Genomic DNA, 72,089 nt, shown 5'->3' with positions numbered 1-72,089 from the left:
AAATATGCTTCAGGTCTCATTTACCATTTCACTCTTTTGGATTCCAGCTACTCGGGGACTTACTTCCCACATACTAATTACACAATATTAAATGTTTGTATTTCTACCGACCAAAACACAAACATGGGTACCAACAGCCTACAGATTACCTGCTGGTATATAAATCAATAAGAGATTATAAATTCCTAGTACTTTTAGATCGCATGTCAGATTCAGGAAGGACAGTTGCCAGAAAGCCACATTGCTTGGAACTATTTCTGAATTACTGGCACTGGATATTGCCATATCGATTTATTGATTAAAACAACAACAATGATCTACAGGCTTAAGTGGCACCTGAAATAAGTCAGTGATTTTTGGTGCTACGCATTGTGCAAGTAGCTTTTTTCATATAAAGTTATTACCATGCATCCATTTAATTATTTTTGTAGAAATTATCTTTGGGGGAACTTCTTGGAAAAACTCTAAGGGTTGAAGTGAAACTTTTTTACCTAATTTTCTTGTCATGAGGCTCTTTAATCAAACACAGCCAAAACATCATTATTACTGCTGAAAAATAATTCCTTAAGATTATAAAAGTTTCCCAATGGTTTCATTTTTTTTTTAAGTGACTTGGTCCTTGAAATGTAAATAAAAGAAGTGTCATGTTTCATGATTAATTAAAATGTCTTTCAGTATAGAGTTTACCACTTCATCTCTAATTTATCTGAATTTTTGTTGGAAGTCCTAGGTTATTTTTTCTGTAGAGTTGGGGTTTGATGATTGCATTCCAGTAGTGTCTTTAGCATGATTTTCTTTCTCTGTATCTCCTGTAATTTGTTACTCTAGAGAACTGATCAGATTTGTAGCGTGTTTTTGATGGTTTTCCTAAGTGGTGGTGTGTATTTCCATCAGGAGGCACACAATGTCTCCAGTTGTCCTTTTGTGATATTATCAGTCAGTGATGATCATTGCCTATGTCCTTTATTTCATTACAGATTGAAAAATGATGATATTCTAATTTTACTATTCCTCTTATTTTATCTGATAGAATTATTCCTGAAAGGAGGAACATCCCCATATCAACTCTGCTATAAGTATAGGTTATTTAGAAAAGGCAGAATAAATCCCAATCCCCCACATCTATTTACAAGATATTTGGTTCTTTAGCATCTTTAAAAAGCAAGCAAAAACTTTTTTATCACTGCTGAATTCATGGATTTAAACATTTTTTATGTATTTTAATACATTGCCGCTATTATTCTTAATGATACTAAAATGATTCCATATTTAGCTAGGCAGAGTATATTCAGGTTTCCTCCTGAGTCTTAAAGACATTCTCCTTCTAGGTTTTGCCAACATTTTTCTGTTATGACAAGATGATCCCAGCTCATATTACACATTTCCTGTCTCAGACTGAGAAGCAACCATTTCTCCAAAGAACCCTAGATCCTTTCAGTGAAAAATGGTATTGAGAGATCACAGGGCACTAAAGGAACTTGTTCTTACTGGTCATTGATTTTATGTCTTTTCATTTGCAAGATACCAGGAACATACATATGAATGAGTGTGTATTTTTAAAAAATAAAATACACATGTATATGTCTTTCATGTTATTTTTGATTTTTTAAAATTTGCTCCTATTTTATATTATAGAGCATATTACATTATTCCAAATATTACATTATTCCAAAGTTCAATATATATGTAGGATATATACGAAGAAATTCAGCTTCTCAGCTGTAACCTATTCTCTCCCTCCTCCACTGATAAGTGTTTTAAAATTTTGTGGATAATACCTCTGATGTTTCACAAAGTACACTCACACACATTTGGGTATCCAAACTTTCTTAGATAACCTGCAAATAGTCAACATAATTTTCTTCATATCCTGATGATCACTCCACAGGATGGCTATTCATTCCAGCTGTACAGTCTTACACAATAGAGGTTTGTTTGTTTTTTTTTCTTCTTTTGGTAGCTTACTCAAGCAGTATACTATTGATAGGAGCTTGAGTTATTTCCAGTTTAAATTTTTTTAATGATTATAAACAGTGCTGCAATGAAGAGCTTTGTCCAAATAATTTATTTTGTAGTATTGCCATGCAATGACTTGATTTTATAATAATCATTTTAAGGTAGGTAATTACTCTAATAAATAAAGATAACCATTAATCAGAAAACGAAATGCTAAGAAAGTAATTTTAATCAGTTGGCCAATTGATTGATCTAGTCAAATAATTGTAATCCATGCTGCTGCTGCTGCTAAGTTGCTTCAGTTATGTCCGACTCTGTGCGACCCCATAGACGGCAGCCCACCAGGATCCCCCGTCCCTGGGATTCTCCAGGCAACAACACTGGAGTAGGTACTGGTGCACAAAACTAGGACAGAGAGAGGGTAATGTCTCTTCATATTTAATTTGCCTGAAGGTCAAATCTCAGATCAGTTGCAAAGCCTATGATAAATCAGACCACCCTGGGCATGGTGTCCTCCAGAAATCTGCCCAGCCAGATTCTGACCTCTAATTCTCTGATATTAGGCCTCTGCTTTCATTGTGTTCATCTATTTTTTTGTTTTTAATTCTTGCCCCCTTGACCTTTTCAGTCAATTGTCCTTCACAATAAACCATTTAAGAGAAAAATTAATGTTTAATAGTTTCAGTACTTGTGCTCAAGAGGTATCAATTTCACATCACTCAAGTAACTTGGCACATGTTTAAGGTATTAAATAGTTTTCCAGGCATTCCCTCATAGTGATGGAAAAAAGAAATCTCTTAACTCTTTAAAACTCTGCCTTCTGGATCCTTGTTCACCTGGCCTGGCCTGGCTATCTCATATCCTTCAGGACTTCCCCGGTGGTCCAGTGGCTAAGATTCCTCACTCCCAGTGCAAGGAACCGAGTTTGATCCCTCGTCAGGGAACTGGATCCCACGTGCCACACTAAATAAGAAGATGAAAAAGAAAAAAAAAAAAAAAGATATCCCATTTATCTTATAAGGATGGCCTGATTCAGTTTATTCAGTACACTACTGCACTTAAATTCAGCAAATTGCTTACCAATTTGCTTCAGAGCATTCCTATTGGCTCCCCTGCACACCATTTTAAATTATTTAAAGGGTAACACTTGTGTTGTAGCATATCTATCACCATTTCTCTTCTGGATTGCCTCTGAATTGACAGTTCATTTTTCAGGGAGAGTGAAGGTGACCTTTCAGCCAGAATCTAGGATCTGATTTTCATACTGTTAGAATGGCTGCCTGGAGGTATGCGACATAATATATAAATGTCTGCATCCTGGCTTCTCTTTGGTCAAGAAGCAACTCATTATTTCTAGAGAATCACCAAATGCAGGATTTGTTTCCAATTTAATGTCTTTCTCTAAGATGGAGCAGCAAAATGCTATTGTTTATTGGTGGTGTTTTGCTCCTCTAAAGATTTAATCATTTATACATAATTTGTACTCTTATGTGAGCCATTAGACGATAAAGGGTTGTAAGATAGAAAAAGTTTGACACAAGAGCTTCTACTCTTATTGCTTGGTCATGACCAGTGTCCATCCACTGCTATACTCAAATCTGAAAAGATATAAATCACATCAATTTTTCCATCCAATCAGAAGTCAGTTTGTTTCAATATTTCATGCATAATCTGGACAAAATATTCATAGTCAAATTCCTCATTTTTAGAAAGAGTTGACAGAAATGCGGGCTTCCCTGGTAGCTCAGATGGTAAAGAATCTGCCTACCATGCAGGAGATGTGGGTTTGATTCCTGGATCAGGAAGCTCCCCTGGAGAAGGGAATGGAAGGCACTCCAGTATTCTTGCCTGGAAAATTCCATGGACAGAGGAGACTGGTGGCTTGGAAAGAGTCGGACAGGGGCTTGCAAAGAGTCGGACACGACTGAGAGAATAACGCACACTGACTGAAATGATTCTAAACCTTGATTGCATGGTATAATCACTTGGGGAATTTTTCAAACTCCCCAGGAAGCAAGACAGATCAATTTAGTCATAATCTCTAGGAGTGAGATCCAGCCAACTGTAGTTTGTAAAGCTCTTCAGGTGATTCCAAGGTTCAACCAACGGGAAACAATTGAAAAAATGCTTTTCTCTAAGGCTCATATATTTGCAATTGAGAATCACTACTTGGTAAGCAAGCCATGGCTAATAAGCAAGTTTGTTACCACGCAGAGCAGAAAAGATTTTGTGAATCAATGTTATCAGTCTGTAAAACAGTCATTCATCATAAACCTCATTAACTAATCTACTGTTTATAATTTAGAAATAGCTACATTAAAATAATATTTTGAAGAATAAAATATAACCTGTCTCTACATTGTGACATTTTGGGAAAGAATTAAGTACTAATATTTAAACCACTTACTCAAGATCAAATAAAACCCTAGGAATAATATTCAGTTTGCCCAAGGAATTTGATTACTGTAGTATTCATAATAGTTACCCTCCAAATCTAGTTGGATGCTGACATTCCACTTTATAGAGTTTTACTTTTATCTACATACAAACTTCTTTAATGGAAATTGCCCATATGCCATACAATTCATGGTTGACTTATTTTACATTTGCTTAACAGCCTTATTCCATGATTTAAGGGGACATTTGTAAGGGCAAAACAGTCAAAAATATCTTAATAACACGATGGTTTTCAAAGGGCACTCAAAGGCAAAATGTGAATATGACATTTCAACATTGATTAGTAACATGAGTATTATGCAGATACTATATCTAAGACTAAATTCAGCACATCAATTTTGTTCATGACATACACAGATTATTCCTAAGTTAATGGCTAGATTTTATTTTTTATAAGGAAAGTGACTTTTTTTGACATATGAAGAATAAGGTAACATTTGTTTACATTTGTATGTGTGTTAAGAGTTTGAAAATTCAGGTTGCTTTCAATTCCCATCATGAAAATATTAAACTTAGTATATTTTTAATTTGTAAGAGGTAATACCAGCTGCTTCATTATGCAGCATTGTATTTGCTTGGGGATTTAACTCATATGCCTGGGAGCATATGCTTTTTAGAAAATATTTTTAGTAAACATTTGGATGTTGTCAGACATAACTAACACTGGAGAGACTGTGCACTCTATTATTTTAATTTTATTTTAGCATGTGGCTGTATGTCATTATATTTCCTTTAAGGGTTATATTGATATATGACTACTATATATAAGTAAATAATGAAAGTATATAGGTATATACATATATCTACACACATACATATCATATATGTGTATATATATACATACCAGAATCCCTAGAGAAAATATGGCAAATCACTAATGCAATTCACAAAGACAAGACACCATTTGTTACTTACGAAGATCTAATTGTGTTAATAACATATACGCTGGTGTTCTGGTATTTTTAGCAATATTCCATACTATAGACTTGGACAATACTTGGAAGAGAATTTACTACTAGTTGGCATGTGTTCAGTTTCTATGAAGTTCACATTTTCTGCAATACATTAACCAGCAGAAATATTGCTAAAATTTCTTTTATCAGGGACATAGGCAAGCGTGACAAGTGAGGCTGAGTTAAATATATGACAGCACAAGGCTGTGAGAGGAGAGAAACTGTAAACAAAACCTCTTACTGGAGCTGAACAAATGCTGGGAGTCTCATCCAGAGCACTGAATGAAGATTCAATGTAATGGGCAGAACATCAGAGTGTCTGGCAGCAAACTGTCACTCCCTGAGCACTTGCCAGCACAGCATGAAATCACTGCTACTCTCACAGGTAGATGTTGCAAACAATGAGGATTCCAGGTGAGATTCCCAAAGGAATGTCAGCATCACAAAATGTCACCAGCTGATAAAAGGCAAAAGCCAAAAGTGTTTGGAGCAGGATTGAGTAATGGGGATTTGGAATGGCAGGAGAATAAAACTAACAAAACCAGAAAAGATCTGAAGGTTAACTATTATAATTGGAACAGTAGGTGAGAATGACACTTCAGGTATAAGGAAGAAGTTTAATTAGAACCAGGGACCAGGCTTGGGGTCAGACTCAATGAAGCATCAATTACTAGTTAGCACCAATGTCCACACATCCTTCCTGACTCAAGACAAGATTGGTTCCTGATACTCTGGGATAGAACTCTGCAGGGTACAAAGGGTGGGATTCAAGTGGTCTGGGATGAAAAAGACTAGTAACACAAAAGTTGTGAACCAGATAGCATTTCATATGGGTACCAGAATTGAGGACACAAATGTCATTCCCATGGACGCAACTTTTAAAACAATCGGCAAACATGCTTCTGTGAAGTAAACAGCAGTCAGGATTTGGGTCTATAGCCTTTCTGAGAGAGCCTACTGTATGCTCCAGAGATGTTTATATTACACACCTGCCTACAGCAATAACTTCAAGTGTTTTACTCTAAACTGTCAAGAAATTCTAGGTGCATCAAGTTTATTCATGGTGCGTTATCACTTACATGTAGATAAGATATAAGGAACTTAAATACTTTCATTTTGTGTAAACAATCTGGGGACGATGCATTTTCTGCATCTACTACACATTACCTATTTTCCAAACATGAATTATCACAAACAATAAGCATTAGAATACACAAAGTTTTTTCCTCCATTCACATAATGGTGACTTTGAGTTATATCACATCCCAAAAATTTATTTTATTTTCTCCTGTTTGTTTACCTCTGAAAATGTGCATTTTGAAGGGCAGTATAGAATGGCATAAACAACCAGGTAACTTATATTTATAGCAATAAATTTATACTTTTAAAAAGGATCTTTATTGTTAATACCAAATTTTAAGTATATATGTTAATGAAGTTGTATGTCTTTACTTCTAGAATTCAAAGAAAAAGCAGTATAATTATGATCAATAAGATTGTTTCCTACATCTAAAAAAATATAAAACTCAATCATCACAAAATTTTTCAATAGTGATATCACAAATATTTTTTTCCTCAACTGTAGTCATTGGAGTAAAGTTTTATTTATTGCAGAAAAATAGTTTTGCAACTTTCTCTTTCACAACGTAACTTTTAAATAAAAGTACAAAAAAGACTCCATAGCTTTCACACATAACACAGTTTTCCCAGATTTTAACAGCCTAATCATTTTTTTGTTGTTGTTTCACACAAAGAAGCTTTATTCCATTTGAGCCAGAATGTTTTAAATGCTTGTTTATCAAAATTAATTTTTATCTTTAAGAAAAGGTGTGTAGTTTTTATATCACTTAATAACAAGAAAGGAGGTTTTCTTTTAACCTCTTTATAGTCTACATGTCAATAAATGACAGACTTCTGCTATTTAATCTAGAAAAAAAGCCATACATTATCACCTCAATCTGGCCCAAGATAAACTTGTTAATAACTGGGGTTTATGAATATTTATCATGCACCAAGTGGTCGACAAGTGGTTAAAGAAACAGTACAGCTTTAATTTTCAGGTAGCATTACTGACAGCCATGCAACTTAACACTGATTAATCAGACTGACTGAGGCTTTATAAACACAGGCTTGTCTGAATTTGTCATATATCTTCCATGAATCTTTTCTTCCTAACATTTCAAAATACTCTGATCTCCACTGAAAATTACTCAAAACCCTTTTTGGAGACAGAGATTCAGTCTTCACCAAAGCTTCTGCAGGATGCAAAACTGGAACTGGAATCAATGAGAACATTTGAAATAACAACTAACTCATCATAGTTCCTTAACAGAAAATACTAGGAGACCCGGAACAGAGACCTTTGAAATATGATACTGTCTTGAAAGATGTGGCATGCTATTATAAACCAAAATAAAATTCCACATTCCAGAACCTCAAGTTCCTTCCAGGTTTTGATTTGAGTTAGTCATTTTTCTGCTCCTTCTTTCTCATTCCTAGTGCTTTCCAGTGTGTGATCTATTGATATATTCCTGAGAAAACTTTCCACTGAGTTGAAAGCCTGAGAACTTTAGTTTGGATGAATGATAATGAGCACTGTCAAAGAGGCAGTAAAACTGAGTCCTTGGTCCTGGTTGCTGAGCTGAGAGCTGCAGGAGTTAATTGTGTGAATGGTAATGAGACCAGGGAGGCAGCAGATGCTCGCGTGCCTTTACAATCCAAATCCAACCAACAAATTCCTCCCACAGAAACTTTGAGGGACATCTTGGCACCCTGGAGATGGAGCTAGACCCAGCCACAGCCACATGCCACCTGCTAAACCTATTGTTTAAAAAAAAAAAAAAAAAGACCCATTACAATAACAAAGTTGTTTGCCTTCTTTTGCAATGACTTTATGACATCAGTTTTACCATAGTAGAGGAATGGAAGGGAAAGGAACATCTGATTCTTTAGAGAGAAACATTTGTACCCCAAACAGTTGACTTACATGGAAAGACTGATGTTTTGTGTATGATGCATACTTCTCTGATAAACCATGCCTGCCTTCTCATCTTGTAACTCCCCACAGGCTGTTTACAGAAGATTTACAAGGCCATGTGGTTTTTAATGACATGAAGAAAAAGGGCCATGTCTGTACCTACAGAAAAATCAAGAGAGAAAAAGGTTATGATGTAGACTTTTTACCAAAAATATTCATTTCTGAATTAAAAAAAAAAAAAAACTCTAAATGAAAATAAAAATTCTTGACCTTTTAAATCATCTTAGCCAAAATGTTCTGTGAATGATCTATCTTTAACAAATTAGAATTTTACTGAGGATTCAGTAACTGAATCTTTTTTTAAATATCTGAGATTGGGAAGTCCAGAATGCTCTGTCTTAGAATAATGAATGGTCAGAGTGGAATCAAGCAAAATCAGAAGAAACCCTCAGATACTGGGTGTTTAGGCTTGTGGGACAGTTTTCCATATGGCAATTTAGGGCTCTCCATGAGGACAGAAATAATGTATGACACTGTGGGAAATTCTATTATATATTATTTTTACTTTTGAGGATGTATACACCTGCTTTTCAGAAATGTTGGTGTTACATTTCTTGTAGGAAAAAAAAAGTGGCCTATTTCTAGTATTGGAGAAATAGGGTTAGTTTCAATGGCGACTGCAGACAGGGTAGATTAGTCACGTTAATCCTGCCCTAGAAGAGAGGCTCAGTGTCTCTGTCCAGGTTAAATAAAAGCTGCCTCACGTCTCACTTTTTGTTCAGCTGGTTGACCCTCATTATTATAAAAGCAATTAGTGAGGCTGAAATTTCTGAATTCATTGGACAAACCTTTGATGATACTGCATTAGCAATACAGGTTTGAATTAGAAATGTTTGCATGCTTTCTAAATTGCTATCACTATCATCACTGCAGGTTTGGGATTGTACAAACTCTATGGTGCTAGATTATTCTGTCTGTAAAGACCCAAGGTTCTATAGTAAATAAAGAAAAACTGTGTTCTTTTCATAATAATAAAATATGTGCTTCTGACTTACTGAGAAGTCAGATATGGAAGCATGTGGGAGCAATATGTAAATGCCAAGCAAGCTGTTTATACTGGGATCTGCTCCTGCATAATAATCATAATCCAATGCCAGCAGAAACCTTTTGAATTTAAAACACTGTAGAGTTCCAGCAAAACAGAAAGAACCACAGCAAATGTTGTAGTTGCTGATTATTTCTGAAAAATCTCAAATGTTTACTTTTTTCTTTTTTTGCATGTCAAGGATTTCTATAACCTTAATACTATTTAGTAAAATCATTTTAAAACAGCTTGATCCCGCTTTGGTGAACTGCTCTGCATAAAAATGGGGGGAGGATGTTGAGCTTTGCTTTGCTTTTCTGTATTTCTAGTAGTAGAATAACACATTAAAACAGAAATGCATAGCCATTTTAAGAAAAATTGTATTGGCAACTGTGGAGACAGAGAATTTTATTATTTCATTAAATTAATGTTAGAAATTCAGATCTCTGTGCACTTAATGTGCAGGCTATATATGCTTCTTAAAATTTAACAAAAGAGTTTTATTGTTTTTATTTACTTAGATGGTTAAATTCTATACTCTTGGCTGAGAAAGATGAAGCACATTTGCTTGCCTTAAATGATGTTACTTTCTTTGCCAGGAATGTTAGTGTCTTTCATCTAGCCTCACAACAGAAGGCAGAGTTTCTAGGAAAGTTTGTCAAAATAAATAATATACTCTTGAGCACTCAATGTAAGCAGGATATCCAGGTGCACTTTTATGTCTTTAGGAATTAGGATTCTATCCTTTGCACAAGAAAATATTTGTGGAGAGTGACTTATCACAGGGAAGACTGGTGATGGTATGAACAATGATGCAACATCAAAGAGTCCTTGAGTGGGAAGCAGGCTCCTTTGATCTCAGGTCAGTTTCTCTTGTACCACATCAGGCTACCCCCTTGTGTCAGTCCCCTGGTTGGCTTTTGCTCAAACACTGCAATGTTTCTGATTATAACATAAATAGAAATATGAATGGCTACTCTCCTTTTCTCAGTTTCCCAGACTTTCTAGCTGCATCTTTTAAACCACAAATGATTGATCTGTGTTTTCTTCTAGATGAACCTGGTCTCAGAGAAACCAGGATACCTGGGAGACTGGGAGATTTACAGTCAGAAGAATATTACCTCTGTCTATCTTTACCTCTTCTATTTTTCCCAGCTCTGCCTAAGAATCACTTCAATGACTCTTGTAGCATTGAAAATTTTTAAGAATACCATCTAAAGGACAAAACAGTGATAATTTTTTCTTGTTACAAGGACCGTAATAGTTTTCCACAAGATAATGCACTTCAATGGGTACTGATATCTTTCCTTAAAGTTTCATTGTTTTGAAAAAAAAAGGAAGAATTCAAAACTGGGACAGCCTTTTTCATTTAATAACTAAGAAACAAGTAAATATTCCTATATCAGAAGTAGATTTTGGATGCAAATAAAAATATACAAATCCAATATAACTATATATTACCTGTGTAAAAAAATTACTTAAACTTTGTGAATCTTAGTTTCTTTATAACAAAATGGTTCTAGGAGTAATGTGGCAGACAATAGTTGCTCTTCATTCAACAACCACTTTCCTCTACTCTGTTAATTGAATCCCAATATTTTAGCATTTTATATGAACTGAAAGAGCTCTTCCTGGACCCCAGGTCTAAAACGTATTAGTTTAGGCCAATTATGACAATTCCCCTCTTCTTGCAAGAGGTTGAAGGATCATCACAAGACATAAATCTGAAAAGAGGTTTCAGAGGATATCGGTGGAAGGTTCCTAGAAGAAAAAAACTCTATAAGGGAAATACTACCTTTTTGAACTCTATATTCAGCTGAGTGGGAAGACATTTTGCAGAATTGTAATAGCCATCTTGGGAAGGAGAAAGAACCTGTTAAGAAGGATACGGCAGCACATTCAAGACGAACGAATAGAAGGATGGGAGAAACGTGGTTCACGATAGCATTACTAAACTGCTTAATTATTGAATGTTTGAAGCGTCCAATCTCTGTATATCTTGTGTTTTGACATAATAAACTCCTTTTTGTTGACACTTTGGCTGGGTTTTATACTTTTATCCCACATATTTCTAGCAATTATGAACAGCTCACTATTAAGATTACAGTAATAATTAAATGAGGAAATATATATAAAGGCTACTTGGTACATAACAGTTATTAATAAATATTACTTTTATTTTCATTGTGTTTTAAAACCTTGACATTTAACTTCTATGTGAGGTATGACTATTTTAGAATAGTACTTTCTATGAGTAACTCATTCTACATGTAAACTCTTAAATTTGCCCTCTTAATTATTAATACATTTTGGAGTAGATATTTTCTAAAATGGTTTACTGCTTTTAGGCAAAAATTTTTTTTAATGCTTTACTAGTTAAATGAGAATCTTCTTTGGAAATTAAATTTCTGAAGATAAAGAATATTGAGTATAATTGGCTGATTTATTATAATTAACCTATCCAAATTCAAAATAAGTACTAATGATAATAAAAAGGCACCATGTTGTGACAGATGATAGCCTGCTATGTGCCTTACAGGAAACAGGCATTATTTTCAATGAAGGCCTATCAAATTTCCTGTTTTGTTCCAACTGAAACATTTTCTGTATAACTACCATACATTCATACTTAAGTAAAAAGTATGTACAAATTGTTCATTTATTTATAGGTTGAAAAAGGAATAGAACTTATACTTCCAGAGAACAGCTATATAGCCAAGTATCTGCTGCATGTTCTAAATTTATTAATCATTGGTTTCCTTTATTATATGAAATTTTAATTATTCTTGACAAAGTTGCTATTTGACAGTAACTTGAACTTTTTCTTTTCCTTGTGAAATTCAACATCCCTTAATTTGATAAAAAGACCTTACTGCACTACAAATCCTATGTTGCTCCTCTTAAAAATGGTTCAACTGGTGGATGGTAACTGTGAAGGAAATAATTTCCCACAAATTCTAAGTCAAGCAATTGGATACTGAAGTTGCAACTAAGTTAGCCATATTTACTAATAGTGGGTTTTCTGTATAACTTTGATGGTAATAGACATTATTTAAGCTTGACATACTATACTAAAAAATGGGCTTCTCTGATAGCTCAGTGATAAAGAATCTGCCTGCCAATGCAGCAGGCACAGGTTTGATCCCTGGGTTAGGCAGATCCCCTGGAGAAGGAAACGCAACCCACTCTAGTGTTCTTGTCTGGGAAATCCCTCGGACAGAGGAGCCGAGCGGGCTACAGTGCATGAGGTCACAAAGAGTAAGACACGACTTAACAACTAACCAAGAGCAACAACAATATATTAAAGCCTTTCAAAAAGCTTTAACCCAATCTAATATATCCTAAAATAGCACTGATTTGATTTTCACTATTTTATAAGTACTGATTTTACTTATTTTATAAGTACTGATGCCAGTACTTATAACTGATATTAGTTTTCATTTATACTTTTAGAAATGCTTTCTTAAGAGTAGACACTAATCTATGTATTGTAGGATGCTCTTAGTTGGGAAAAAAATGGTTAGATGAATTAGATATTTATTGGGAACACTCAGAGGTACTACATGTGAAAAGGATTTTAATGTGAACACAAAAGATTTAAGCATTGGCAATACATTTTTGTCACACTTCAATTTCTATTTCTTTTTAATCTTGAGCTAGAAATAGTTAAGGATAAATAGTGTACTCAAGATCTGCTTTCCCACACCACTGAGTAATGAAGGACTATTTGCATGAAGAAAACAGAATGCAAATGTGCCATTTATATATACTTGACAGATACAAAACACTCAATCGGGAATTCCTAAGCATACACATATGTACAAATAAACATATATGTAATGACATTGGAAACATTTTTGCCTTCAGAAATAGTTTCTCAAAAAGAATTAGATTTCCTTTTTTGAAAAGTATTCCCATCCCAAATGAAAAGTGTACTTTCTAAATAGATGAGGACAGGGAGCAAACTGGTATAATAAAACACTGATCCAGAGGGAAGCTCACTTCCCTCTTCTTTCTATGAATTTAACTAAATAGAGAAGTTTTCTTATATCAATTCTACCTACATTCGGGAATTAATGGAAACTAAGTCTCTGCCCTTCTGTGGTAATCTTCACCATATGCCAACTGTCCCAACTGTCTAAACTCCCTGGAGGAGCAAAATCTCACAGCACATAGGATGTGAGTACCATTATGTTAGGGTTTCAACCACTCCAGACAATAGATTACTCTTTGTAGTGTTGTGTCTCAATCTTTAATGTGCATAGGAATCAGCCTGGGATCTTATTAAAATGCAGAATCTGTTTGAGTAGGTCTGGGGTACTGTCTGAAATTCTGCATTTCTAACAAGCTTCCAGATAATGCCCAGGCTGCTGCTCTCTGGACCGTACACTGTATAGCGATGCTGTAAACTGGGAACTCAGACTCAGCTCACTGAAGGACTTGAAGTCCCCCAGAGTTCCTCGAATCTTCTCAGCAGTAACTTTTGGAATGCAGTGTGTAGTCTTAGTTTCTGCCTCAGGATATTGTCCTGATGAGAAAGAAATTTAAGAGCCTCTATGACAGTCCCAACGATTAATCCTAAAACCAACTCTGCTGCCATAGTTTAAGTTTGTAATCTTTCTCAAATCTTGACTAGGCTCCTGAAAAATGACCATTTCCAGAATACTGGATCTTAGGTCCCTGTACCCGTCTTGTTCTTTCCATGTTAATAACTAATTTCATAACCTGTCTGCTTAGAAGGCCTGAAGTCCTAAAATGAAAAGCTTACCTGTGTGCCTGGTATTCTGGACTCAGTTGATTGCCTGCTGCCAGCCCTTAAGTCATCTGCTGGAACTTGGCACTCTACCATTGGCAGGACATCCCAAATACTGACTGCCCACTCAGATAAAACTGGCTTAGCACCTGTCACTGCATTTCATGGACTCCATTTCTTCCAGGCCTTCCACTGATGCTGCCTCCTGGCACCTGCACAGCTCTGCCTGCAGGTGTGTGGTCCTCGTATGGCCATTTATCCCGTTGTTTTGATCAGAATTCTTATAAAATCTATTTCTATTCTACAAGTCTCAGGATAATTTAGGATCCATTCTCATGTCTCAGTCCTAGATCTTATGTTGATAACTATGTTCCAATAAAGAGTTCATACTGTTTAGTGATATTATATTGTATATTCTTGAATAGGTTAGAAAATGGAATATGGGGAGAACAACATGAACTTCTTTTACCTGTACTGCAGTATTAAATACATTTCTATTTTTTAGAGTCTAGGTATACTTAAATAGGTTTATGGATCTTATGGAATGTTCTTCAGTGAACCACCAAGTTTTCAAGATCTTCATGGATCACTACGGTTAGCTTTGTCAACTATGGCTCACAAGTGGCCTTCATAAATCAAAAATGGGGAGAGGTTCACTTTCCACCATAAAATTATATAAGTATCTAAACCAAAAGCTTGAAAAGCAAGAAGGACTGTAGTTATAATTCACACTCCTTCCTCCACCCCTCCGATGGATATTAGGAAGAAAACAGACACACAGAGGCTAAGAAAAGGGAACTAACCTTTGTTTAGTGCTTACTCTCTCTGCTGTATGTTTCTTCTATACAGTTTTTAAAATTCTTATAAGAATTCTTTATAGCAAACAATGATTAGTCCCACAGGATTAGCCAGATTGGGAGAAGATAAATACACTGTTTAAGATTATACAATTATCATCTGATGGTACCTGCACTGGTACATGAGTTGGGCTCATATGAAAAGTCGAGCTTTTCATTTTAAATAGTTCCAGAGTATTGAGATTTCTTAACTTTAACAACTCCTGGCTGGTAAAGCTTTTGCTCTTACCTCATTTCCCAAGATATATAGTAGAATAACTATTAGGTTTGTTACAAGCAAGAATATAAGTTCCTCCTACAAGGCATTTCACAACAAATGGTATGAAAGGTAATCATGGTATGCCAATTTGCAAAAAGATTGTGAGATCCCATAGTAATGCAAATTAATAACTAAAAAATTTAAACAAAATTGACATCTACTCGTAAGATATAATTTTAGTGACTATAATTTTGTATTCCAGGACCAAAAAAGTCACTATCAATGTAATGGATATCTATTGATGTAATGGAGATGTATATGAGCTTTACAATTGAGTCTTACCCTTCCTCTCTTCTTCAGTAGGAAAAAAGAAAAGTGAAAGTGTTAGTCACTCAGTCGTGTCTGGCTCTTTGTGACCCCATGGACTGTAGCCCACCAGACTCCTCTGTCCATGGAATTCTCCAGACAAGAATACTAGAGTGGTTTGCCATTTCCTTCTCTTGGGATCTTCCCAAGCTAGGGGTTGAAAACAGCTCTCCCGCACTCCAGGCAGACTCTTTACCCACTGAGCCACCAGGGAAGCACCTTCAGTAGGAAAGAAACCAGTAAAGATTTAGAATTATAAAGCTTTGTTTTCGCTGGGCTTCCCTGGTGGCTCAGACAGTAAAGAATCTTCCTGCAATGCAGGAGACCCTGGTTTGATCCCTGGGTCAGGAAGATCTAGAGGAGGAAATGGCTACCCACTCCAGTATTCTTGCCTGGAGAATCCCATGGACAGAAGAGCCAAAAGTTATCACAAGAAATTACATGGTAAAAGTGACTGGATATATACCCTATGCCAGCTGGTATCTTTTCTCTAGGTTTAGCAATTTTCAGCCAACTTAGGCTGATGAGGTAAAAGGATATTTGTGAATAAAATATGCACATCAGGATGGAAGTAGCTGAGATTCTCCTCCAGGAATTGGAGTGGCTATCAGCACTTAGAATGCCACAGTCCTCAAGAGAAGAAGCCCTCTTCTTTCTTGTCAACAAAGGCCTCCATGTCACACGAGTTTGGACACTAAGGAACATTCTATCACTGCTTCACCACTAGGATATCTAAGAAGTTGTTTCAGGGTCTATCACTTTTTCATGACTTTGTAAAATTCAAGAAGAAGAAAGTTAAATCCAATCATCATTAGACAACAAACAGAAGTTTATCAGTTTTCCTCCCCTGACACAAACCCTTTCCTAAACAGCAAGGGATATGAGGGACGGATTTTTTTTTAGGATTTTCTATTCAGGGCTACCAAATAAGGACATTTTGAATTGCTGGAACTAATCAAAAGTTCGAAGGAAAGATTTAGTTTCTATTTTGTACTTTTTGAAAACGAGTTTGAAAAAGCAGGGTAATATACACTAAGGAGAAATCAAAAGCAAAATACCATCATGTAGGTATATATATAATTCCTCAGGGAGAGACTGATCAGCTGAAAATGAAGCAGTATTTGGTAAGGATGATACAACAAGAGAAAAAAGCCCTCCTGCATGAAAGGATTCAATGTTCTTTAATGATTTATTCATGCAAACACATTTCTTATCAGTTTATATTAATTTCTAATCGATTTCAAATATTTCAGTTACTTCTGAAGCTCTTTTTCACAACAGTTAATTCTGTTCAAGCTCACTGTCAGAAATAAGTGAAAGATTTTTAAGATATTTTTACTTTTTAAGCATAGGAAAAATGTCTTTTACATTAAGATAATCAAAACCATTGCTCTTGGGATTTTGGGAGGTAGACTTACCAAATCCAAAAAGAAAACTCTCCTAGAACTAATAGATTACCTTTGAATTTTCACCCCAACTTTGAATAGTCACTAATTCCTTTCTTTGCTCTTTTGGTGTCGGCAAAGGGGTTCACTAAAGCCTGAATTGATATAATTATTGGCTCAGATTGTTAGAGATCTAGGACAGATGGCTATGGGTTTCTAAAGTCCCAGTTGCTTGTGGTAGTTTTCCTAGTTTTGCTATAGGGTTTGGGATCAGCAATTTGAAAGGGCTACAAACTTGTAAAACAGTATTATTCATGGGGGCAGAATGTTCATCAGCATGACCCAGTACTAAATACATTCATTATAGACATTTCTATTCTGCACAATTTGCCACACAGCACTGGTTTCTGGAGGGGGGAGAAAAAGACAATGGCTTATAAAATGCTTTTGAATGCCTAAAAAGAAGGAGAATTCACGCTGAGACTCCTCTGCTTTCTTTTTTGGAAAGAATCTTCTTAGTTACTTTAGCTGAGCTCTGCTGAGAGTAAGTAAAGTGGAAAAATCAGAAAATTACTTTTTTTATATGTTTCTGGGGGGGGCAAAAGAGAGAGTGGGAGAAAATAAATGGGAAAAAAGTGACAGTGAGATTATGTGAAACAGCAAATATGCAAGTGGATGAAGACAGCTGAGGAATAATGCAAGAGGTATGAAAAAAAGCATTAAGAATAGAGCCATGATGATAAACTTAAAAGGAATTGCAGAGCAGAAAGAACATCATAAATAATCATATTTTCAAATAAGAATACCATATCAGTTTCTGTGACCTGGATAGAGCACAAACCTCCCATGATATTTCCTTAGCATTTTGATGCACACAAAATGCAATTTTCAGCTCAGGCATTTTATTTTTCAATGTAAACAAGCTTTGGGTTTTAAAAATACAAATCCTAAAAGTGTTTTCATAAATAATACATATATTATAAAAATTTGACTTGTAAATTTCTGAGTCCATGTCCCCCCAGTATTCATTGCAAAGATTCACCATGTATAGATAGTCTAGTACCTTTTCCGTAGAAATTGACATGCTAAACCATGAAATGTCTTTTACCAAAGGTAAATAGGATTTTTTGAAGTACAGGGCAAAGAAATATCATAGCCAATTTTGACCAAACTCCAGGCAAGAAGTGTTAGAAGGTAGAACTATATTGTTAATTAGTTTCAGATCTTAAGGTGTTCCTTTAAATCTTGCTAATTAAGAGAAATCAAGAGTGGAAAATAGCCTTTTTCTTATCTTCAAAGAATAAAGATGAAAGAAAAACAGAAAATGAAACCTCTTTACTAGTTCTGTTCTTTAAAACAGAGCACAAGAAAATCTGCTTGTGCTCACAAAAGGAGAAAGACCCAAGTATTTACAGAGGGGGAGGGGAAGGAGGCGGGCAAACAAGCATAATTAGAAGCAAGTTTTCAAATTTTATTAAATTCCTCCACCAACAAAATGCACTTAGAGGTATTTTAAGTTAAACCAGTACTTAAGGACTATGAAAAGCAAGATGATTACATGTTTGCGGAAGAAGAAAGGGCAATTAAGAAAAGCAGGCCAATTTAAAATACCAAATAAATAAAGGCGACCAGAAGTTGATTTAAAGTTTTTCTTCAGTAATTTGTCTCTCCTTTGTCGTGGCACGCTCAGAGAAAGTGAATGCAGTAGATGCAGAGGAGGAAGGGAGAGGGGTGGAGGAAGGCAGGAGCAGTCACGGAGCCTCTCGTATCCTGCTCCCCCAGCCCCCACCGGCCTTGCTCTCCCAGGCTCGCTCTCTCCCGCACCCCCAGCCCCCGCCCGCCCCCCACCCCTCCCTGTCTCTCTCCTTCTCCCACCCTCTCCAGTCTGCCCAGCCCTCGCTTTGGGGACTCCATCAGCTTTTGATTTGGAAGGACGCTGATTGGCTGGAAGCGATTCAACACACGCCGGGCAAGAGAGCTTTGTCTGAGTTGAAGTGAAGTTGTACAGATTTTAGACTGGAGTCAGCAATCACGGGCGTTTAGTCTGCAGCCGAGCAGAGAAAGGGAGAGAGAATCGCTCGGGAAAGATCCATTGCGGACTCCGGCGGCACCCTGCAATAGATGGATTCCGACTACACAAGGGGGAAAACGCGGAGGTGACACTCTCTTTTCCTGCCAAGAGGACGAACGGCCAAACAAATGCAAGGACTGGACTCCATGCCGGTAATATCTGGAAGGCGTGACACGGTGTGTATAAAGCAAAAGTTTGAGAGCTGTTAATTGCTGTGCTGTGTTATTAAGAGACGCTTTCAAGTTTCCGGTACCAAATGTAGATTAGCTTTAAGTTGCCAAAGGAAGTTGAGGGGATTGGTTTGCTGTTTTAATTTGATCTGTGAGCGGAACCTCATAAACTGACCGATGTACCAAATGAATGCTAAAATGCACTTTACGTTTGTTTTTGCACTCTTGGTGGTGTCTTTCAACTTGGATGTGCTGGGCAAGAATTTGAAATACAGGATTTATGAGGAGCAGAGGGTTGGATCGGTAATTGCAAGACTATCAGAGGATGTGGCTGATGTGTTAGTTAAGCTACCTAATCCTTCTACTGTTCGCTTCCGAGCCATGCAACGGGGAAATACTCCTCTACTCGTGGTCAACGAGGATAACGGGGAAATCAGCATAGGAGCAAAAATAGACCGCGAACAACTATGCCAGAAAAACTTGAACTGTTCCATAGAGTTTGATGTGATCACTCTGCCCACTGAGCATCTGCAGCTTTTCCATATTGAAGTTGAAGTGCTGGATATTAATGACAATTCGCCCCAGTTTTCAAGATCTCTCATACCTATTGAGATTTCAGAAAGCGCGGCAGTGGGGACCCGTATCCCTCTGGACAGTGCATTTGATCCAGATGTTGGGGAAAATTCCCTCCACACGTACTCTCTCTCTGCCAATGATTTTTTTAATATCGAGGTTCGAACCAGGACTGATGGAGCGAAGTATGCAGAACTCATAGTGGTCAGAGAGCTGGATCGGGAACTGAAGTCAAGCTATGAGCTTCAGCTCACCGCCTCCGACATGGGGGTGCCTCAGAGGTCTGGCTCATCCATACTAAAAATCAGCATTTCAGACTCTAATGACAACAGCCCTGCTTTTGAGCAGCAGTCTTATATAATACAACTCTTAGAAAACTCCCCCGTTGGCACTCTGCTCCTTGATCTGAATGCCACTGATCCAGATGAGGGCGCTAATGGGAAAATTGTCTATTCCTTCAGCAGTCATGTGTCTCCCAAAATTATAGAGACTTTTAAGATTGATTCAGAAAGAGGACATTTGACTCTTTTCAAGCAGGTGGATTATGAAATCACCAAATCCTATGAGATTGATGTTCAGGCTCAAGATTTGGGTCCAAATTCAATCCCAGCACATTGCAAAATTATAATTAAGGTTGTGGATGTTAATGACAATAAACCTGAAATTAGCATAAACCTCATGTCCCCTGGAAAAGAAGAAATTTCTTATATTTTTGAAGGGGATCCTATTGATACATTTGTTGCCTTGGTCAGGGTTCAGGACAAGGATTCTGGGCTGAATGGAGAAATAGTTTGTAAGCTTCATGGACATGGTCACTTTAAACTTCAGAAGACTTATGAAAACAATTATTTAATCTTGACGAATGCCACGCTGGATAGAGAAAAGAGATCTGAATACAGTTTGACTGTAATCGCTGAGGACAAGGGGACACCCAGTCTCTCTACAGTAAAACATTTTACTGTTCAAATCAATGATATAAATGACAATCCACCCCACTTCCAGAGAAGTCGATATGAATTTGCAATCTCAGAGAATAACTCACCCGGGGCATATATCACCACCGTTACAGCCACAGATCCTGATCTTGGAGAAAATGGGCAAGTGACATATACCATTTTGGAGAGTTTTATCCTGGGAAGTTCCATTACTACATATGTCACCATTGACCCATCTAATGGAGCCATCTACGCCCTCAGAATCTTTGACCATGAGGAGGTGAGTCAGATCACTTTTGTGGTCGAAGCAAGAGATGGTGGAAGTCCAAAGCAACTTGTAAGCAATACCACAGTGGTGCTCACCATCATTGATGAAAATGACAATGTCCCTGTTGTTATAGGGCCTGCACTGCGCAATAACACAGCAGAAATCTCCATCCCCAAAGGGGCTGAAAGCGGCTTTCATGTCACAAGAATTAGGGCAATTGACAGAGACTCTGGCGTGAATGCAGAACTCAGCTGCTCCATAGTAGCAGGTAACGAGGAGAATATCTTTGTAATTGATCCACGATCATGTGACATCCATACCAACGTAAGCATGGAATCTGTTCCCTACACAGAATGGGAGCTCTCAGTTGTCATCCAGGACAAAGGCAATCCTCAGCTGCATACCAAAGTCCTTCTGAAGTGTGTGATCTTTGAATATGCAGAGTCGGTGACAAGTACAGCAATGACCTCAGTAAGCCAAGCACCCTTGGATGTCTCCATGATTATAATCATTTCCTTAGGAGCAATTTGTGCAGTATTGTTGGTTATTATGGTGCTGTTTGCAACTAGGTGTAACCGAGAAAAAAAAGACACTAGATCCTACAACTGTAGGGTAGCAGAATCGACATACCAGCATCACCCCAAAAGACCCTCCAGGCAGATCCACAAAGGGGACATCACATTGGTGCCTACCGTTAATGGCACCCTGCCCATCAGATCTCATCACAGGTCATCTCCGTCTTCATCTCCTACCTTAGAAAGAGGGCAAATGGGCAGCCGGCAGAGTCACAACAGTCACCAGTCCCTCAACAGTTTGGTGACCATCTCATCAAACCACGTGCCAGAGAATTTCTCATTAGAACTCACCCATGCCACCCCTGCTGTTGAGGTAAGATCACACCCTGTTACCTATTCACTGACACACTCAGTTGTTAGTGGTCAGAAGTTGTCTATGCCTTAGTTCTTAAATGTTTCCATTAGTAAGTAACAGTACTAACAAAATGGAAATTAAATAGGATGCACGTTACATTATGTGGATAAAGCAAATATACACACCTCAGCATGCTGGTCTTGAATTTTTCATAAAGAATATGCTTGCATGTACTATGTGTAATGTTGAAAAGTAAATGTCAAGCTAGCAAAGGACTATCTAATTAGAGTCCCCTTATCCTCAGACTATGATACTTCAAGCCAGAAACAAAGGGGCTTGCTCTAATTCTCATAGTTATGGTCTCTAAGAAAAATTTTAAAATGGAGGCTTCCAGAATCCCATCCCAGTGCATGTGTATTTTCAACTTTTGAAATTTTTCTGACATTATTTTGACTACATGTATTTTACAGCATTTTACAGCATTTCCCATGTATTTCTGCAGCATTTCCCATGTATTTTTATAACTGATCACTTTAACCTGAACAATAAAATAGAGGTAATCAGTCATTTTTTAAATAAAGGAATCCTCTTTCAAAAAGAAAATGTCAGCTGTATGATAACATCTAAATCTCTCTGGGACTTACTTCAGTTGTGTTTGGTGGCTGGTTGCATGGTCTATCAGAGTCTAGCATGTGTAGGTCTTTAAAATGAAGATAATATGTTCAATTAATTAGGATGAAATAGTGAGCCGTAACTGTAGTTGCTTGCTTAAAGCTTTTGAGTACTGGGGGATTTGTTTCCAGGAATCAATACAGTCTGTTTGGTTTCCAGCAGGTCTCCCAGCTTCTTTCAATGCTTCACCAGGGACAATATCAGCCAAGGCCAAGTTTTAGAGGAAACAAATATTCCAGGAGCTATAGGTATGAATGACCCTCCTGTTACCTATTATATCTCCAATAACCTAATGCTGAAGAGTAAAATCTCTACTTTCCCTGACTTCTCTTTCTAGATATGCCCTTCAAGACATGGACAAATTTAGCTTGAAAGACAGTGGCCGTGGTGACAGTGAAGCAGGAGACAGTGATTATGATCTGGGGCGAGATTCTCCAATAGACAGGCTGCTGGGTGAAGGATTCAGTGATCTGTTTCTTACAGATGGAAGAATTCCAGCAGGTAAGAGTGTCACCACAGTGACAAATAGATAAATCTTTATTTTTCAGGTCTACTGCACCAGTGGAGTGAGTAGTTTCTCCCATGCTTTTATTTTTTCTTTGTACTAAAGTAGCTATATGCACACTATCAGTAATGAACATAAATTGAAACAATTTTATATTGTTTAATTAAAATTCATAGTAATCAGTTGATAGAGAAAGGGAATAAACAGGAAAGCTTAAGAGGACAAGAAGGAAGGAGTGGGCAGAGGAGGATAGAAAACCACACCACTTCCCTCCTCTTTTTCCCCCATCCACTACTGCCATAGGGCACTCTTGAGCAATTCTGTCAAATTACTGGGTGGTTGTTTTTTATTCAGACAGCCTGTTTTGGTGCCTAGTGGTAAGCAGGACTATAATTTGGAGGACACATTTCCTGTGATGGGAACCAACTCACATAATCAGAGATGAAAATACACTAGGGAATGGTATACTTCAATCACTAAAAATAGGCAAAAGAATGCATCTTTGTAGGTGGCAAGCATGGAATATTTTTTGCCACCTTTCATTTCATGTCTCCACTGTAATGAAGAGGGGGCAGGAGTCCAGGAGGGGAATTTATAAGCACACAGCTAGATGGAGGAGACCCTATTAAGTTGTGAGCCACGTTTTCCTTAGAGTCCCTCCTCTCTAATCCTGCAGTAGAAACTCTCAGATCCAGCTGAGTAAATACTGACTGCCTCACTGTAGCAACCCTGTTACTAAAGACTATAATATTACATCAACCCTTCAGAACCTATTCCTATGGCTACTTATATTTCTAAATTCCACTGAATGTTGATCAAATAACTGCCACTTGATAAATGAATAAATGAAGTGATAAATGAAAGAAAGGGAGAACAAAACTGTATTACCTGTGTGAGTCCATGAACAACTGTTTCCTAAATACAGATAAATAAGATAGTTTAGGAAATAGACCTGAGAGAGCTTCAGAGAGCCACCGAAACTCAGTGGAAATCAGTGAACAGAAATGCTAGCTCTTGTAAACTGTAGTCGTAATGGTGGCAGGAGCTGCAGGAGTATTACTATTAATCCAGGCAGTCACAGTCACCAGTGATGCGCCAGTGCTTCCTCTGGGCTCATGAGTTCTGTATCTGCACTGCCTCTCCCAGCACTCTGGCATAGCATTTAGTGGTGGTGGTAATAACAGTAGTGTTTTTTGTTTTTTTTTTTAAGATTTGAAAACAGAAGCTTATAAAGGTTAAAAAAAAAGTATACAAAATCAAGCAATTTGTATATTTTAGAGGTGAGATTTGAACCCATGCCTCTACTCATAAACACATGTCTATCAAGAATAATATAAAGTAAGTTTTTTTTTTTTAATACTTTGAGTGACATATTTGTTTTGCCTTTCTAAAGTCTTACTACCTGTCTGAGAACCAATGAAATGCTGCTTATTTAATTATGCTATTACTGTAATAGATACTGCATTTCTGACAGGATGATGTATGGGAAGGACTTCTAGTGGCATTAAGGGCTACAATCAATGTACACTGAAAGCTGATACTTACACAGTCACTCATGGGGGGGGTTGTTTATTTTTGTTAAATTCATAAATTCTCTAAACCAATTTAAAGAGAAATTCTTGAAAAAACTAGTGGAATATATATGGCCTCAGACAATTTGCTCATAGAGAAACAGTTTTGTTATTCTTACCCATGAAATGAAAAAGTTGGCTGAATTTCTATGATTCTATAATACTGATGGAACTCAAATTTTGAATATTGATCCTTAATTTTCAATAATATAATTTCCCAACTTAAATTATTTCATAAAATGGAAACATATCATGGGTATAATATCAATATTTCCTGTTATTTTTTCAGTTGTAGAAGGTTGACTCATTGACACAATTCATTTATCACTATAGTTAAAAGAGCAACTGCCCCTGCTTAGATAACCTTACCGGGCCCAAGTGATACTTAAAATCCTTTTTTAACTCTGAAATTCTCTAATTCAATAGCTAATCATGGTCTAATTTTTTTAAAAAAGGTCAGGACTCCTCTTTCATTCTAGCCTATAGTTACCACTGCCACCTATGTTCATAGCAGGAGAGTTATCTAATGCTTGAATTAAAGTAATTAAAATAAATGTTAAAGAATAAAGAATAATTGGGGAAACAATAGGTGGATATTGATAAACTCTAGATACTAGAGCCTTATTTAGTGAGTGACTTTAGACTCCTTGTAAGTCACATTTCTTCTGAAAGTTAGAGGCTCATTTTTATATTAACATTAATAACACCAGTTAATATGTAGACAAGTCTTTAAAAAGGAATTCTACAAAATTATACTTAATCTAGGTGTGTGGTGGGAGAGATCTTTTGCTAGGCCATGTAACTATATTATAATAGATTGTATTATAATACATATGCTTCTGCCTTATTAGCTTCTTGTCTCTATGTGGGGTACTGTAGAAACTATTTTAGAGGCACAGAGCACCAGGAAATCACTAATGATCCATAAAATATCTTAAGCTTTTTGTATGCTTGGCTAGTATAGAAATGTGTATAATCAAATATCTATACTTAATTATCACCATCATTCTGATGATACATTACCCATATTCTGGTTTATTCTTCACACTTGCAGTTTCTTTCAACACATTAGTGTGTAAAAGTTTTGCTTTGTAAACTTTATATTCCCAGGAAATATTCCAAGTAGAAAAAAATGTTAAGTCCACATCTGAATGCCATTAACAGAAATCAGTACAATTTTTTTAAAGCATGGATATTTTTAGAATTTCAGTGTCTTATTCCAACTGTTTTTTCTGCATTAGACTGTGATCAAATATAGATTATGTTATGTTGCTTTGCCTGCCAACAGGGTCATTTCTGGTCATTCATTCTATTAATTCATTCTATTAATTCCCACAGGAGGACCCTGCATTCTGAACAGTAAAGTCAGCACGCATTTTTGTCTGTTGGCTCGTGTTTGTCAGCATACTTTCTTCCTTACTCATTCAACTTTGAATTACAACTCTATACAAATGCTTGCAAAATCTCCCTTTTCCCAAAGTGTTAGCTACACCAGGCTGTCCTTGCGATACTCCTTAACTGAGCTCATTTCAATTTTTTTTTTATCATTGTAACATCTATGATTACTTAATTCAAACATTCCTCTTTAATTCCTTGTCCTCTCCATTCTCATGGCTGGTATCCTACTTCTGGTTGCTTTTCTGTATCAGCACATGAAGTGGTATTCACTCTCCAATAGCTTCTTCCTTTGTCAAACCTTTCTTTCATACAGCTTGAACAACTTTTTCAGAACATTTTATATTTTTTAGTTCAAAAATAGTTATTGACTTTTGTTGCCTGGCAACACCTAATTAGCTATTTGTCTTGACATTTCAAGGCCAGTGAAATCCAGTCCTACCTTATTAAATTTATTTTTTTTAAATCTTTTGCAATAGGCAGGATTATTTCTACATAACACAGCAATCCTTTGGTCATGTTCGCCTTTCTACCTGAAAAACTAGCTTCTCTTTACTTTGTCTATCTCAATTCTATTCATCTCTCAAAATTTGTTTCGAGTTTCTCTTTAACTGCTTCAGCATCCACCTATACTCTTTTTTTTTTATTGAAGTATGGTTGCTATACAATATTATATGTTATAGGTATATAATACAGTGATTCACAATTTTTAAAAGTTATATTTCACTTATAGTTATTATAGAATATTGGCTATGTTCCCTGCACTGTATATATCCTTGTAGGTTATTTATTTTATACCTAATAGTTTGTACCTCTTAATCCCTTATCCCTATCTTGCCCCTCCCCTCTTCCCTCTCTCCACTGGTAACCATTAGTTCATTCTCCATATCTGTGAGCCTGTTTCTTTTTTGTTATATTCACCAGTTATAGCTTTTAGATTCCACATGTAAGTGACATCCTACATTTTTTTTTTACATATTGTCTCAGCATCATATAATTTGACACCTTAGACATCTATGACCTCATTTGTCACACTTGATTATTCTAGTACTGGAAACCATTTGAGAGAGGGGAGCTATCACACCATTTTACATATGTCAGGCTCTTAATAGATTGATAACTCAATGACTAATGGCTTGATAGGAGTTAGGCATATATTTATCTTCTTATACTCAATGCCTCTTTCCTGTCCTGCCTATAAGGTCTAGTACAGAGACAAAACTCACCATCTTGCTGTGGGAAAACAGAGTTTTCTGTTTCCCCATGACTTTCCCTCTTCAGAGAAAGTTTAATCACTGGACAGGAGCTTTCCAGGAACAAAGGAAGATTAGCCCCTTGCACCACTAGCCAACAAGTCCTGATTCGTTGGAAATGGTGTAGAACACCTGTGACACTAAGCTGTATGCACACTGAGAATGATTTCGCACAGTTGAGTCTTGGGGTAAAGGTTGCATATCAATGAAATTAAGAAACGCCCCTTCTGTGCCACACTGTTCCTCCATCTCTATTATTTTAGCTTTCCTTATCCCCATTAATCTTTATTCATTAATTTTTCATATTTTTGAGTTTTAAAAGTTTATGTTAATTTATTATTTTATAACTAAAGCCCAGTTTGTTTATTGTGAAGTTATAAGATAGCATTCTCTGCCTAAAAATTCCTATGACCAAATTTACTTTTTATACAAACTGTTGTTTTAATTACTCAGATGGTATTGATTGTGATTTTCATTACATTCTGTTCTCTAGAAAGCTGATCATGCTCAGGATTCTTAGAAGCTTGTGTAATTTTTCCTTTTCTCCCCTATCATTAAACATAAAACAAAACAGATTCGATCAAACAATTAAGACCGTCCCACAGAATTAAAGGCCAGAAAACAACTGAAGAGATGTCTTTAGGTCTGTTACTCTTCCTTCTAAAAGGATGTGAGTAAGACAATACAGACAGATCTCCTTTCCACTTTTAGAGACCCAGGGAATTAAGGAAAAAATTAATTACCATTTGATAGTTATTTCAGTGCTTAGAAAACCTCATGGCTATGGAGGTATTCCAGTTACTTTCAACACCTTTTGATTTTGTCCATATATGATAAACAACAACAGTTGGTAAATATCCCCCAATAGTAATAATGCTTGAAGTCAGCACATCTAAATCTTTTTTATTCTTGCTGATTTAAATGTCACTTTTCTTCACAGCAAAATGACACAAGGATTCTCAGTATTGCTCTTTCTCTCACCCCATTGTGATTCCCACGGGATTGGCATTCACACTATCCATCATTTTCCATACTTTGAATTTCTAGCCTTCCTAACAATCAGACATTTTTTCTTACAGTTCTTACTCTCATTTATGTTCTTCAACTGACTCCTTCTCTATTAAGAATTGAGGCCCAGAATGGATGAGGTATAAGAACAGAATTATCTTCGAGATGCACATGATGAAGAGCAGTGACTTCCACACCTTTGAACAAAGTCCTTTACATCTCCTTTTCTGAAAGGCGACATTTACTCTTCACTTTCTTGTGCATAAGTCTTTTCCAAAATTTTATTTTATTGTATGCTGCTGCTGCTAAGTCGCTTCAGTCGTGTCTGACTCTGTGTGACCCCATAGATGGCAGCCCACTAGGCTCCTCTGTCCCTGGGATTCTCCAGGCAAGAATACTGGAGTGGGTTGCCATTTCCTTCTCCAATTTTATTGTATAAGAACACTCAATATGGGATCTACTCTATTAACAAAACTTTAGCTGTGTGATATTGTTAACAGTAGGTAGAGTGTTGTACAGCATATCTCTTGAACTTAATCTTGCTTAACTGAAAATTTGTGCTTTTTAATTAGCAATTTCCCAGTTTGCCTAACAGAGAAGGCATATGGCACCCCACTCCAGTACTCTTGCCTGGAAAATCCCATGGATGGAGGAGCCTGTGGGCTGCAGTCCATGGGGTCGCTAAGAGTTGGGCACGACTGAGCAACTTCACTTTCACTTTTCACTTTCATGCATTGGAGAAGGAAATGGCAACCCACTCCAGTGTTCTTGCCTGGAGAATCCCAGGGACGGGGGAGCCTGGTGGGCTGCAGTCTATGGGGTCGCACAGAGTCGGACACGACTGAAGCGACACAGCAGCAGCAGCAGGAGCAGCAGTCTGCCTAATGCTTGTTAACCACCATTTCATTCCTGGATTCTCTGAGTTGGACCATTTTAGATGCCTCAAATACAAGGAATCATGCAGTATGTGTCTTCCTGTAACTAGCTTATTTCACAGAGCTTAATGTCCTCAAGGTTCACGAATATCGTCACATTTTAGAGAGTTTCCTTCATGTTTAAGGCTGAATAATATTCCACTGTATGCATATACTACATTTTCTTTATCCATTCAACAGTTGATAGACATTTAGTTTGTTTTCACATCTTGGTTATTGTGAGCAGTGCTTTTGTAAACAGGGGGAGTGCTGTATCTCTTTGAGATCTTAATTTCAATTCTCATGGGTAAATCCGAAAGATGGGATTGCTGGATCATATAGTGGTTCTCTCTTAATTTTTTGAGAAACTTCCATATTATTTTCCAAAGTACCTGCACCACTTACATTCCCAACATCAGTGTACAAAGGTTCCAATTCTCCACACTCCTCTCACTTGTTGTCCTTTGGGTTTTTGTGTTTGTGTTTTATTATAGTCATTCTGGTAGGTTGGAGGTGATTTCTCATTGTGTGTTTTGATTCGCATTTCCCTGATAATTAGAAAATATGTAGCGACTGCCTAGTCTATGCAAACACTTCAGACACTTTACCTAGTGCTGGGGATATAGCAAAAAGCACACTCAACAACTTGCTTCCCCTGACAGGGGATTTGGCATTGTTCAAGAGTCATCCTTTATAGCAGTAATTTGGAAGAGAAATCATTCTTAAGCAGCCAGATCTACAGAATTAGCTCTGAATGTATAAGTATGGCTGATATCAATCCAGTTTTAATTCAAATATAAGATAATTAGTTTGCATTTTCTGCATACTGTCATTTGAGCTAAAATGAAATCATGATATTGAAAGGACCTAATGATCACTGAAAGAGATGGATGGTTTGTGGAGTGTATTTTACATCTTCACATTTCTTGGTGGTTATGTAGTTAATATATTTGCCAAATTTAGAGATTTTTCCCTTCTTCTTCATTTTTCTGGTTTTCTCATATCACTGATTATATTCTGAGTGTAGCCACTCACATTCCAATGGGGCATCATAACATCTGGAAGAACTAACCAGTGTTTTTTTCATATTCTTCATCTGTTGATAACTTTTCCAACTTTTTGAATTTAAAACCTCTAAAAGATTTCTTCTTAACAGAGTAACTGCAGATGGCTGGTAGTTGAGGATAATTTGCACTGCTGTTTTAAGTAACAGTCAATAAATAATCCAGTATATTTTTATGAGAGATTGATAAGTATAATTACTTATTATTTTATTATAAGTGCCTCCACTAAAAGTAAAGTAGGTCAGATAGACTACATTATAGAAGGTACTCAAAGGTGTTACTCAAGGCTTATCTGGTAGCATTCTAAAGTTATGGATTTCACCGTATACCTCTGGGTTTTCATAGAGTTTATGTTCAGCAAATATTTCATCACTCACACCTTAGCTCTCTTCCAGACATTTTCATTTGTAAGTTATCCATCCATTTTATTATTGCATGAGGAGCAGATGATATTCCTGAGAAGTACATGAGTCATAATCCTCCTTTCTTATTTGATGGACAAGAAAAAGTATATATACCAGGAGACCTGGGTTCGATCCCTGGGTTGGGAAGATCCCCTGGAGAAAGGAAAGGCTACCCACTCTAGTATTCTGGCCTGGAGAATTCCATGGATTATATAGTCCATGGGGTTACAAAGGGTTGGACACGACTAAGAGACTTTCACACACATACACTAGGTCCATAAAACCAGCAGTCATATTCAAGTCGTAATTACAGTCCATCTAATGTGTAAAGTAATAGGTTAGTATCATGATGATGGTTTAAAATTGTGTATTTGAAAAAAAAATTACGATTTTTTCTATTATGTTTGAGTCACACGACATGTAACACTGAATCCTTGTTGCTTTTGTTGTTTTCCTTGAGTACAGCTATGAGGCTGTGCACGGAAGAGTGCAGGGTCCTGGGACACTCCGACCAGTGCTGGATGCCGCCGCTGCCCTCACCCTCCTCGGATTATAGGAGCAACATGTTCATCCCCGGGGAGGAATTCCCAGCGCAGCCCCAGCAGCAGCATCCGCATCAGAGTCTTGAGGATGACGTGCAGCCTGTAGACTCTGGTGAGAAGAAGAAGAGTTTTTCCACGTTTGGGAAGGACTCCCCAAGTGAGGAGGACTCTGGGGACACCAGCACTTCCTCTTTGCTCTCGGAGATGAGCAGCGTGTTCCAGCGCCTCTTGCCCGCTTCTCTGGACACCTATTCTGAGTGCACTGAGATGGACCGATCCAACTCACTGGAACGCCGGAAGGGACCTTTGCCAGCCAAGACTGTGGGTTACCCACAGGGGGTGGCGGCCTGGGCAGCCAGTACGCATTTTCAAAACCCGACCAACAACTCTGGGCCCCCACTTGGAACTCACTCCAGTGTGCAGCCTTCTTCAAAATGGCTGCCGGCCATGGAGGAGATCCCTGAGAATTATGAAGAGGATGATTTTGACAATGTGCTTAACCACCTCAATGACGGCAAACATGAACTCATGGATGCCAGTGAGCTAGTGGCTGAGATTAACAAACTGCTTCAGGATGTCCGCCAGAGCTAGGGAATGTTGGCAGAGCATTTTTGTTTCCATGTTTATGGAAATAGGAGACAGCAAAAACCCTCAAAGAACTGGCACTGCCCAATAGTTGCATTTATCATAAATGTGTCTGTGTATATTGAATATTAAATACTGTATTTTCGTATGTACACAATGCAAGTGTGATTATTTTAATCTGTATTTTAAAAATACATTTGTACCTTATATTTATGTGTAATTTAACAGACAAATTTTATTTTTTTACTCCCATGACAAACATGTCTTTCCTAATCATGTAGAAACTAGCCACTGTTTAAATCTGATACAATATTCAACCACAAAGAATAAACGCACTGCTTAGATTAGTTATGTTGGGGAAGAAATTGTTATCCTGTAGGAATAACCCCACTAAAGCATTATTCAATTCTTAGTTCCATTAAGTGATCCAGCTTTTTTCATTACCTTTTTTTGAAAAAGTAAGCATCAGTAAACTGTTTATTTTATTATTGTTATTATTGTTTTTATTGCTCTTGCTAGTTCTAATAGTTCAGTTCCCACAGTAAAATTGAAACATGAAGTGAAATTTTATTTCAGGACTGGGAAGTATCTTTCACAGACGATGATTTAAAGAAATAGGAGTAGAATCCGTTTTTAACTCCCAGGCTCCTACTATTGCAGGGTGTCACACTGGCCTGTTCTTGAGAATACTTCTAAAGTATTATCATCTACTTATAATCAAGGTAAACAATGAATTTTATTCCATCCTTGTAATATGAGAGGTGTCCCAAGGAAATAGAATCTTGTCCTTTAAATGGATAACTGTATATTTTAATTTAACAGCATAAGGTATTCACGGACAAAGACAATTATGTCGGTGTCCCTCCTAGGGTAGTAATAAATATAATTGATTAATCCTGAAACTCTTCCATTCAAATCTTCCCCTCTTCTCTAACAATACTTGAACATTTTTATTTTTTGCAATGTTTTTTTTCTATAACTCTTCACTCTTAGCTTTTGTCTCTAGAGCATGATCTCATATTTTTGCTTTTATTTTTAGTATAGGAACATTTATAAAATTACAGTTTTTTACTGCAATTCTGTTTTAGTTGTTGCGTAACAAACGGCAAATTCTTTATTTATTGTGCTGTTATGTCTCTGTGTGGAATGCCTTGGTAAGGGACATTGGTGTTATGACTGTTCTCGTTTATGACCAAGCTTCTATTAATGTTATTTCTATGAATACACTATCTTGATTGTACTCTCCAGAAAATTTTACTGTCAGTGAAAATAAAAGGAAAATTAAAGTAAAGCTAAAGAACTGTCCATAAATCAGAGTCCTGTTCCTACATATACATTCAAAAGTTTTGCAAGAAGCATACCCTTCATAAGAGCGTATTTCAGTGTTGGGTTTTGAATAGTAGAGTGGGAACATTCAATTGGCTTGGCAAACAAGAAAAACTACAATGGAAAAGGAATGAATTTGAGATCTGTAATGGGAATGAAAGTAGTCTACCATATTTCCAGCTGATTAAAGAATTTAAATGCATTTGAAGTATAAATAAAAAAATAATAATCAATAGTAACTGCTTGAACACTTTTCAAATTATTTCTCAGAGCATATTGTGTTACACTGTGTCAGGGAAAAAAGTCTATACCCTTAGAGTGTTTCTAAGAGGTGAAAATTTTATCTCCCTTGGTTTACTAGTAGGGAAATAAAAGACTGGAAAAGTTAAATAACCTTAAAATGGCTGAAACTCAGGTATTTAAATTCTCAAATGAGTACCACATCATATAGATATGTTATATCTTTCAAAAGGCACATCTTCCTTTGTAGAAAGGATTGCAATTACAAGTGAAATTTCAGTTTATTTTTCAGCAGGTTATACATATAAATGCTAACCACACTGAAATACATTTTGCTTTTCAACTTCATTTCTTTTCAGTACATATTATCATTAAGAAAAAGACTTTTATAATTTCACTGTTCTTAATTTAAAGCATCAACAGTAATTTAAGAAGCAAAGCTGGAAATCAATGTTTGGATGATGTAAAATAAATAAAATACACTATTGTATTAAATAGAAGACCTTTGTCTATTGTCTATACAGTGAGCATTTCATCTCAAATTCCTTGCTTCTCCAGTCTCCCTCACTTCTTATTATTTCCCATGCCACAGGTTAAGGATATTAGTGCAAAATTTTCACTTTTCACAGATAATTTCTCAGTGAAGGCTGGAATATCTGTTCCATCATAGCAACTTATCTCATCAGATTTATATTTCCTCTCTTTTGATATCATGCCCTTCCTCTATTTGAAACAACTAAAAAGCACTTAAGGAGATTTCTTTTTCCATTCCTTACTGGATTTCACCTTACTTGATTCCTTTAAATGTTGACTTTACTCGATTCCTCTCAATGTTCTTCAATCATAATCATCCATCAAGACAATTTTCTTCCAAAAGTGTAATTTGACAGTGAATCTATTCCTTTTTAAATGCTTATTTATAGGGTGATTAGACAAATCTTCCTTTTAAATGCTTGTTTATAGGGTGATTAACAAATCCTTCTTTTAATAAAATGCCTATTTATAGGGTGGATTAGTATTGACTTTCATCAAATTCTTACAAGTTCTTAAAACGGTTATTCATTTATCATTTCTTTCTTTCTTGGTACTTAGGAGATGGGGCTTATAACTGTGTTAATCATTTAAATTCTTGTTCATTCCATCACACTTATATCAAATTTGCCACCTACCAATAGATAACAATTAAGGTAAAAGATGAGTTAGTTGTACCATCTTTGGAGTCACAAAAGAAGTGTGATTTATGAAAATCAGCTTAGCTTCATTGTTTCATCCATTTGATACCAGCTAAGGTCAGAAAATATTCAAAACTGAGTTTGAATTACTGACACATTAAAATTCAGGGAAAAGTGGATCTATGTGAAATTTAGTTCTGTGGATGAAAAATGGATTGCCTGACATAGCAACTTGCAATCCTGCAGGAGCTCACAGAACTGATCCAAAACAATTCAGTCAATTTGCCAAATTACTGAAAAGTTTTGATGTTTCTGTTCCAATTCAATATATCTTGATAACATATCATCACAGTATTGAAGATTAAGGATACACTGAATAGGCAATAAATATCACTATGTAAAATTAAAGCCAAACCATGTGAAAGTCTTAAAGACTTGTGTTGAATATTAAAGGGAAAAAACAGTGCAAGAACTTTTCTTTTAAAAATGCCTGTATATTGACTTCCTTCATTGCAAGTTAAATTCATAAAACAAAGCTATCTTATATTTCTAAGCTGTCTTATATATTGTGAAAGTGTAAGGTGCCAAACTGATTGTGATAATTTTAATATGGTAAGTGAAGTGTTTGTAGCTCAGTCATGCACTGTAGAAGGAACTGGCAACCCACTCCAGTGTTATTGCCTGGAGAATCCCAGGGACGGGGGACCCTGGTGGGCTGGCGTCTATGGGGTCACACAGAGTCGGACACGACTGAAGCGACTTAGCAGCAGCAGCAGCAGCAGCAGTGTGTCTCTTTAAGATCCCATGTACTGTAGCCTGCCAGGCTCCTTTGTCCATGGGATTCTCCAGGCAAGAATGCTGGTGGAGTTGGGTGCCATTTCCTTCTCCAGGGGATCTTCCCAACCCAGGGATCAAACCTGGGTCTCCTGCATAGGCAGGAAGATTCTTTACCACTGAGCCACCAGGGATGTCCCTTTAATATATTAGGATGTCTCTAACATGTGAATGTTGGAAATAATCCTATATGGCTACGTAACATTTTAGTAAATTAGGACCACTGAAGAGTCACGTCACTCTGTTTAGTTTCTAGAACAAGCAGTAAGTAACTTTTTGGAAATAATTGAATGATACCTAAAGTATTACATTGCAATTGAAAAAAAAATGCCCAATTGTGGTTTCATTCTTCATCTGTGTAACTGTAGTCATACAGTCAAGTAGATATATTTGTATACCAGAAATAATAAGACCTTTAATATAATGTAAACCAAAAAATAATTAACAGGTAGGCACCATACAATAGATCTGAAAGTGATAGTCTATAGTTCTCATTAATTTGTATTTTTATTATAAGATAGCTTATACAAGTTGTGGAGCTGTTAAAATAATTTTATGAGGCACTGACATTGCAAAAATTGCCACCAAAATTTACATACTTCCTGACTTTTAAAACCGCAAAACACATTCTACCCTGACACTTTAAAATAATAGTTTTCTATTTCCTTTTATGACTTCTGCAAGTTGCTCTTTATTCTTGTTTGCTTTTTCAGATTTTATCTCTTCAATTTATTTATTTTATGCTTCTCCTCCTTGATAATTTATCCTACTGTCCACATTTTATAGCAATCTTCTCCAAATTTTTGCATGCATATAGTTCTTTATATAACTACCCAGATTTTATCAATTTTTTTATGTCTTTCTTTGTTATTGATATAATAGGAATCATATTTTTGAGGTATGAAGCTAATACCTTTTCATTCTCAATAAACCTTGCTCCTCTGATTCACTAGTTTAATAGCAGGGTAAATTCAAATGATTAACAAAGGGGTCATTTTATTTGCTCTATGTTTTAAATTAAAACTTTTTGAGTGCTTACAGACAAACTAGTGTAGAAAACTTTACTTTCATTGAGGGAGGAAATATTTTATTCCTAAATATGAAACACTTCTGTTTACATACTGAGGGTTAGGCTAGAAAGGTAAGCTTGGAGTTTTACTAAGTTAAGTGCAAGAAAATGAATAGTAAGTAAGAAAGGGCCATAACCATAGAAAAGGAAGATAACAAGCAATTGAGAGCATAAAGCCCTAGAGATGAATAACGTGAGAAGGGTAAAATAGCAGATGCTTGTGTCTTTATTCCCACCTCCAGTGATCTTCAGAAAAAGCTGTACAACAAAGGAGTACCTTTGGGTCCTGTTTGGGGAAGGTGTTTTCCCTTTCCCTGACCCACCCTGTGCAGGAGTGCAGACTTGGAAGGAAGAGGTGCAGGTGTGCCTCTGGGCATCGTTTCTCCTCCTCACTGCCTCTGGGTGAACTATAGGATATTCAGACTTTCTTTCTTATCCAAAATGGGGGAGAAGCTGATGTTATAAACTGTATTTACCTCTCAAAGTACTTTTATCTAAATGAACGAAACTGTTCTAAAATCCTCAGGTGCATTCTTGTTTTATTAAATGGTACATTCTGCAGTTGAAAACAGCTAACCACAAAATATTCTAGGCAGAAAAAGCACAGATTTTCTCTTTGGAAGAAGACCTTTGTGTTAGGTTCCAAATCATCTATACAACTTGCAGTAAATCCTATTCAATCCAAAAGTGGCATTAAGAATGTTTCAAAAATTCTCACCAGAAAAATATTTTCCAGTCTCTGCCTTGGGATCTGTATCTTTTCTGCAAACCTATGCCTGGTGGCTGTCAGTGTGGATTTTGTGAACTTCTGCTAGAGATTTTAGTAACTGCCAAAAATGTAGACTGCCAAATATATGACAAGGCTACATGGCAATGAGGAAAGTACCAAAAATCTACAAAGTCCCAACAACGACACCTGACTCATTTCCTCACTGCTTTTTCTCTCTTCCCTTTCTTCTTACTTTCTCCTTGGCTGGCATCTGAGTACACAGGCACTATGTAAACCATTCTTTAATTCAACAAATGTTTATTGTGCACTTTGTATCAGATACCGATCCAGGTGTTCGTTGAACAAAACAGACAACAAAGACGTGAAAATCACTACACACCTATTCAGATGAGATCAGATGAGTCGCTCAGTTGTGTCCGACTCTTTGTGACCCCATGAATCACAGCACGCCAGGCCTCCCTGTCCATCACCAACTCCCGGAGTTCACTCAGACTCACGTCCATCGAGTCAGTGATGCCATCCAGCCATCTCATCCTCTGTCGTCCCCTTCTCCTCTTGCCCCCAATCCCTCCCAGCATCAGAGTCTTTTCTAATGAGTCAACTCTTCGCATGAGGTGGCCAAAATACTAGAGTTTCAGCTTTAGCATCATTCCTTCCAAAGAAATCCCAGGGCTGATCTCCTTCAGAATGGACTGGTTGGATCTCCTTGCAGTCCAAGGGACTCTCAAGAGTCTTCTCCAACACCACAGTTCAAAAGCATCAATTCTTCGGTGCTCAGCCTTCTTCACAGTCCAACTCTCACATCCATACATGACCACAGGAAAAACCATAGCCTTGACTAGACAAACCTTTGTTGGCAAGGTAATGTCTCTGCTTTTGAATATGCTATCTAGTTTGGTCATAACTTTCCTTCCAAGGACTAAGCATCCTTTAATTTCATGGCTGCAGTCACCATCTGCAGTGATTTTGGAGCCCAGAAAACTTAAGTCTTACACTGTTTCCCCATCTATTTCCCATGAAGTGGTGGGACCGGATGCCATGATCTTTGTTTTCTGAATGTTGAGCTTTAAGCCAACTTTTTCACTCTCCTCTTTCACTTTTATCAAGAGGCTTTTGAGTTCCTCTTCACTTTCTGCCATAAGGGTGGTGTCATCTGCATATCTGAGGTTATTGATAGTTCTCCCGGCAATCTTGATTCCAGCTTGTGTTTCTTCTAGTCCAGCGTTTCTCATGATGTATTCTGCATATAAGTTAAATAAACAGGATGACAATATACAGCCTTGACAAACTCCTTTTCCTATTTGGAACCAGTCTGTTGTTCCATGTCCAGTTCTAACTGTTGCTTCCTGATCTGCATACAGATTTCTCAAGAGGCAGGTCAGGTGGTCTGGTATTCCCATCTCTTTCAGAATTTTCCACAGTTTATTGTGATCCACACAGTCAAAGGCTTTGGCATAGTCAATAAAGCAGAAATAGATATTTTTCTGGGACTCTCTTGCTTTTTCCATAATCCAGTGGATGTTGGCAATTTGATCTCTGGTTCCTCTGCCTTTTCTAAAACCAGCTTGAACATCTGGAAGTTCATGGTTCACATATTGCTGAAGCCTGGCTTAGAAAATTTTGAGCATTAATTTACTAGTGTTTGAGATGAGTTCAATTGTGTGGTAGTTTGAGCATTCTTTGGCATTGCCTTTCTTTGGGATTGGAATGAAAACTGACCTTTTCCAGTCCTGTGGCCACTGCTGAGTTTTCCAAATTTGCTGGCAGATTGAGTGCAGCACTTTCACAGCATCATCTTCCAGGATTTGGAATAGCTCAACTGGAATTCTATCACCTCCACTAGCTTTGTTCGTAGTGATGCTTTCTAAGGCCCACTTAACTTCACATTCCAGGATGTCTGGCTCTAGGTCAGTGATCACACCATCGTGATTATCTGGGTCGGGAAGATCTTTTTTGTACAGTTCTTCTGTGTATTCTTGCCATGTCTTCTTAATATCTTCTGCTTCTTTTAGGTCCATACCATTTCTGTCCTTTATCCAGCCCATCTTTGCATGAAATGTTCCTTTGGTATCTCTGAGTGGCCAAAATCTGGAACACTGACAATACCAAATGCTGACACAGAGATGGAGCTACAGAAATTCCCATGTATTGCTGATGAGAATGCAAAGTGGCACTTTGCAAGAGAATATGGAGTTTCTCACAAAACTAAACATACTCTTACCACAGTGTGTTCGTCACTAGTTGTCCCCAACTCTTATGTGACCCCATGGACTGTAGCCCACGAGGCTCCTGTGTCCATGGAATTCTCCTGGAAATACTACAGAGTGTAGCTATTCCCTTCTCCAGGATATCTTCCCAACCTAAGGACCAAACCTAGGTCTCCTGGACTGCAGGCAGATTCTTACTGTCTGAGCCACCAGGGAAGCCCAGCCACCAGGGAAGCCCATGATCTAGCAATTGTGCTCCTTGGTATTTACTCAAAGAAGCTGAAAACTTACGTCCACACAAAAGCCTACCCCAGATGTTTATGGATGTTTTTTGTAATTGCCAAAACTTAGAAGCAACCAACACGCCCCTCAGTATGTGAACAGAAAAATAAACTATGGTGCATCCAGGAAATGGAATATTATTCAATGCTAGAAAGAAATGAGCTACCAAGTCATGAAAAGATGTGGAGGAAACTTAAATGTGTATTAAGTGAAAGAAGACAATCTGAAAAGGCCACGTACTGCATGACACCTAACTATATGACATTCTGAAAAAGACAAATATATGAAGACAGTGAAAAGTCAGTGGTTGCCAGAGGTCTAGTAGCAGAAATGAATAAGCAGAACACAGAGAATTTTTAGGCAGGAAAAATATTCTGTATAATACTATAAAGATGGATATATGCCATTATACATTTTTCCAAACCCACAGAACGTACAATACCAAGAGTGATGCATAATGTAAACCTTGGACTTTGGGTGATTATAGTATGTCAGTGTAGGTTCATCAATTGTTACAGATGTACCATCTGAGGGATGGTGTTAACGGGGGAGTTTCTGCATGTGTGGGTTCACAGGGTGTACAGAAAATCTCTGTACCTTTCTCTAAGTTGTGCTATTGACCAGAAACTGGTCTAAACTAACAAAGTATAAAAGAGGGAGAGAGAGGGGTAAATGGCAAAGCCAGCAGAGAGAAAGCCCCAGACTCTAACTGTCATGACAGAAAGACCATACACAGCACCAGAGCAGACAGACACTTCATACCAGGTATAATTTTCAACAGGACAGAGAACAGAATAGAGGCCCTGCTTTGTTAACCAACACACCTCCAGCCCCCAAACAGCAGCTGGCCTCTGATATATTCTCAACAAATACTTGTAGAATGCAAGGATGACTGTATGCTTCTCCTTGAACCTGAATGCTAGTCAGAGAGAAGGACTGAAAAAATATTACTACCATTAAATATTCAGTTATGACCCAAGCATACTAAGATATGTTCTGCATGACCCAAGAAACTAAGATAGTGGTAATAAAATAAAATTCAGTGTTTTCCCCTAACAGCATGAATTGGAAATCAAGAAAAACTGAGACCAAATATAATTGTTTAGGTCTCTTTTTCACTTTTTTAAAGGAACATTTAGGTATTTTGGAATATTTTGTCCTTATATTTGGGCATTTGTGTCTGGACTGGATGTTGCAGTCTATATCTCAAAGCTGATGCTCCAAAGCCACTCTTATCTGGCAACATGCTTTCAATAAGTCACATGATCAGTGAAAAATCTGGTTTCCACACTTATACTACAATGTTAATAAATACAATAGTAATAGCACAATTGCCTCAAGTGAAGAAAATAATAAAACCTTTAAATTAGAAGAGGAAAACACAGAGAATTTATAATACGAACCATCTGTTTTCTTGTGTCGGTTTTCTATAGAAGAGCTCATTAGTTTTGGTGCAGAGAGGGGGGATTAAATAATGTTTCTTTGCCATCTGAGATTTCACTATTTGGCTTGAAAGAAAAAAATAATTTTATATAAAGAAAAGAAACTATGATTCACAACACTGTCAGTGGAGAGGGCTAACAGTTGCAAAATACAAACTCAAAATGAGTAAGTTCTCAAATGTAGTGAGTTTCTTCCCACTTAATACAATCGAAAGTGAAGGTCATTTGAAGACCAGCATCATGAGGACTCTACTGTCATTAACCCATCATTTCCAAGTTTACCTTGAGAGGGAGCTCCTTTCCAGACAGACAGGGGAAATGGTCATGGAGTAATACAACTAGGAGATCACCAGAAACCAAGCCTGGAACGGTCCTAATTGTGTGCTGGTAGCGCACTAGCTAGAAAGAGTCACGTGACCACAAAGGGAGGCTATGAAATGCTGCCTGCTATATTCTGTCAGCAGCACAGTCTCTACCACGCAATCTTCAGGAATGCCTGCACTCTCACAATGTCACGAGTCATCCACATAATTTCTACAGTCATTTTCAGTTCACTATTGGAATTCTCACATTAGAATCTCAGTGACTTGACACAGAAAGTGTGTATTTTTGTTTTCAATCCTTTTTTGTGTTTCCAGAGACCGGTATAGTCTTTGACCTGTCAAAGGTACTCAATCTATGAATAATTAAAATTAAGAAAAAAAATATTTTAATGTTAAAAAAAACACTTAAATCCTTCACAGTAATCTTTTGTGGCTGGTAAGGTTGGTAGAAGATACAGTGGTGATGGGAAGACTGGTAGATACTGTTATCAGAATCAACCCATTTTATAAAATAAATATGACTATTTTTCCCAAATCCTGATAGATATCAAGAAAGTGCTTTCTAGGGTAGGGAGAGATGAGGGTGGAGACTGCATGCAAAGTAGAGAGATAGAATCCTTTATGGAAAGAAATGTTCTTTATCTGGATTGGGGGTGGTCCATTACAATTGTCAAAATTCACCAAACTTACACTTAACATCACTGAACTACACTTAACATCTGTGCATTTTAATATTTGTAAATTATATCTCAATAAAATGAGAAAAATCACAATTCAATGATGCTGGAAAGCAAAAATGGAGAAGAATATGAAGACTTCTCACTGAATCAAATCAAATCTTCTCTAATTCAACAGGAAGTTAGTTCAGAGAAAGTCCTCAGCAGGATATTCTAGACCATACAGCATTAGAAGTGACTCAGTTCTATGACCTAGCTACTTGTCTTCCTGTTACAACTTTAGGTTTCTTAGAGAAGATAACAGCTAATGGTATCTAATCATTTTCATTTTACACCATCGGGTGTGACAAGAGAAGCACTGAAGAAACCACCATGAATGCTGAAGACCAAATTTCAGTTAATGAGCTTTCCATACATAGGGAAAATAACTTATGATTTTATTTAGTTTTAACAGAAAAATAAATTGTGACATAGGAGAGCAATCTGTGTGCATTGTCAAGATAGCAACATTATGTGAGAGTAAATATACACCCTCTCCCCTTGCAAATATATTGTGATTGTACTTATATTGGGCTGTACCCCCATCGTACTTGCCCAGCTTTAAGACCAAAGAATAGTTTAATGGATGGGGGAGCTTAAGCATCTGAAGCAAGGTCCTGAAACTGAGGATGTACAGAGAGCAAAAGAATGGCCATCTTAGGTGGCCTGATCATACACTCCACATTTACACACCCTGTAAGACCCTTATAATCTTGGTCTGCACCTTTTCAGCAATATTCCTGGGCTGAGGTATGTAGAGGGGCACTGCAATCAGATACCACAAATACAATACAGCCAGTAGCAGCCAAAGAGTACGAAGAGAAAGACATCAAGTATGTCATCTATCAGGATGAGGGCAAATTTTGAAGCCAAGTGTTTACCAGGTCAGTGGAGATGGAGTCAATGATGGTAGCATTTTATCCAATTATGTAACGAAGGTAAGGCCACCTCTGTTTTTTACAAACCCAGAGCCACCCTCACAGGAAGGAAACATTCTGTTGGCCTAGCCAGGAGTCAGAAGTCACAAGTACAGTCTCTGCTGCTGCTGCTAAGTCACGTCAGTCATGTCCTACTCTGTGCAACCCCATAGACAGCAGCCCACTAGGCTCCCGTCCCTGGGATTCTCCAGGCAAGAACACTGGAGTGGGTTGCCATTTCCTTCTCCAGTGCATGAAAGTGAAAAGTGAAAGTGAAGTTGTTCAGTCATGTCTGACTCTTTGCGACCCCATGGACTGTAGCTTACCAGGCTCCTCAGTCCATGGGATTTCCCAGGCAAGAGTACTGGAGTGGGGTGCCATTGCCTTCTCTGACAGGTCTTTACCCTATGCTATATTGAGCGCCATTAGGAGTGTACCCATTAGGTCTCTCCAAACAAGAAACAATTAACTCACTACTTGGACTTGTGTGTCCAGAAGTCACCTTATTCCACTCAACACAGCAGAGTTCAGGGGTATTCATGAGCAGTCAGTTGTATAGTAATGTGTACTGATGAGGGTCCATCTGATGTACTGTCGTGTGCAAGTGGAAGATGGAGAGAATCTTCTCATGGTCAGCTGTTCCCACGTAGTCACATTAACCAGGCTGACTTTTCATGGACATCCAGAGGAGGATAACTACAGTATCTCACTGTAGACCCAGCAATTAGACTCATTTTGCAGTAAGGCCATGGTTGCTTCCCAGTCCTCAAACAGATTTCCTCCACTCAGCCTAAGGATAAAGTGCAAGACATCTAACAACAATGCAGAGGAGATGATGGCAATCAGCAAAATACTAGCAGTAACCACATTCTGAGATAATACCATACCCATCTGTGGGTTTTGTCCTGGTCTACAAAAGAGCTCAGAAAACTCAAGGTTTTAGTAAGATAGGAATGTGTCTGAAATCACATCTATAATGACCACCTAGTTTTAATCTTGAATGTCTGAACCACAGCTACTCCATTTTGACTTTCAAATGTATTCCCCTCCTCAATGGCCAAAGTAGGTGTACAAGGCATGTTTGATAGAACACATTACAGGCCACTCTGCTCAGTAAAGTTTAAGTTAAACCATATATAAACCAGAATGACTTCCCCATACCTCCATACATGAAGATTTTTCCATCATTTCCCCTTTTGATTACAAATCTTTCAAAACACCAAAGTATACATCCCTTGAAACCAGGGTGAATGTTGCCTGCCCTGTGTCTAGATCATGTCCCTTGATTCTATGCCTCCTTTGTATTAATATTTGGCTAGTTATCTACACTGGGGGAACACTGATCAGATACTGTGAGGAAGCACAGAGGAATGTTAATGAGAAAAACATTACAGGCTATACATTTTATCGCTTATAATAATATATTATCACATTTTATCATATCAAACTGTTACACAAACATTGTACATGTCCTTTCAGTGGCAGAGTTAAAGCAAGCAGTGATATATCATGAGTAATTATACTCTGTGACAACCTCACTAGATAATTTTCTTTCCATCCTGAACATCGGGGAAAAAGTATGGCTAACACAAAAACATTCATAAATACAATTAGCAGAACAAATTCTGCTAATTCTCAATTAGCAGAACTAGAATTTAATATCCACTGAATCAACTATTTTTCTCTTTAAAATTACCCTCATCTTCCCCAAACAAAGCCAAATCAAAACAATTTGAAAAATAAGTTATTTTTGTTTGTAAAATACTCTGGTTAATTAACCGCATAGTATCCTCCAAACTGGCAGTGGTGCAACCTCAGACTAAACTCCTCTCAAGGACAGGAATGCCATGCCAAAGGCCTGCCATCAGGCTTCACCTCAGTGGATTTCTCTCTTCTAGAGGTCCCCAAAATATTGAAACTCCTGCACTGGCCAGGAGACACCCTTTCCCATTCACCTCATAAGACTGCTCAGAACTCAGAGTCTCCAATTCTGGAAGAAGTGGGCAAGAGAAAAGAAAAACGTTTCAGTTATACCCACAGGTGTAGAATTGCCAAATTGCTGTACATCATAACTAACTAGAGGGGAAGGGCTTCCATATATCTTGAAAACACAGATCAAAATTGGTAATAATCTAGACAAAAACCATAAAAATTATACCATATTCATCAGTTCACTCAATAACCAATCCTTTGTTAACTTATTGTACACTCATCAGGTTTCCCCTTACGTGTCTTTAATTTCTTATCCAGTTCAACAGTAGAATATGAAATTCATCAGGAACCTGAACTTATAAAAAACCCTTTCTATGGCTATTCTTAAAGATGAAGAACTTTTCCAAAAGCATCAGAGTATAACAATAACTGGCTATAAATAACAAATGACTTTAAAAGCCACATTTAAACACCTGGTTACAAGGTAATCAATAAAGAAATGATGACAATAACTAGAATTATGGTCAGTTTTAATCTTAACCATTAAAAACCTTAATCTATGGCAAAAACCAAGAAGCAAGTGATTGTGAACTCTTTGTCATATCAGAATTTCCAGTTTGGAAAACTTATGCTTTAGCCTTCCTCTCCTAAAAAGGCAAAGTTAGGTAAACTCAGACCCACCCAGCAATTAATGTTCCAATATTTTATCCTACTTGGAATTGTCGGGAAAGTGTTTAATTTCCTTGGTTCTGTCTTATCACAAGAAAAATTTGAATTGTCAGACCAGCGTTACAGCCCTTGGACAACCAGTGTTATGGCTCTCAGATGGACCAGTGTTACTGCTCTGTGTTACAGCTCAGTTTTATTTAGAAAATAGCAGGGAAATACATCCTTGAGGCATGAGGGCATGCCAACCCAAAAGACGCGAAGAGAAGAGAGAGAGAGAGAAGAGAGACCCCCAGCCCTTTAGCTCCTCTTTTTATGTTTTTTTCCCCTCCCCCTGGGTCTGCCCTATGTAAATTGGGCTGGTCAGGAGTACTGTTTGTTTTATCTGGGGTCCTCACTCTGGTCCTTATACCCTCCTTTGTTCTATTTTTGTGGGCTTTTCCCTTCCTTGTCTTTTAGCCACCACCATTCTGGACTCCTTTTTCCTATGCTACCTATCCAACATTCCCCCTACATGTTTCTGGTGGTCCCTGAGTGTCCTACTCCCTTACTGGGAAGAGATATACTCACTAAATTGGGGGCCACCCTTGTGATGGGAAGCTTTTCAGCCCCTAGAGCCCTACAGCTTCTGGTTACTACTAAAGAACCCATTACACCCTCTCCAACAGAGAGGGGCCAAAAACTCTGGGAGGACAAAATTAACCACCAGGTGTGCAACCAGGGGACTCCTGGACAAGCCCACCAAGCTGAACCGATCGTCATTGTCCTCTGAGATCCCACTCGGTTTCCCAACGGGAAACAACATCCCCTCAGAAAAGAGGCTCGGGGGGACTACAGCCTTTAATAAATAAATTCCTTGCTTGCGGGCTATTGGTCCCCACCAATTCACCCTGTAACACCCAGATCCTTTCAGTAGAGAAAAAGGATGGAATCTGGCGAATGGTTCAAGTTCTCTGGATCTTAAATGAAGCTGTAGTCCCCATCCTTCCCACAGTACCCAATCCGTATGTAATCTTGGGAGAAATCCCACCCAGGGCCAAGTGGTTTACAGTCTTAGATCTCAAAGATGCATTTTTTTTTTTTTGAATACCACTCGCTAAAGAATCCCAATACCTTTTTGCCTTTGAGTGGGAGGCCCCAGGAGAAAAACACCAACAGATGACTTGGACAGTATTACCTCAGGGGTTCAGAGATAGCCCCACCTGTTTGGACAGGCCCTTAGCAGGGATCTCCTAGATCTGGACCTGGGACCTAATGGAAAAATATTACAATACACAGATGACCTACTAATCTGCTCTCCAGATGAGAAAAATGCTCAACAATATACAATTCAGGTTCTAAACTTTTTTGCAGAGAGGGGATATAAAGTCTCCCATGCTAAGGCACAGATGGTCAAGACAAAGGTCACTTACCTGGGAGTTCAGATTACACACGGGGCTAGGAGGCTGTCCTCTGATCATGTACAAGGAATCCTCCAGTTGCCCTCCCCCATGACTCTAAAACAATTGCGAGATTTCCTGGGGCTAACCCAGTTTTGTAGAATCTGGATAACCAACTATGGTCTAATTGCCCATCTTAAAGGGACATGATGATTCAATCCCACTGATGTGGGGAACTCCTCAAAAGAAGACAGAGGCTACACTAAAATAAGGCTTACCTCAGGCATCTGCCTTGAGATTGCCAGACCCAGAAAAAGCATTCCAACTTTATGTCCACGAAAGAGAGGGAATAGCTGTGGGAGTGTTAACTCAAAGATTGGGATCTGAGCCCCAGCCCGTAGCTTACTTATCCAAGAGGCTCAACCCAACTGCCCAAGGCTGGCCCCACTGCCTTCAAAATCTTGCAACTATTGCAATCCTGATAGAAGATGCTTTAAAACTCTCCTTTGGGGGCAAACTAACTATTTTTACCAGCCACCAAGTGAAAAACCTCCTAAATGGGAGAAGCCATTATGGATGTCTGATCAAAGAATCCTCAGATATCAAGTAGTGCTGATGGAAAATTCAGGCCTCACTATATCCCCTTGTGAGATTTTAACCCAGCCACCCTCCTGCCTACCCCTGAGGGCTTTCTCCCCTTTCACTCTTGCCTTGGACCACTGGGGAAAACCCCGAGAGGGATTGTTGGAAGATCCTCTGACCAATCCTGAGGAAATCTGGTACACTGATGGAAGCAGCTTTATCTTTCATGGAAACAGAAGAGCTGGATATACATTAGTCTCCAATTTTGAGACCATAGAGGCTAAACCTCTGCCACCAGGACAACAAGCTACGACATGCGTTGTCAGTTCAATAAGGATATATAAAACTACAGCTGACCACAGAAAATATCACTCACCCTTAGATGGACACCGCTATAAGGACTCTGAGGCTTGAGACTGGCAAGAGGGGAGGCCCAATGCCCCTCCAGCCCCAGGTCAGCAGGAAGTAGCCAGAGAGACCTCGAAGCCCTTATTCCCGAAGAATTGGGACCCTCATCTCTTTGAGTGGGGAATGTTAGGGAGTTAGAATAGGGAAAAGGAGTCCAGAATGGTGGTGGCTAAAAGACAAGGAAGGGAAAAGCCCATGAAAATAGAACAAAGTAAGGTCCGAAGACCGGAGTGAGGACCTCAGGTAGAACAAATAGCACTCCTGGCTAGCCCAATTTACATAGGGCAGGCCCATGGGGGAGGAAAAAACATATAAAAAGAGGAGCCAAAGGGCCAGGTCTCTGTCTCCCACACACAGGCGCGTTCATTCTCTCTCTCTCTTCTTCGCGTCTTTGGGTCGGCATGCCCTCACGCCTCGAGGATGTATTTTCCTGCTATTTTCTAAATAAAACCGAGCTGTAACACAGAGCTGTAACACTGAACCCGAGAGCTATAACACGGTCTGTCCAAGAGCTGCAACGCGCTGAGGGCTTTAATGTCTGTCGCTTCAAATTTTTGTTGAGATGAGACAGAACCAAGGAGATTACACTTGCCTGACACAACTAAACCTTGATCCCCAATCTGCAAGCTAAATGACACACTCAGGTGGCAAGGACCTGTCAAAAGACAGAGGTGTGGGTGGTTCCCCAATGGTTGGGATGATCCTCTCAACTCATTAGCATATGAATTCACCTATCTGGGAAAAAAAAAAAAAAAAAAAAACTAGCCCCATCACATTCCATGGCCCAGGCACTTGCCCTTTGCAATGGCCCACACCCTGCAGAGTGTGCTTCTCTCTATATCAGAACAAATCCACCTCTTTCCTATAGCTGTGTCTCGAACTGAATTTTTACAATGAGACATCAGAGCCTGAGCTTCATTAGGTCCTGAAGCCAGGCACTATGGGTTTTGGCTGGGCTCAAGTCCTGGGAGAGAGAGCTGAAGGACAGGAGGAAAAAGCAGTGAGAAACACGTGCCAAGGAATCCCCTTCATAAACTGCCGGAAAATCTGCTAAATACCTGACCTGTGCTAACAGTTTTCATTGGCCTGATCCTTGGCCTGATTCTTTTTCCTATACTAACTACCTAACAGAATGACTCAAATAATCAACGATTCTCTTCATTTAACTTAGTTTAGTTTCAAGCTACCAAAATCTGGAGAGATTATTTTAGATAGACATACCCCAAATTATTCCTACAGAGTTTTTAAAAGTCTTTTCTTTTTTTCCCTTTCACTTTTAGAGACACAAATGATTCAAGTTCCTGAAAGCCCAGGTAGATCATTTACTTCTCAAAGGCACAGAAAGAGAAATACCAATTCCTTCCTTAAAGCTGACTTCCTCTAAAGGCATATGCAAAATCCAGTCTTAGATTGTCAAAAGAGGACATCTTCAGGGATTCTTTTTCAGTTTTCAAATTGCCAGTTCAGCTTAAGCAAATAACAGTAATAGACATTCACTCACATTCAGCTTCTGTGGCCTTTCTTGATATAAAAAGCAAAGGCCAGCCCACAGCTGAGGCCACTTCTTTTTTCTCCATGTAATGGCAGCTAATATCTCTGCAAAAGCCTTAGGGATGTCTATGAGTTCTCTGTACTCCTGAAGCCCCCATTTATCAAGACAGGCACCACAGGGCCCCACATGGTGGATGGGACCCTGGAGCTTCCCCTGCAACCCTCCATCTTCATGAATGGCCACCCCAGGATTATCCCCACAACTTTCAGGCCCCACATGCTAGTGGACATCCCCCACAACCATCCATTTCCAATCCTTATTTTCTGACACCATGGGTCTCAAAAGAGTTTCTTCTATCTCCCAGCTGCTCCGCCAATTGTTGGGCTGCACTGCAGAGCCCTCCAAGCCCTATATTTCCCCATCCTCAAGACCAGAGAAACAGCCCAGAGCTGGTGACAGAGACATCAATGGTTTAATGGATGGGAGGGCTTACGTGTTTGAGCAAGGTCCTGGACTGACACCGCAGTGTGTGCTGTTGTCAGCAGGCAGGACATGGCAGCAGTCTTCACTCTGGAAAGAGAGGGAGGTTACCAATTATAGGGAGAATTGACATCATGTTGGCTCATCAGTTACCAGGGGAACTAGCAGAGGAGCACATCCCTCACTGCCCATCTAGTAAGCTATCAGGTTCAGTTCAGTTCAGTTCAGTCACTCACTCCTGTCTGATTCTTTGCAACTCCATGGACTTCTGCATACCAGGCTTCCTTGTCCATCACCAACTCCCAGAGCTTGCTCAAACTCATGTCTATTGAGTTGGTTATGCCAACCAACCATCTCATCATCTGTCGTCCCTTCTCCTCCTGTCTTCAATCTTTTCTCCCATTAGGGTCTTTTCCAAGGAGTCAGTTCTTTGCATCAGGTGGCCAAAGTATTGGAGTTTCAGCTTCAGCATCAGTCCTTCCAAAGAATATTCAGGGCTAATTTCCTTTAGATGGACTGGTTTCATCTACTTGCAGTCCAAGGAACCTTCAACAGTCATCTCCAACAACACAGTTCAAAAGTATCAATTCATCAGCACTTAGCTTTCTTTATAGTGCAACTCTTACATCCATACATGACTACTGGAAAAATCATAACTTTGACTAGACAGACCTTTGTCGGTCTATCATCTAGTAAGCTATCAGGTGGAGATGTTCTAATCTAATAGTTAGAAAAAACACTGGCTGGGGCCGGAGCATGTATGTAAGAAAGTCAGTCCTGTGATTAGGTTGAAGCAGGTGCTGGTCAAAAGATATACAGAGAGCAAGAGAATAGCCCTCTTGGGTGGCCTGGACATACAACCTGTATGTGTGTGTGTGTGTGTGTGTGTGTGTGTGTGTGTGTGTGTGTGTGTTTAGTGAAAGTCACTCATTCACGTCTGACTCTTTGTGACCTCATGGACAATACAGTCCATGGAATTCTCTAGGCCAAAATCTTGGAGTGGGTAGCCTTTCCCTTCTCCAGGGGATCTTCCCAACCCAGGGATTGAACCCAGGTCACCCTCTTTGTGGGTGGATTTTTACCAGCTAAGCCACAAGGGAAGCCCTAGAATACTAGAATGAGTAGCCTATCCCTTCTCCAGCAGATCTTCCCAACCCAGGAATCTACTGGGGGTCTCCTGCATTGCAGGTAGATTCTTTACCAATTGAGCTATCAGGGAAGCCTGTGTGTGTAGTGTAACATACATCATGTATGTAACAGAATTCTCACTAAATTTTCTGAGAGTCCTTTTAGAATATGTCACATCAGCTATAGGAGAAATCTGAGAGTTACCCAAAGCTATCACATGAAAAGTCCGAGTAGCAATAAGACTGTTGCTCTAAAATTATAAACAAACAGGCAGAAAAATCTGTCAAAATGAAAATATTCATAATCAAAAGTATGTACTAATTGTTCCTAGTATTGATGATGACGTGTCAGTTTAGAACTTACACACCAAACCTTAGGTATCCAAACTGCCCAAAGAGTATTAGGCAGTGCACATGAAATTAACAATATGCTATTCACAACTGGGAAGAGTTTGCAAAAACTTTCTCATTGAGTGAGTCACCGTTGAAGGTTTGTGATTCACATTGTTATCTCTTTTATGAAAACCAGCAAATAAAGAAATAGCCAAGAAAACAAAAGAATAATCTCCTCCGCCATATCCCTCATTTTTATTATAATGCTTTCATTTTGATAAAAGCAAAGACAGGCCAGATATTAATGTCCCAGATGAAGAAACACACAAAGCAAGTGCTTTACAGACTATCCGAGGACGCCTTCCAAAAGCTGAGAAAAGAAGAGACTGGAAAGGCATAGGAGAAAAGGAAAGATATACCCATTTGAATGCAGAGTTCCAGAGATAAGCAAGGAGAGATAAGAAAGCCTTCCTCAGCAATCAATGCAAAGAAATAGAGGAAAACAACAGAATGGGAAAGACTAGAGATCTCTTCAATAAAATTAGAGATACCAAGGGAACATTTCATGCAAAGATGGTCTTGATAAAGAACAGAAATGGTAAGGACCTAACAGAAGCAAAAGATATTAAGAAGAGGTGGCAAGAATACACAGAACTGTACAAAAAAGATTTTCATGACCCAGATAATCACAATGGTGTGATCACTCACCTAGAGCCAGACATCCTGGAATGTGAAGTCAAGTGGGCCTTAGGAAGCATCACTATGAAGAAAGTTCGTGGAGGTGATGGAATTCCAGTTGAGCTATTCCAAATCCTGAAAGATGATGCTGTGAAAGTGCTACAGTCAATATGCCAGCAAATTTGGAAAACTCAGCAGTGGCCACAGCACTGGAAAAGGTCAGTTTTCATTCCAACCCCAAAGAAAGGCAATGCCAAAGAATGCTCAAACTACTGCACAGTTGCACTCATCTCACACGTTAATAAAGTAATGCTCAAAATTTTCTAAGCCAGGCTTCAGCAATATGTGAACTGTGAACTTCCAGATGTTCAAGCTGGTTTTAGAAAATGCAGAGGAACCAGAGATCAAATTGCCAACATCCGCTGGATCATTGAAAAAGCAAGAGAGGTCCAGAAAAACATCTATTTATTGATGTTTTGATGTTATTGATAGATAAAAACATCTAACTACTGCTTTATTGACTATGCCAATGCCTTTGACTGTGTGGATCACAATAATCTGTGGAAAATTCTGAAAGAGATGGGAATACCAGACCACCTGGCTTGCCTCTTGAGAAACCTATATGCAGGTCAGGAAGCAACAGTTAGAACTGGATATGGAACAACAGACTGGTTCCAAAGAGAAAAAGGAGTTCGTCAAGGTTGTATATTGTCACCCTACTTATTTAACTTATATGAAGAGTACATCATGAGAAATACTGGGCTGGATGAGTCACAAGCTGGAATCAAGATTGATGGGAGAAATATCAATAACCTCAGATATGCAGATGACACCACCCTTATGGCAGAAAGTGAAGAAGAACTAAAGAGCCTCTGGATGAAAGTGAAAGAGGAGAGTGAAAAAGTTGGCTTAAAACTCAACATTCAGAAAATGAAGATCATGGCATACAGTCCCATCACTTCATGGGAAATAAATGGGGAAACAGTGGAAACAGTAGCTGACTTTATATTTTGGGGCTCCAAAATCACTGCAGATGGTGACTGCAGCCATGAAATTAAAAGACTCTTACTCCTTGGAAGGAAAGTTATGACCAACCTAGACAACATATTCAAAAGCAGAGACATTAGTTTGTCAACAAAGGTCCATGTAGTCAAGGCTATGGTTTTTCCAGTAGTCATGTATGGATGTGAGAGTTGGACTATAAAGAAAGCTGAGAGCTGAAGAATTGATGGTTTTGAACTGTGATGTTGGAGAAGACTCTTGAGAGTCCCTTGGACTGCAAGGAGATCCAACCAGTCCATCCTAAAGGAGAGCAGTCCTGGGTGTTCATTGGAGGGACTGATGCTGAAGCTGAAACTCCAACACTTTGGCCATCTGATGCAAAGAGCTGACTCTTTTGAAAAGACCTTGATGCTGGGAAAGATTGAGGGTGGGAGGAGAAATGGATGACAGAGGATGAGATGGTTGAATGGCATCACTGACTCAATGGACATAAGTTTGGGTAAACTCCGGAAGTTGGTGATGGACAGGGAGGCCTGGTGTGCTGCAGTTCATAGGGTTGCAAAGAGTTGGACACGAGTGAGCAACTGAAACGAACTGAACTGAACTGACTTTCCACAGAAAGAATCTCTCAACTCCATAATTTCTTTTAATGTGAAGGGATTGTTTCTTCTCATTTGGCATGAAAATTTTCCATTGGTATTTAATTCTCAGTTTCAATGAAAATATCCACATTCAAAAGTACTCATTAATTACTCATTGTTTTGATGGTGGTTTAAAATGTGATTCGGAAAAATCCATTTTACTCCAGGATTGATCAACTCTTCTGAAAGAAATTAGTTTTTATTTTAAGCGTTTTTCAATTTTCCTTTTTTTCCTAACATGCCCACAAAAAGTTAAAAGCTTTTCAGGATATTATATCCTGAATATCATGAGAAAATTTGATTTAATCACATCTTTCCTTGACTCTTCACACTTTTCTCATTTTATTTAACTCTAGTGTAGGCAAAAATCTACTCTTGATAAATGTTCTCCTTTAGCATGTATAATGTTTTAATAAAACTCTTAACTGTGCTTTTTAAAAATTTTTTGACTGAAAACATAAAAATTAATTATATAATGTTGGCCAATTGATTAGATTCAAGTTAAAAAAATAAACTAATAATAATGTAAAAATATCATCCTTGTAATGCTTAAAGCACATTGAATTGGCTTTCTGTTCCATATCATGTTGTTTTAATTATGACAAGTTTAAAATGATAAGGACAGAGAATCATAATTCTATCTCCTTTTGTATCTCTATTTTTAGGACATTCTTATTTTATTGTTAGTTTTACACTGGCACCAATTTGTCTAGTTTGCAAATATATACTGTTGGTATTTTTACTAAGATCACATTTAAATTTACAAGTTAATTTGAAGGAGAATCGACATTCTTATGATGTTGCATTTTCTTTTCTGAGAATGTCTTTTCTTATGCTAAAGTCTTCCTCTGTGTCTCTCAGTGGCATAAACAGTTTTCTACATAAAACCTGTACATGTTTCTTGTTTTGATTTTATCTTTTGGTGTCTTATTTTCATACCTTTTTATCGCCCATATGAGAAACCCATTTATTCTCTATGAATCAGTTTTGTGCCGAGCCCTGCAACTGCTTTGTCTTATTCTTTATGATAGTCTTCTAATTGGTCCTTCTAGATTTTGTAAGGAAAAAAATATATATTATTCTGAAATAGTAATAATTTAAAATTCTGCATTCCAAATTTTGTTTCTAAATTTATTACCCAATGCATTCCTCAATATTATTGCCTAATGCCTCTGGAAAATTTTATAATCAAAATGTTGATAGCAAATTTTGTTTCATTATTGGTTTCAAAGAGAATGTATCTAATTTTTTCTCAATTTGCATATGCAAGCTATTTTTACATAAATATACAGGATCATATAGAAACTACCTTTATTATCATTTTTAAAACAAAGAATTAGGTAGTCAATTTAATTAAAATAATATCTTTATAGCTAGATGTATATGTCTCTTTTGACTTGCCAATTATGTTGATTTAAATTTACAGCTACTCTAATATTTAACTACATTAACATTTCAGGAATAAACTGCATTTGTTCTATTATTTATTAAATAAGCAGCTGGTTTCTGCTAGGTAATTTTTAAATGCTTTTATATTAATAAATTTAAAAGTTCTGTGGGTTTTTGTATGTGCATACCTTCAGTCAGATTTTGGTATCAATGTGATGTATGATAATTTTAAAAGAGGTAGAAAGTTTTTTTCTATGCCTTGAACAGTTGAAATATAATTGCAGTTATCCATTACTTGAAGTTTTTTTAAGAATTCCCTAGTGAAACCATCTGGGCAATAGCTATTAGATACTTTATCTTTTGAATGGTAAATCATGTGTGTGGTTTCCCAGCCCCACTTTGTGGGGTCAGTTTTAGTGCTTTATATTTTTCAAGGAAAGCATCCATGTTCTCAAACTAAAAGCAAAAATTTTAAATGATTGGGTGTTTAGAATTCTACTAATTTCTATGATGTTTGTCATTCTTTCTTTATTGCCATTGATAAAAATAACTTTTCTCTTTATTCATGCAATCAATTTTATTCACAGCAAAAAGGACAATAGGCCCTATTTATTGGTTCCAACATTTTTGCTTTTCTCTTTATTATTCACTCTTTTCTTACATTTATCTTTTTTCAGACATTTAAAAATTGAATGCACACTGCTTTTGATATATATTACTTTTCTTCTATTTTCATTGTGTTTTTCCTAGGTTTCAGCTCAGCTCAGTTCAGTTCATTCGCTCAGTCGTGTCCGACTCTGCGATCCCATGAATCGCAGCACGCCAGGCCTCCCTGTCCATCACCAACTCCCAGAGTTCACTCAAACTCATGTCCATCGAGTCGGTGATGCCATCCAGCCATCTCATCCTCTGCCGTCCCCTTCTCCTCCTGCCCCCAATTCCTCCCAGCATCAGAGTCTTTTCCAGAGTCGTGCGAAGAGTCAACTCTTCACACGAGGTGGCCAAAGTACTGGAGTTTCAGCTTTACCATAATTCCTTCCAAAGAAATCCCAGGGCTGATCTCCTTCAGAATGGACTTGTTGGATCTCCTTGCAGTCCAAGGGACTCTCAAGAGTCTTCTCCAACACCGCAGTTCAAAAGCATCAATTCTTTGACGCTCAGCTTTCTTCACAGTCCAACTCTCACATCCATACATGACTACTTAGACATATACATACTGTAATTGACATAATTTTCTATCTCATTTCCAATTTTAGTTTGATTTACTGCTTTACGTAAGAGACATATAAGACAAAATTTATGTTGTAGAAAGATCACTCATGCTATTTTTACTTTATTGCTTTAAAGTTGTATTATTTTGACTCTGGAATTTATTATGCAGTTGTTTAGGGCCCAATATAAGGTCAGTTTGTGAATTTTAGTTCAGAATTTGAAAAGAAAGTGTATTCTCTCATCTTTCACAAATGCACATACATATTTACATGTATGTTTAATATAGAATATGTTAATATACAATGTTCATATTATTGAGAATTAAATACAAATTTATACCTACTATGTGTTTCTATTCTGTTTTTTCTATAGATTTAACTCCATTAATGTTAAAACTTTTTTTGCTGCTGCTGCTGCTGCTGCTGCTGCTAAGTCGCTTCAGTCATGTCTGACTCTGTGCGACCCCATAGACGGCAGCCCACGAGTATTCCCCGTCCCTGGGATTCTCCAGGCAAGAACACTGGAGTGGGTTGCCATTTCCTTCTCCAATGCATGAAAGTGAAAAGTGAAAGTGAAGTCGCTCAGTCGTGTCCAACTCTTAGCGACCCCATGGACTACAGCCCACCGGGCCCTCCGTCCATGGGATTTTCCAGGCAAGAGTACTGGAGTGGGGCGCCATTGCCTTCTCCGAAAACTTTTTTTTGGGGTGCATAATTGCCTGGTTTGCCTTTGCCCATTTATTAATTTCTAGTTAATATAAATATCTTTGTGCTAAGAATGTTTTATTATACCAGATTGTGCTTTGAGGTCCAACCTGAGAATTTTATTATTTTAGTAAATAATAGGTAGATAGTGCATTTCTATGTAGTGGTTTGACATGTGTTTTCCTTGTCTCTTCAAATTCTATGTTTAGGTTAACCTATTTAATGTTTTTTTTTTTTTAATAATTATGGTATTAATTAGTTTTCTTTTATCTTCTTTTTATTTTTTATACATTTATGACTACAGCTTTATATAAAAAAATTAAACTCTTTTTCTTTGACAATGTCTATGAATTTCTTGCTGTGGGCAAGAGCATAATTCAATGTTTTTACTTCCTTTCTCTTCCTTTCATTCTCTCTTTTCCTATTTTGTTGTTTATTTAGCCTTATATGTTAAAGTATGTGTAAACTTGTAACTTTGTAACACTTGTAACTTTGTAAAACTTGTAACACTTACAGCTTTGTCTATATCATTAAATGGCTCATTCAACTTGTGTTCATAAAAGATTAGACAATCATCCCATTTACCACAGTTCCCACTATTTTCCTTCCAGTACACCATTTCTACACTCTCAGAGCATATAGTATTTTCATTATTAGTCTTATTTTCACATCTGTCTTTATCCTAGTTGTTCACATAAATTAATGTCCACTGTCAGCTCTTTTGTCTAGGTTGCCTTGATACTTAATCCACATAGATTATTTATATTGCCCATTCCTACTTTGAAGGCTTTATAGATATGCTTTCCTGTTTCTAGGGTTAAATGATGCAACAAGGAAGAGGGAAACCAGAGTAATTTTATTCCCTTACAGATGTCTTGACTTACTTTGCTTAGATTCCTAAACTGTTTTTCCTTCTATTTGTTTAAAGTATAGTAAAATCTACCAGTCTGTATCACAATATTCATGTATTGATTGTTCTGTGTTAGCTTTTCTTATAATAGGTGCTTTTTTGGTTCTTAAATCTATAGATTCACATCTTTAATTTTTAGCAAGTTTATACTATTTTATTTTGGAAAGTTTTGTTTTATCTTAGGATAATTTTATTGTTTTCTTTTTTTAGTAATCATTTTCTTTGGGGCCACTAATTTTGCAAAATAAAATACCACTTGCCTGTCTTTCCTACCATTCATTATTCTCTCTCTCTTTTTTTTTTTTTTGATGGTTTTGAACATGTGTGGGTCTATGTTTGTTCTTCTGTAGCCTTTCTTCCTGTGCTTTGCCTGTTCGTATTTTATTCCTTCTGAATTCTCACCATAAGTGCCTGAGCTTTTTGCACTATACTCTATGTTTTTTGTTTTTATAAAGGTGGTCACTTTGCTAAACTTGAGAATTCTTCCTTGCAATTATAGCGTGTGTGTATGACTCCTCTTTAAGGCTTGTTCTCTTTGCATCATGAGGCTTTAATATAAAACAGTTCCTCTAATGTCCCACTGTTTGACTAGGTTTCTAAACAATTTTTTGACTGATGAACTGTTCACAGAGTGGGCCCTTATTTGGTAAATGTGTCCTGCCTTCTTTTTCTGAATTTTAAAAGCAAGGAGATGTGCATTAGTTTCATAGGGGTATCAAATTACTACAAACTGGTGGCTCAAAACAATAGAAATAAATTATCATGTATAATGTAGGCCTGAAGTCTGGAATCAGGATGGCAGCAGGGCGATGCTTCCTCTGAAAGTTCTTGAGGAGAACATTTCCTTGCCTCTCCCAGGTTCCAGTGGCCCCTGGTATTCCTTGGCATAGGGCAGAATAACCTCAGTCTTAGCCTAGATTTTCATATGGGCCTTCACATGATCTTCTCCCCTTTATCTTCTCCCCTCCTTTTAAATGGACAACCATCTTTAGATTTAGAACCAACCTTAAACCAGGATCTTGAGATCTAATTGTATCTTTAAAAGCACTTTTTTCGAATAAGGTCACTTTCACAGCTTCTGAGGGGTTTCCCTGGTGGCACAACAGTAAAGAGTCCATCTGCCAATGCAGGAGACAGAGGTTCGATCCCTGGCTTGGGAAGATCCCCTGGAGCAGGAAATGGCAACCCACTCCATCATGCTTGCCTGGGAAATCCCATAGACACACAAGCCCGGCATGCTACAATTCATGGGGTCACAGAGAATCTGACATGACTTGGCAATTCAACAATAGCAACAACAACAACAACAACAACAAATTCAATCAATTATAAGATCTTAGCAAATTTCTATTGGCCTTTCCAACTTCGGCAAAAAATGGTCATTTCTTCATAACTTATAATTTGAGGCTATAAATATCTCTATGTTTTATCAGAACATGAGTTTTATTTTTGCCTTTTTTATCACCTTTTCCCCAAGTTTTATTGAGATGTAGTTCACATACAATATTGTATAAGTTTGAAGTGTACAATGTATTGCTCTGAATCACTTATATATTGCAAAATGATTACCACCATAGCATTAACTAATACCTTCATCCCATCATATCATAACCATTTCCTTTTTGTAGTGAGAACATTTAAGATCTACAGCCAGGACATGGAAGCAACTTAAGTGTCCATCGACAGATGAATGGATAAAGATGAGGTACTACATACACTCAAACATTACTCAGCCATAAAAAGGAATGGAGTTGAGTCATTTGTAAAGATGTAAATGGACCTAGAGTCTGTCATACAGATTGAAGCATGTCAGAAGAAGAAAAACAAATTTTGTATATTAATCCATGTATGTGGAAACTAGAAAAATGGTACAGATGAATCTAGGTGCAGGGCAGGAACGTAGAGATGTAGAGAATGGATGTGTGGACATGGGGCGTGGGGGAAGAAGAGGGTGAGTTGAATTGGGAGATTAGGTTTGACATAAATACATGGCCATTTATGAAGCAGATAGCTAATGGGAAGTTAGTATACAGCACAGGGAGCTCAGTGCCATGCTCTGTGATGACCCAGATGGGTGGGATGGGCAGGAGGTGGGAGGGAGTTCCCAGAGGGAGGGGGTATGTGTACACATACAGCTGGTTCATTTCATTGTACAAAAGAAACTAACTCAACCTTGTAAAGCAATTATACTAAAAAAAAATTACTCCCTTGGCAACATTCGGGTATATACCACAGTATGATTCATTATGATCAACACTGTGCAGAGTAGATCCTCAGTTCAACTAACTATTGATAGGTAAGGACATACTAATGCCATCTTCTTCATTGTTTTCTGGATGTTTAATAGTTTCTCTCTTTCTTCCTCTCTTGCTGTCTTCCTTTGTGATTTGATCATTTTCCATAGTGACATTCTTTGATTTCTCTCTCTTTTTTGTATGTCTATGTGGATTTTTTTCTGTGCTTATCATCAGGTCTACATAAAACATCTTATAAAAATATAGTCTATGTTAAGCTGATCACTTAATTTTAATTGCATACAAAATTTCTACCCTTTTAATCCCTCTCCCCTACACTTTATGCTTTTAATATCAAAATTTACATACATTTATATTGTGTATCCATTAAAACTTATTGTAGTTACAGTCATTTTTAATACTTTTGCCCTTTAACTTTTATACTAGGGCTGATTAAGTCTACCATATTACAGTACTGGACTTTTCTGAATTTGATCTGTACATAGCTTTACCATACATTTTCATTCTATTGGTTTTCAAGTTACCAATTTGCCTCATTTCATTACAGTTTTAAGAACTCCTTTCAGCATTTACTGTGAGTCAGGTCTGGTTTGATGAATTATTTTACCTATTGTTTCTCTGGTAAAGTCTCTCTCTTCTTCATTTTTGAAGGACAGCTTTGCCAAGTAAAGTATTCATGTCTGACATTTTTTCCCAGCACTTTAAATATAATATCCCAGTTTCTCCTGATCAGCAAGGTTACTGCTGAGAAATCCATGATGGTCTTATGGGGAATTCCCTTGTAAGTGATTTCTTCTTTTCTCTTGCTGATTCTCCATGTACAACTTTTGACAGTTTTATTATAACATGTCTTGAGGAGAATCTTTTTGTATTGAATTTGCTTGAGAGCCTCAAGAACTTCATGAACCTGGCTACAAGGGCTGTTGGGGCACCCAGGGGTGACTCAGGTCCAGGGCTATAGGCCAAGGCAGGTGGTATTATTGGCTTGAGCCAATGGCATATGCTTGGCTGTGGGGGCTGGCTGCAGCTGCTTGTCTGGTGGCAAGGCCAGCTGCAGAAAGAAGTGGTGGCAAGGGACGGGCCAGCAGAAGTGGTTGGGGCCAACTGGGAGTACATGAGCAGCTGCAGGAGCTCTAGTCATCAGTGTGAACTTGTGTGGCTATAGGAGCTAGTCACAGGTGCACACACTGTGGTGGGGGCCAGTGATGGGAGTCAGACCTGCCACGTACAATATATGGCTTCAGGAGTTTGCTGCTGGCACATGTGTGGTGCAGGCCAATGGCAGAAGTTGGGGTCAGATGCAAGCCCATGCAGCTGTGAGAGCCTAGACTGTTGGCAGGGACTGACGACTGCAAATGCTAGCAAGGCACAAGCATGCCATGGGGGGAGCTGTTGTCTTGCATGTGTGATCACAAGAACCGGACTTGCTGCTGGCGCTGATTTCAGGCTTCAGTGTGGGGGTGGGAGAGGGAATGAGAAAGGTCTCAGACAGGTAGTATCTGCAAACATGAAAATGCTGGGGGCAAAAACCTCAGTGGTGAAACCTCAGGGGCTCTGGGGAGGCTATGGCTTCCTCGGGGGCAAAAGCTGCTGGGGTCCTCTGTGGAGCAGCCTGCTATAGTCTGTGATGAGGTCCTCTGTGATGAAAGCTGGTGGTTTGGGAGGATGGTCGGTCTGCAGCATCAGCAAGGGTGATGGAGGTCCTTGACAGGGAGCCTGGGAACTGAGTTCACTGAAGCTACATGGTAGCCAAAACTGCTACTCGCTGCCTTTCTTTCTTGCTTCAAGCATCTCTAGACATCTCAGCTTTGGCAGTCTCTGGGAGGGGTGAAAGTGAACTGGGTCCAGAAAGGCTAGGGCAGCTAGTTGCTCATCTGACTCTCCTTTTCCCAAGTCGGAGAGCGCTCCTACTCCAGGGAGTTCCCTCTTGGCTCTGAGCAGTGTCAGCCTGGGGAATGGGACAATGCAGGCAAAGTAAAACACATCTTCCTACTCTTTGGTGCAGTTCTTGGAGTTTTCACTTCATTCTGTTCTTAAAGTTTCTTAAGTGGACTCTTGAGGTCTTGCAGACCTATTTCATTCATGGATAACTGTCTAATTCTTGTTCTTCGTGGGAGGATGGAGGCCATGATCTCCTACCCCACCACCATGGTGACACGACTCCTTCTGTTACTTTTTTTTTTTTTTAATTGATTTTGGTGTGGTATGCAAAAGAGGGGGAAACTTCCATCTTTATGGCACTATTTTAAAATTCCTAGTTTCCATTTCATTTAACACGTTGTTCAAAGTTAAGTGCTAAGTTTAAGTTTAAGCTTGCAGAATTACTATAATCAATAAAATAAACATACCTTAACTTTTTGCGTGCAAATCTGTTTCCACCTGCAACCTTAATTTATACTCCCTTTTTATTAAAAATGAATAAAATGTGAAGAGATGTGTCGCCACCACTTTACTGTAACCTTCCCTTCATGGGGACATTGCCCCATTTCCCGCCCTGATATTTTCATCCTCTATATTTATTCTCTCTACATGTCAAATTCTACACTATTATTATATACAATAATATATATATCATGTATATTTAATATGTATATATCATCTTCAATATATATTCATATAAATATATTTCATCTTAAATAACTCTCTCTGGAACACAGGCATTACTTCAGTTACCACCCTAACTGTCCCCTGTACTCTATAACCACATTTCTTAAGTACACTTTTTTCATACTCACTAGCCACATTTTCCGGAGAAGGCAATGGCACCCCACTCCAGTACTCTTGCCTGGAAAATCCCATGGACCAGGGAGCCTTGTAGGCTACAGTCCATGGGGTTGCGAAGAGTTGGACACGACTGAGCGACTTCACTTTCACTTTTCACTTTCACACATTGGAGAAGGAAATGGCAACCCACTCCAGTGTTCTTGCCTGGAGAATCCCAGGGACGGGGGAGCCTGGTGGGCTGCCGTCTGTGGGGTCGCAGAGGGTCAGACACGACTGAAGCGACTTAGCAGCAGCAGCCACATTTTCTATCTGCCTCTTGATAGATAAGGTAGGATGGTCTCTTACCTTCATTCCCGTTTTTCCATCTAACTGCTCCACCTAAGGCTATGATGAGCCTTCAAGTTGACAAAGTCCATGGATGCTTTTCGGTCCTCATTTTACATGACCCTGAACCACAGTTAACGTTATCAACCATACCACCTCTCAAAAATCATATTATTCTCTTTGTTCTTACATTAATTATTTAGTGTTTGCAATAACTTACTCCCAAACTTAGTGACTTGTACCAACAAACATTTATTATCTCTCAGTTTCTATGGTTTAAGAATTTGGCAGTGGCACAGATGATGATACTGGATCAGGACCTGTCCTGGGGTTGCAGTCAGGCTGGGGATACAGTCATCTGAAGGCTTAATTGGATGTGGATAATTTGCTTCCATGATGGCTCACTTGCATGGTTATTGGATGGTGGTACTTGCACGGCTGTTTAATGAATTCCTTACTCTGCAGATTTCTCCTCATAACATGGCAGTTGGCAGTCTTCAGAGTGAGTGACTCAAGAAGTCACAGCACCTTTGGTAAGGTGCTATTCTATTCTAGTCATTCCTATCATTAGAAGTGCATCACTTAGTCCAGCCAAACTTAAGCAGAGAGAAATTATATTCTACCTCTTGAAGGAAGGAGCTCAAATAATTTGTGGGCTTATTTTAAAACCACCATCGCCCTCTAATCACAACTTCTAAAGGTCTCTTCTCTCAGTCTTCTTTTTCTTAAGTATATTGTCTACACTTCTCTGCTCGTCAACAGAGTGTTGACGCACCTCAGAGAGTTGCTCCAGTTGCTCTTTGACTATCTCTTCATTCCACGCATTCTATCCTAGTGTTAGGATATGTAGACATCTAAACTCAAATCATCTTTGTGGCTTAGACTTGTGTATCTAAAATGACAAGGCCAGGAAAATAGTATTCTCACAGTGGTTCTCTTCTGGGGGTACCAGATTGGGACAGACAGGAAGAGCTAGGGGAATATAACAGATTTCTGATTTAACAGAAGGGTCATGCAGAGTTATACAATATGAATTCAAAATTTATTTACTTTTATTTGTTCATAATCTCAATATTTACATATTAATTAAACATTTCAAAGTATTATAAGAGAGCACTCAATTTTACTTTTTAGTTTTTTTGTCTGTTTTTCAAAATAAGACATGGTCTAGAGCAGTTTGGAAAGCACTGACTCTTTGTTGCTTGCAAGGCTAATTGCTTTCTGAGAACACTATACAGCAGGGATATCTAAGCAGCAATATTTTGAAAGAAATAACTAAATATTATTCATATTCCTAGTTTTTGCTTAAATAAAATGAGTTTAGCCTTTAGGATGGAACAGGAAATGTCTGAAGAATACAAATTTTCTAACAGCAGACAAAAGGGTAGTTAGCAATTATTGTTTAAATCTTTGTCTCTCTGCTCCAATATTTTAATGCTGAGGCATCTGGAAAATTTAACCTTTTCCCCTTGGGCAATATTTCGTCTTGATATTTTGGATTCCTGAAACTTTGTGAAAAGAGCACTATCCATTTATCTCCTTTCAGTGAATTTTCAAAGAACACAAGTTTTAAATTTATACTCCAAACCAGCCCTGGGTCATCAGTTCTCTCAGTTTTATACTTCTAAACTGATGCATTCATCACTCAAACCATAAGTTCCATATTACCTATTTGAACATTTCTTTGTTTTCCAAGTGGGTTTCTTTTTTTTATGACACAAATACCAGGGCAAAAAAAGTTGACTCTGTGCACTGATGGTTAATTTTAATTTTCTCCAGTTAAAAGAAATAGTCAAGATATATGCCAAGTAGCTCTAGCAAAAAAAAAAAAAAAAAAAAAAACCCAAAACCTTCCTTTAGCCAGTTTAGCAATATATGTTTAATGCACTTTCTTTCCATTTGCCAGATCCACCATCAGAATTTTAGTACTTTTCTTCTTTTCCAGGTGTAGGATAAAAAAGGCAAGAGGCTATTTCAGGGCAGATTTTTGGAGAATAATTTGAATTAGCATAAAGTTAACATTTCCTAAATCACTGTTTCAGAAACTAGAGCATTAACCTTTAGAAAAGACAAAAAACGAAATATATTGGAACTTTGTTCTAGTATTACTGGTTTCCAACAGAACTTGGAATAAGTAGCAAATCTCCTGGACCAACTGAAAACAGCACTATTCATCAGAAACTAGTAGAACTTCATAATAAAACACTCCTGCCTATAAGGTAACCCCATTCAGTAAAATGTATTAAAAAGTATTATCCAGAGTTATGAAATAAAATGACATGAAAAATGAAAGATACAGATCTTCCTTGACTTATACTGGAGTTACTTTCCAATAAGCCTATCATAAATCGAAAATACTGGAAGTCAAAAATGCATTTAATACACCTAATGCAATAAACAAGCTAGCTTAGCCTGCTGCTGCTGCTGCTAAATTGCTTCAGTCGTGTCCGAATCTGTGTGACCCCATAGACGGCAGCCCACTAGGCTCCCCTGTCCCTGGGATTCTCCAGGCAAGAACACTGGAGTGGGTTGCCATTTCCTTCTCCAATGCATGAAAGTGAAAAGTGAAAGTGAAGTCGCTCAGTCGTGTCCGACTCTATGGGGTTTTCCAGGCAAGAGTGCTGGAGTGGGGTGCCATTGCCTTCCTACCTTAAACATGCTCCTAGTTACTTATATCCCCTGGAGGAGGGCATGGCAACCCACTCTAGTATTATTGCCTGGAGAATCCCATGAACAGAGGAGCCTGTCAGGCTACCATCCATATGGTCACAAAGGGTCGGACATGACTGAAGCGACTGAACACGCAGGCAAAACTTATATCAGCTTACAGTTAGGCAAAATCATATAACACAAAGACCATTTCACAATAAAGTTTTGATTAACTCATGTAATATTTTGAATATTATTCTGAAAGTAAAAAACAGAATGGATGTCTAGGCACAGAATGTCCGTAAACGTATGGGTTGTTCACCCTCATGGTCGCATGTGGCTGACTGGGAGCTGTGGCTACCACTGCCCAGCATCACAAGAGGGTACTGTATACTGCATATCACTAACCAGGGAAAGAGCAAAATTCAAAATTAAATATGGTTTCTACAGAATGCATATCACTTTGCACCGTTATAAAGTTAACTAATCATAAGTTGAGTCAGGAACCATATGTATATATTTTTCAAGTTAAATTAGAACATTTCTTCTAGAAGAAATTGTGGAGTCTAATAAAAGGGACATAATATAAAGGGAAAATAAAATACTTAGGTGATTAACAACTTTATAGAGGAATGATAAAAATTTCTAAAATTAAAATATTCTTCCATAAAAGAATTATATAGAAGAAATGTAAATCATATGGAGCCTTCAAAACATGAACGAAATAACCTGCTTTTGAGTTGAACTCAGATTCATGTGAGAATGCTGCATCACTGCAATGTTAGCAAATAACTCATGTGGGTTGAAACAGCAGGGATTGCTGATGGGGTTGCTGATTCCTTTGGAATCTGGGGTGTTGACTCAGAGTTAAGGATTAACTCATCCAAGAGGGAATTGGCCCTTTGCAGCATATTTGGGAACTGAAATCTACTCCATCAAAACCAGCTGTATGCTTCAATGCTAAGGCAATCCATTCTAGTAAAGTGCTGAGATGATGGATCAGGTCTGGCAGTCACTTGTACAGCACATCACACAGCTGCAGGCTCAAGTCTTGAACTTCACTCTTGGGCAAGCTGGTGGAGGTGACTGAGCTTCTTCTAATATGACGCTTATATAAGCTCCCAGCCCAGAACACTGGATCTCTCTTCCAGTCCCACTGCTTCACTATGTGCCGCCTTAGCGTATGGCAGGCAAGAGGGAACAATTTAACTGTTGCTCTTGTCTCTTTATATTCCCCGATAATACTGTTTCAGGTCTCATGTGCCTATTTGTTAATCTGCCTTCTTTGCCTAATAGCCATTTTGGATAAGTAAGGTGGTAAACTTGTGCTGCTCAGTTCCTCAGAAATTATGTCCATTATGCACGTGTTGCAAATGAAATAAGAATATGTCAACATATAAGATTTTACTAAGAGGTTGCAAGGGTTACTGCTTACTGTCATATTTTCATTACCAGATTTTAAATTCTTAGAACAAAGAGCTGTTTCATACATTGAATGAAATTATTCATTTTTGTCACCATGCTAAGATGTTGTGATAGACTCCAAGACGGCCCCTGATTTTCCCTGCTTTTTTGTTGCTCATGATTCTGTACAATCCCCTCCCTTAGAGGGTGGGTGGTATCTGTGATTTGTTGCTAATCAACAGAATATGATACAGACCATGGGATATTATTTTCATGATTACACTGCCTAAGATACTATCCTGCATCTTGCTAGAAGACCCTTTTCTATTGGCTTTTGCTGGATTTGATGGAATAAGCTGCCAAATAGAGAAGCCAAAGTGGCCGGGAACTAAGGGGAGTTCTAGGTGACAGCAAAGAAAGAGCTGAGGTCCTAAACTGGACAGAATATGAAGATGGAATTTTGTCAAAGAATACTTAGGCTTAGAAATGAGCTCTTTCTCACCTGAGCTTCAGATAAGACCTCAGCCCAGAACTGATTTGGATTGCAGCTTTGTGAGAAAAACAAAGGACCCAGGCAAGCCATGCCTAGATCACTGACCGACAAAAACTGTGTTAATTTATTATGCAGCCAACAGATAACTAATACAATGATATATACATTTAATCACGCTAAGCTCTATCTACTGTGCTTTGTTTTATGAAATGACTGATTTGTACTAAGACCAACTTTTTAACTTAATGGATACAAATGAATAGTCAAACAAGAACATCTGTTATTCAACAAATAAACTTTTAAAGTTTTAAAAATAAACAAATAAAGTGTCAATGGAAACTTTTTCATTCATTTAACTGTGAAGAGTAAAGAACATGAGTTCAGCCCTTGTTAGAAAAATCAAATGAATTTTCTAATATTAGCACCAAGCCTGGTTCTTTTTACCATACTACAGGAATAGTTAGAAATCAACACACAGAGCTGCATGTTCCTTCTAAATATCCTATGTTCAGTCACTACCTCTCAATTTAAACGTGTCTTGACATTTAAAATTTTTGTCTGATTAAAATAAGTAAATAAATGCATAAAACACACATTCAGAGCTCCCTCTTCTCTATCCAGGGAGGCAAACTCAAAAGAGGGAGTCACTGGGACTACCTTGTCAGTCCAGTGGTTAAAACACCATGCTTCCACTGCAGGGGGCACGAGTTCAATCCCTGATTGGGGAAGTAAGATCCTATTGGAGAGAGAAATAATTTCCAGTTGGTGGAAAGCAGTCAAAGGGTAGCAGAAGCAAAAGTTACACTAATTATAATCAGTAGACTTATCCATACCTAGTCCAAATTGGAAAGGGAACAAATAATATCTGTATAGAGTGCATCCCCTGGAGAAGAAAATGGCAATCCATTCCAGTAGTTGTGTCTGGGAAATCCCAAGGGCAGAGGAGCCTGGCAGGTTACAGTCTATAGGTCACAGAGTCAGAATGGCTGAGCACACAAAATACAAAGCATTGATACAGAATTCAAAAAGTGATTAGAAATTACTTAACTTTTATTTAACTTGAGAAATAGAATTTAAGACAGTCTGAATATTTTCTGCATATGTATTTTTTTCTAGAGTCGGACATGACTTAGTGACCAAACCCCCACACGGCATATATACACGGATGCCCCCTTTGCCCCATCCCTTCATCTATCTATATTATTCTTGATTCTCCTGGAAAATTATATTACTATAGTATCATATCATTAAATAGCTATCATATGACATCACACAACAGCATATTACTAAATAACTTCAAACAATAAAGAAACATAACAATCTATGCAAAATAATAAATACATTTGGGTTGAGAAGCTATGATTCTATTTTGGGGATGCAAAATATTTTACTTTCAGGAATTCTACATCAGTATTTACCTTCTTGGTTCTTAATTTTCATTCCGCGCATTTTATGTTTCAATTATTTTACTTTTTTTGTATCCTAAATTATTTATCCTCAATAAGTTAGGAGATAGTATCCATGCACATCCTAGATCTCTTAACATCACTTTTATTATTTCTTTGTATCTTTCCCCTGTCTTATGATGGTCTTTTCCCAAAACCTCCCTTGCATATCTGGAATTATATTACTCAAAATCAGAAAGAATAGAGTGCCTGGCAATTTACATCCCTTTAAGATGACTGACTGATCAGACAGTGTAAAGGCCCAGCTCTGCCATATCTGATGGAGATAAACCCTTCATGCAATGTACCCACAGAGCTACTCTGCAGAATCAATCAAGTTGAGTCTGGGACATTGCCTGAAGGTTTAACTTGTACCGCTGCTTGGCTTTTTCTGCTTCTTCCTCTCCTTTTGTGGTTTTTCCTGGGACTCTTTCCCTAATAAATTACTACTTGTAAACAAGCATACATCTCAGGCTCTGCTCGCAGGGAACTTCAGCTAGGACACAAAAGGTGACTAGAATTATCTTCTTTGTCAGAGGCTGTCCCATGTCTCTGGATTTAGATATGAAGTACTATGGGGTCAAAGGAGGAACTGTATTTCGACCAAGTTAGAACATAAGCTCTGTAACAGCAGACTTTGTCTCCTATATCGTCATACTACTAGGGCCTACCACAGGCCTGGTACATGGAAGGCACTGAATAGATATTTATTTAACACACTAAAAGCTATACAATGGAAAGCTGACTAGTTAAAAAAATAAACTAGTAAGTTAAATGGCAAACTAATATGTAATGTAGAGAGTAGGTCATGATGACATTTCCTCTACCTTAATTACCTAACGCTGTGTAACAAACCACCCTAAAACACAGCAGCATAAAACAACAATAATCTTTTATAATTTCCTATAGTTCTGTGCTAAACAACTCATAATACAATAGGAATGGATTGTCCGTCTGCAGCTTTAGTGAGAAAACTCAAAGACTTAGGGCTGCTATTATCTAAACTCTTACTCATTCACAGGTCTGACAGCTGATGTGGGCTATCAGCTGAGGACCAGTCAGGGGCTGCCAATCCGAGCAATCACACATGGCCTCTACAGATGGCTGGGACTTCCTCAGAGTATAATGTCTGCATCCCAAGGGCAAATATCATGAGGGAGAGAGAAAAAGATGAGAGGGAGAGAGGGAGAAAGACTGTTGACGGAATCTATACTCCCTTTTAAGACTCGGCTTCCAGGCACTTCTCTAGTGATCCAGGGGCTAAGACTCCATGCTCCCAATGGAGGGGGCCAGGGTTAGATCCCCAGTCAGGGAACCAGATCCCATTGGCTGCATCTAAGAGGCTACATGCCACAGTTAAGAACCTGCCTGCCACAACTAAAAGCCCCACATGCCTCGGTGAAGATCAAAGATCCCATGTGCACCAACTAAGACTCAATGCACTTGAATAAATAAACAAACAAAAAGCATTTAGCTTCCAAATTCCCATAGCGTCACTTCTGCCACATTCGTCAAGCAGTTACAAGTTCTACCCAGGCTCTAGTATAATAGACACTACCTCTTAATGAACTACGTTCAAGTTTAAGGATAAGAAATAAGATATATTAGTGAAGCCATTTTTGGAGCAAAAAGGTCTACCACATTCCCTTTAACCTTATTTTAAATTTGTTTTATTTTATTTTAGCAAATATAAAGAGAAAATAAAAACAGTCTTGTAAGTCAGACGTGAGACTGACTTCTCTCTCTATAATTCCTGATTTATTCAGTTAACTTCATTAACTTAGGAGTCTGCTTTTGAGAAATTTTATTTCTCCATCTGTGATAAAATAACTCTTCCAGTATTTTTCAATATTATTCATACTTGAAATACAGTAGTTAATTTTCAAGGTTAAAATTATTGTGGCTCCAAACTTTGTATGGGTTCTGGAAATATGAGCAAGCAATTTTCTCAAAGAGGAATAAGATTTTTTCCTATATAATCTTCAAATTACATGAAAGGCTGCAAAATATAGATGTCAGTTTAAGAGCAAGGGTTCTGAAATCAGCTCCTTCGCCTGCGTAAATCAGACAACCCACTTTACATTTCTGTGTCTTTATGCACTGATCTGTAAAACTGGCATAATGATATGTCTGCTTTATGGAGTTGCTGTTTATAGAGTAAATAAGTTAAAAAATTGTCATTCACAAAATGAAATTCAATATATATTAACTATCACAGTTATTATTATTTTCATTAAACAGTTTTGTTGTGTGTGTGCCACTGTATTGGACAGGCAGGTAGCTGTTACAGAATAAAAGTGTAACATGACCATTAAATTTATATATACCACAATATAGCAGCATAAGTAGTGATAATAGTTGCTTGGGTTGCAATGCTCACTGCAGCACTATTTAGAATAGCTAGGACATGGAAGTACCCTAGATGTCCATTGACAGATGAATGGATAAAGAAGTTGTGGTACATATATATTTACTCAGCCATAAAAAAGGATGCATTTGAGTCAGTTCTAATGAGGAAGATGAACTCAGAGCCTATTATACAGAGTGAAGTAAGTCAGAAAGATAAAAAGAAATATTGTATATTAACACATATATATGGAATCTAGAAAGCTGGTACTGATGAATCTACTTGCAGGGCAGCAATGAAGATGCAGACACAGAGAACAGACTTGTGAACATGGTGTGGTAGGAAGAGGGTGGGACAAGTTGAGACAGCAGCATTGAAACATATGTATTACTATATGTAAAATAGATAGCAAGTGGGAATTTGTTGTGTGATGCAGGGAGCTTAAACCTGATGCTCTGTGACAACCAG

At 37.9% G+C, this 72,089-nt stretch overlaps 1 protein-coding gene across 2 annotated transcripts; it reads left to right on the top strand.

Annotated features, from left to right (window-relative positions):
* Positions 1–18,893: 18,893 nt before the first annotated feature.
* Positions 18,894–33,352, top strand: PCDH18 (protocadherin 18). Of its 2 annotated transcripts, none has more exons than XM_027567366.1 (4): positions 18,894–21,892; positions 22,709–22,794; positions 22,884–23,047; positions 31,126–33,352. In XM_027567366.1, the coding sequence occupies exons 1-4, from the start codon at positions 19,406–19,408 to the stop codon at positions 31,791–31,793; spliced, it is 3,405 nt and encodes a 1,134-aa protein (XP_027423167.1). In that variant the 5' UTR covers positions 18,894–19,405; the 3' UTR covers positions 31,794–33,352. The 2 variants fall into 2 exon arrangements, with proteins under 2 accessions (XP_027423167.1, XP_027423166.1); XM_027567365.1 differs by having other exon boundaries at positions 18,900–21,892; positions 22,706–22,794.
* Positions 33,353–72,089: the final 38,737 nt, after the last annotated feature.

This window comes from Bos indicus x Bos taurus, chromosome 17 (genome assembly GCF_003369695.1).
Source record: "Bos indicus x Bos taurus breed Angus x Brahman F1 hybrid chromosome 17, Bos_hybrid_MaternalHap_v2.0, whole genome shotgun sequence".
Classification (NCBI taxonomy): Eukaryota; Metazoa; Chordata; class Mammalia; order Artiodactyla; family Bovidae; genus Bos; species Bos indicus x Bos taurus.
Note: the sequence above shows the minus strand (reverse complement) of the source record. Positions and strands in the feature narration are given on the sequence as shown.

Coding starts and splice junctions, on each gene's coding strand:
- PCDH18 (XM_027567365.1), top strand. CDS start 19,406: ATGTACCAAATGAATGCTAAAATGCACTTTACGTTTGTTTTTGCACTC. Junction 21,893..22,705: donor ATGCCACCCCTGCTGTTGAG/GTAAGATCACAC, acceptor TTTGGTTTCCAG/CAGGTCTCCCAGCTTCTTTC. Junction 22,795..22,883: donor AAATATTCCAGGAGCTATAG/GTATGAATGACC, acceptor TTCTCTTTCTAG/ATATGCCCTTCAAGACATGG.